Source organism: Babylonia areolata, chromosome 11, assembly GCF_041734735.1.
Source record: "Babylonia areolata isolate BAREFJ2019XMU chromosome 11, ASM4173473v1, whole genome shotgun sequence".
NCBI classification, from domain to species: domain Eukaryota; kingdom Metazoa; phylum Mollusca; class Gastropoda; order Neogastropoda; family Buccinidae; genus Babylonia; species Babylonia areolata.
The window spans coordinates 40,864,655-40,917,154 of record NC_134886.1 but is presented as its reverse complement, the minus strand read 5'-3'; the positions used below and the strand labels follow the sequence as shown (position 1 = coordinate 40,917,154).

Here is a 52,500-nt window from a genome sequence, read left to right as displayed (position 1 = left end):
CAACAACAGGCAGTGGAACAACAAAGACATCAGGCTCAGCACCAAAATCAAAACCTACAGAGCTGTTGCGCTGACCACCTTGTTGTACTGCTGTGAAGCATGGACGACGTATCGCCGTCACATTCAACAACTTGAGCAGTTTCACCAGAGATGCCTACGAAAGATCCTCGGCACAAAGTGGCAAGACAGGGTCTCCAACCTCCAGGTCCTAGAGAGGAGCGACCTGCCCAGCATCGAAATCCTGCTGATCCAGTGCCAGCTACCCTGGACAGGACACGTTGTCCGCGTGACAGACAGCAGGATCCCGAAGATGCTACTGTATGGCCAGCTGAAGGAAGGCCACTGCAAACTTGGAAGACCTTGCAAGCACTTCAAGGACATCTTGAAGACAAACCTCAAAGTCTGTGACATAGACATCGCTTCCTGGGAAACTGATGCCCTTGACCGCTCTCGCTGGAGGATGCTGTGCTCTAGTGGCATAAAGGCGTTTGAAAAAAAGAGAATGCTGGCCATTAAGGAGAAGCGTGAGCGAAGGAAGCAGGACTCAACTTCTGGAGACGTTTTCGCTTGCAACACCTGTGGGAAGTGCTGCGCATCCAGAATCGGCCTCTTCTCCCATGATGAGGACACACACTGACAGACAAGCCTGCCCGCCTACTCATCCGTCGGTCCGACGTGAGACTCCATCATATATATATATATATATATATATATATATATATATATATATATATATATATATATATATATATATATATATACTCGCACACACACGCGCGCGCGCTCACGCACACACACACACACACACACACACACACACACACACACGATATGTCTTCGCTAGTTATCCTGGCCTTCATAACCATTGCATGCGAGTCAAATTCGTGAACACTGTTTCCTCAAAACTTTATTCAAACGAACAATTAATATTAAATATCAACCTTCAGCGTGTCTATACACACGACCTCGGGAGTTAAATCGCTGACATGTCTGCACATCTGCCGACCAGGGAAACTGGCAGCAGCGTTGTCAACTGAACCCTCAGCTCCTCCAGTCCTGACACCGGGTTCGAAGCCAGAATCCTTAGACTGAAAACCAAGAGCCAACTACTCGATCGGCAACGCGCCCGGTTATTTGAATGATTAAACGAGACTTACCTGCAAGTTGGTTTTTTTTTTAATCATTATTATTGATATGGATACTTATATAGCGCCTATCCTCGGTCGGAGACCAAGCTCTAAGCGCTTTACAAACACGAGTCATTTACACAACAGGCTGTCTACCTGGGTAGAGCCAACTGACAGCTGCTACTGGGCGCTCATCATTCGTTTCCTGTGTCATTCAATCAGATTTCAGGCACGCACACCTACACACTCAGACAAACATGTAACATTTAGCATTTTACGTGTATGACCGTTTTGTTTATTTACCCCGCCATGTAGGCAGCCATACTCCATTTTCGGGGGTGTGCATGCTGGGTATGTTCTTGTTTCCATAACGCTGACATGGATTACAGGATCTTTAACGTGCGTATTTGATCTTCTGCGTGCGTATACACACGAAGGGGGTTCAGGCACTGGCACGTCTGCACATATGTTGACCTGGAAGATTGGAAAAAATCTCCACCCTTCACCTACCAGGCGCCATCGAGATTCGAACCCGGGACCCTCAGATTGAAAGTCCAACGCTTTAACCTCCCGTTGAAGTTTGATCGGAGTTCTACCCTATGAGAAGGTGCCCCGAAAGAATCATGGTTTAAGTGTGCGTGCCAGCTATCTGGGCAACTGAGTGACGCGAGCTGTGATAGACGCGACCGACGCTCAGACGAGTTAGACACGAACTGATTTGCCCAGATAGCTAGCACGCACACTCCAACCATGATTCTGAGGGGCGAGGGATTTAAGTAGAGCAAGAAGCAAAGATACAGTTCAGGACATGGCAGAATGTGACACGGTTATGGGGATGTTTCGGTTCCGGTTTCAGTTCCTCAAAGGGGCGTAACTGCGTTCGGACAAATCCATAATATTTATAATAATATGCAAAACTACATCTTGTGGGCAAATGCTTGACCAGCAGCATAACCCAACACGCTTAGTCAGGCCTTGAGTGCTTGCATATATTATTTGTGTACCTATGAGAGTTGATTTCTTTTTCATGATTTTGCCCGGCAGACGACAACACTCTTGTTGCCGTGGGTTCTTTTTCAGTGCGTCAAGCTGCGTGCTGCACACGGGACCTTGGTCTATCGTCTCACCCGAATGATTGGACGCTCAGTTTAATTTTCCAGTCAAACTCAGTGAGAGAAAGGGCGAGAGTGGAATTCGAACCTGGACCCTCATGGAGATTGTATTGGCAGATAAGAGTTTTAACCATTCTGCCACCTTGTTTGTTTGTTTTGTTTTGTTTTGTTGGTTTTGTTTTGTTTTGTTTTGTTTTTTGGTTTTTTGTTTGTTTGTTTGGATGGTTGTTGTTGGGGTTTTTTGTTTTGTTTTTTGTTGTTGTTGTTGTTTGGTTGGTTTTTTGTTGTTGTTTTGAGGTTTTTTGTTTTTTTGTTGTTGTTTTTTGTTGTTTTTTTACTGTGCTTTCATATCTGTGAAACTGCATGTTTGGTGCATATCTGTTATGCATGTGTGGGTGTATGGGTGAATGTGTGTCTTCATGTTTTACATTTATTTGCTTATTTATCATCATTGTTGTCTTATTTATTTATTTATTTATTTATTTATTTATTTATTTATTACTACACTTATCTATCTATCTATCTATCTATCTATCTATTTATATATATATATATGTATATGTGTGTGTGTGTGTGTGTGTGTGTGTGTGTGTGTGTGTGTGTGTGTGTGTTTGTTGTTGTTTTTTTGTTTTTGTTGGGGGGGTTTTCTCAAGGCCTGACTAAGCGCGTTGGGTTACGCTGCTGGTCAGGCATCTGCTTGGCAGATGTGGTGTAGCGTATATGGATTTGTCCGAACGCAGTGACGCCTCCTTGAGCTACTGAAACTGAAACTGAAACTGTTGTTTTTTGTTGTTGTTGTTGTTGTTGTTGTTTTTGTTTTGTTTTGGGGTTGTTGTTTTTTTTCAAGGCCTGACTAAGCGCGTTGGGTTACGCTGCTGGTCAGGCATCTGCTTGGCAGATGTGGTGTAGCGTATATGGATTTGTCCGAACGCAGTGACCCCTCCTTGAGCTACTGATACTGATACTGATACTGCCACCTTGCTCCTTATGGGGGATGCTCACTCAAGGTGTGGAACGGAATCAGCATGCAGGGAAAGGCCGATCGGCAGACACAGATTTCTCTGTGTGAAATTCGGGCTGCTCTCCCCAGGGAGAGCGTGTCGCTATAGTACAGCGCCCCCCCCCCACCCCCACCCCCCACCCACTCGCCCTTTTTTTTTTTTTTTTCTTTTTTTTTTTTGTTTTCTTCCTGCGTGCAGTTGTATTTGTTTTTCCTATCGAAGTGGATTTTTCTACAGAATTTTGCCATGAACAACCCTTCTGTTGCCGTGGGTTCTTTTACGTGCGCTAAGTGCATGCTGCACACAGGACCTCGGTTTATCGTCTCATCCGAATGACTAGCGTCCAGACCACCACTCAAGGTCTAGTGGAGGGGGAGAAAATATCGGCGGCTAAGCCGTGATTCGAACCAGGCGCTCAGATTCTCTCTCTTCCTAGGCGGACGCGTTACCTCTAGGCCATCACTGGGTAAAGGGTGGTGATTTTTCCGATCTCCTAGGTCAACATATGTGCAGACCTGCTACCGCCTCAACCCCTGTCGTGTGTAAACGCATACAGAACATCAGATACCAACGTTAAAGATCCCGTAATCCATGTCGGTGTTTGATTGGTTATGGAAACAATTTAAGAACATAGTACCCAGCATGCACCTTGCCCACCCCACACCCCACGAAAACGGAGTATGACTGCATACATGGCGGAGGTAAAAATGCTCATACACGTAAAAGCCCGATAGTGAATACAAGTGAACGCGGGAGTCGCAGCCCACAAACGGAGGGAAGAAGAATCAAGTCTTGTTAACATTAACCTATGAAAAGAGTGGTAACTCTCTCCGTTCACAAGGTACACAACTGACTTCAAATAAATGCTGCTTATGCTACCGAGTCAGCTAGTACAAAGGTAAACAAAAGGTATACCTGCAGAGATTGGAACAAACCCAGACACTTCCTATAAAAAAATAAATAAATAAAATAAATTAAAAAAAAAAAAATATATATATATATATATATATATATATAAAGAAGAAGAAGAAGCGGGCTTCTCCTTACTGATCATTGATTTGACATGTGCACACAGCAGCAATGACAGAAGAAAATTTAATGTGCAAACACAAATTAGCTGCCCGTAGCCTCTTTAATCCTGAATAAGCTACACATAATATACGGACAATATAGAACAAACACGTGGTTGCCTCGGTGGGGTTTTTTTTTTCAGTGGAGGGAGGGGCTGGTGTTTGTTTGTTTGTTTGTGTTTGGTGGTTTTTGTATGTTTGGTTGGTTGGTTGTTTTTTTGGTGTGTTTTTTGTTGTTGTTTTTGTTTTTGCTTCTTTTTTTTTCTTTTTTTTTTTTTTTTTTTCTTTTTGTTGCTTTTTTTGTGATTTTTTGTTTGTTTGTTTTTGTTGCTTTTTTGTGATTTTTTCTTTTTTTTTCTTTTTTTTTAACCCGAAATAAATAAACAATGAGGCCAGGAGAACAACTGATGAACAAATCTACCCAGTACCTACTCCCACAGGGAGCACGGCCCTGACTGAAGGCATAAGACACCAGATCCTTGTTGAACTAGCCGCAAGCCTTCCATCGAGAGGTCACTTGCGACAACCACATCATCCGCACTACTCATGCAGGTGTTACGTGTGAGGGTGCACGCCGGCTTTGCTTTACGGTTGACACCTCAGTCGTTGAAATTGATACTCAAACTTCTTTTCCTTTTTCTGTGTGTCAGTTGTCATTCGCAAGCATTTTAGCATCAGTCCTCATCCACCATCACTCACCGAGTTGCAGCCGTTGGGAGATGTAGTCTCCTCTTCAGTAATTCCGGCCTGCTCCGCCGTTGGCATGACCTCTTCGTATCCGAGAGTCTGACCTATACATGCAGGGGACTGGTTCGTGGGCGCCACACACCGCACACGGGTGCTTTTATCATTAAGTATTGTACATGTAGTCTGCAACCTATTAGGACGGAGACATTCAGCCGTGAAAAAAATAAAAATAAAAATAAAAAAATCACAGATTCAGTATCTATAATCATCGAAAATAAACTCTCTCTCACTCTCTTTCTCTCCGAGTCTCTATCAGTCCCTGTAGTCACAGTATAGGTCACTATGACCTGATGAGAACGTGCTGATTCAGATAAAATCTTATTCGGCGTTACTATAGTCCAAATTACACACACAAATAAACGGCCTAATACTAATACTCAGTGAATAATAATTATCATGAATAATAAATACAATGAATTAATAAAGCAGTACAGTGCAATACAAAGCTATGCAGATAAGTTGCTCACACTGATGGTCCAGTGTTCTGCGGCTTCAGTGATGCCGCTGCCGTTTGGCGCACTTCAGTGTTCATTGGCGCTATGATCAGTGTATCGATCTGTATCTTGCGATTAAACCTCATTTTCACTCTCGACCTGAAGAAGAAAAAGAAGCATCAGCTTCAGTTCTACACACACACACGCGCGAGCGCGCGCGTGCACACACTGACACACACACACACACACACAGGCACTGACACTGCACACACACACACACACACACACACACACACACACACACACACACACACACACACACACCGCACTGACACTGTGACACACTGCACTGCACGCACTCACGCGCCGGGTGAACTAGCTGGCATTCACACACAAACCGTCATACAAAAATGCACTGAAAATGCACACACACACACACACACACACACACACACACACACACACACACACACACACACACACACCGCGCGCACACACACACACACACACACACACACACACACACACACACACACACACACACACACACACACACACACGGCACACACACACACACTAATCATTTTCTGTGCTGAAAAGAAACGAGCTGCTACCAGGCTGGCATAGGCATATACCCAAAGCCCTGGTCAAGACCATGACAACCTGCAATCCGTAGATTGGTATAGAACATGAACATACGATGAGACTTTTTTTTTTTTTTTTTTTTTTTTTTTTTTTTTTTTGTAAAGACATAGAAGGCAAATGGTTGAATTAAAGTGAAGAATAAAAGTGGGCCACGTTCAGCGAATTTGTGCACACTGACACACCCGGCGTTGCATAAATAGATCCCTCGAGCGTGCAACTGCACCCACGCACGCACACGTGCAAATACACACACACACACACACACACACACACACACACACACACACACACACACACACACACACACACACACACACACACACAAACAAACGCGCAATAAGGGAAGTAAATTGCAAGCTAAAAATTGTGTGAATTGGGTGGATTACGTTTTCCTGCCCTTTCTTGTCACCTTTACTCCTGAAGGTTGAAACATATTTTGTCCAAGGTCATGGCCATCAGAGGTCATCACGTAGGTAGACTTCCGGTTAGAGCAGACAAGCATTTCCACAATCACCGCTGTCGAAAAATACTGGTACCGTATTTTTTTTTTAATTGAAGTCTGATTTCATTCCATCTCATTGCAACGTCTCATTGAAGTTGTGTATTGCACTCTTACTTTATTTTCGAAATGTTCATCTTTCTGTCGAATGAAAATCATATCGGTGAACACCACGTACATCCAGACGTAGCAAGTCGAACTCGAAAGGTGATCATTGGTGACTCAGTCGAACAGCGAAGGTGTATTTTCATTCTAAGTTTCTGAGTGTAGTTTGGAAGCTAGCAAAACTTTTCTTTAACTAGAAAATCTACAGCATTTGTAGTTACCGGCCAGGGATGGCAAGCTTGTTATGTCCCCGCAGTCGCTGTCACAAGATGAAATGACCGCATTCATGATCGCATGCAAAGTTTCGCTTTGGTTGCAAAATGATTCAAACATTGTACCTCGCTTGTGACAGATCAAGAGAGAATCTGAACACCCTTTTCAGGATTTTTTTTTTTTTTTTCGTGTCCCTCATTGCCTTGGACACGGGTTTCCATTCAGTGTCAATATTTTGATATATTTCTTTCACAGTGCCTTGTTACTGTACTCCATGGTTTTAGCTTGCTGACAAGACTTAAGTTCAGAAATGTTGTTGACAGCTGGTGGGAATGACTGGAACAGATCTAGCAGCAGTGCAGGAGATAAGTTATTTCTCATGTTTTAGAAAAGATCCCATTTTCAACTGGAGAGCAACCTAGGTATTAACAAAAAGAGGTGGACTGGCACTGCATGAATGCAGTTTGAATTTTTATGTTTTGTTTGCAGTGTGAAAATGTCATCGACGGGTTCACTCCATAGTTCTGTGGAGGGACGTACCAGAGCTGAACGCTTTGATTCCCATCTTGCCCAGATATGCTCCCTGGAGGTGGACAAAGGGATTCGTCCCTTCCGTATGACTAGTGTCATCTGCACTATTGGTTTGTAATCATATATCAAGATTTTTGTTTCACAGTTTGTATATGTGTTGTAAAAATTAATAGATCATTTAGACACACACATGCACATGCATGCACCCTCACAAACTCCCTCTCTCTGTCTCTCACTCTATGTCACTCGCATACACAAACTGTACTTGCACACACACAAACAGGTGCCCGAATGCATGTATGTGTGCATGCGCATGCACCCAGCAAAAATGATTCATCATCAACAATTTAGTTTGGACTCAGCTGGCAGTAAAGACCTTCCCAAGTACAACCGTGCATTCTGTCATTTCCAGCACTATACTAACTCTTGCTGCACCTCACTGAAAATGAACATAACAATAGGCTCAAAAGTTTGGCATAAAAGAAATACCGAAACAAAGGTTAATGTTAACATTAAAACATGATAAAAAAAAATGTAGGCCTATAAATATAACTTGCACACAAACACACACATACGCCCACATGCATACTCATGCAAACCCCACCAGTTGCTCCTTACTTTCTCAGTCCCACTGTTTGCAGCCACAACCTCCCCCACCCCCCATCAAACACATGCACATGCACACACACTCTCATACATGCATGGAGGAAGGGGTTGTAGTTACACCATGCTCAGGAAAGTACCTTGAGTAGTGACAGCAGAAAAAATGAAGCGAAGAACTTGAAATGGGCCTGAGAGATATAAGCATTTGAGATGTCACCAAGTATGGAGTTAGCCCTGAGCATCTGTGACCTACCTTTGATGTGGGGCGGTGGTCCAGCAGTAGCACACCACACAAGGAAGACAAGTGTCCACAGGGTCAAGTCCCATATATATGGACCGGGATTCTTACTTTCCCACCAGGAGACCTTGAGTGGTGATCTGGGTGTGGTAGTCTTTTGGGTGAGACAATAAACCAAGGTCCTGCATGCAGAATGCACTTAGTGTATACATAAAATAACATGCGGTAATAAAAGAGTTGTCTCTGGCAAAAATTATGTGAAAGAAATCTGCTCTGATTGTAAACCAAATAGACCTGCAGACAGAAAAAAAATGAAATATGGATGGCGATGTACTATGGCCCAAAATTCACACAAAGGAATCTGTTGTAACTTGTATACCCACACAAAAAATGGGAGGGGTGGGGGGTAATACAATGCAATACAATGCATCTGATGCAATTTAGTAGAACACAGTCAAATACAATACTATAAAATAGAATATATCATACAAGACAATGTATTTCTGTTTCTCCATTCCAGGACCAGCATGCGACGATGTTGCCACACTGGAAGAGATGATTCTGGCAGGGATGAACATCTGTCGCCTGAACATGGCTCACAACAGTCTGGAGGTGTGTGCACTATGTCAATTACTGTTAAGTACATTGTGAACGCCTGGTGTCCAGTATTTGCATGCCCCCCACTTTGCATCAAAAACTCTGCTTAGAACATATAATAGTATCTACTAGACATCCATCCCCCACTTTGTATCAAAAACCCTGCATAGGGTATATAGTGAACGTCCACCCCCCACTTTGCATCAAAAATCCTGCATAGGACATATGGTACCTAGGAGACGCTCAACCCTCATTTTGCATCAAAAACCCTGCATAGGACATATGGTACCTAGGAGACACCTAACCTTTTTGCTCATTTATTCTTTGTCTTCGTTATTATTTTCATCATTATTATGCTTGTGGTTCATTTATTCTTTCTGACTTATTATTTTCATCCTTATTATGCTTATCGTTTATTTTTCTCCTTTCGGTATGCAGTACCATGAGAAGGTGATTCACAATATCCGTCAGGCTGTCCACAACACCAAGTCTCCCTCACCTGTTGCCATCGCTGTGGAGATCGCTGGGCAAGGAGTCAGAACCGGCCGCTTCCTGCCGGTGAGTGAGGATGACAGCAAGATTTTGCTTTGCTTAAGTTTGAATGTAACATAATATGAAAATGAATACATAAAGCTTGACATTTACACTTTACCCCTTTACCCGCCCCGTACTTAAGTCCTGACACTCGGCTTATAATCACAGATTGACATTTTTTAAAGTTTTTTTTAAGTTTTACATTTGGGCCAACAACAGAGTGAGAGCTGTATTATCAGTGGTTTCTCCAGTCAGTGGGAAATCATTTACAGCTTAGTCTTTTGTGAAGGACTATGACTCTCAAACTAGGAGGCAAAATTGCACTGGCTCTTAGTGCTGCAGCCTTGTGGGTATCGCGCCATAGAAAAGTTATGAATTATTATTATTATTTATTATTATCATTACTAGTATTATCTTTATTACTATAATTAGTTATGATCATTATGGTTATTATTATTATCATTTTTATTACTATTACTATCAATTATTATTATTATTATTGCTGTTAATTATTTTTCTTCTTCTTCATTTGTGGGCTGCAACTCCCATGTTCACTCATATATACACAAATGGGCTTTTACATATATGACTGTTTTTATCCCGCCATGTAGGCAGCCATACTTTGTTTTCGGGGGTGTGCATACTGGATATGTTCTTGTTTCCATAACCCACAGAACGCTGACATGGATTACAGGATCTTAAAAATGCGTATTTGATCTTCTGTGCGCGTATACACATGAAGGGGGTTCAGGGACTTGCGGGTCTGCACATTATGTTGACCTGGGATATCAGAAAAATCTCTACCCTTTACCCACCAGGCGCCGTTACGGATATTCAAACTGGGGACCCTCAGGTTGAAAGTCCCAACGCTATAACTGCTCGGCCATTGCACCCGTCATTCTCATTGTTATTATCATCATTGCTGACGTGCAGGAGCTGGGCAAGGAGGTGAACTTCAAGAAGAACGAGGAGGTGGTCCTGACCAATGAGCCAGGGCTGGAGAACAGCTGCGACAGGTCCACACTGTGGGTCAACAGTGGATACTTTCTGCAGGAGGCCCAGCCTGGCCAGACCATCCTGCTCAGCGACGGACTGCTGTCGCTGTTGGTCAAAGAGAAAAGTAGGGTGTGGGTGGGGAGAAAGTGGGTGTGGTGTGGGTGGTGTTTTTGTAGTGTGTGTGTCGTCAGGTTGTGTGTTGGGAGGAGGGGTGTGGATGGGGTGGTGGATAAGGGAAAGTGGGTGTGGTGTGGGTGGTGTTTTTGTAGAGTGTGTGTCAGGTTGTGTGTTGGGAGGAGGGGGGTGGATGGGGTGGTGGATAAGGGAAAGTGGGTGTGGTGTGGGTGGTGTTTTTGTAGCGTGTGTCGGGTTGTGTATTGGGAGGGAGGGTGTGGATGGGGTGGTGGATAAGGGAAAGTGGGTGTGATGTGGGTGGAGGGGGTTGAGTGGGTGAGTGAGGAGGTGGTTGGAGTAAAAGTGTGTGTGTGAGGTATGGATGGACAGTGTTTTTGTAACGTGCATGGGTGTGTGTTGGTGAGGGAGGGGGAGAGCTCGGGGGGGAGGGGTGGTGGGAAGGGGGGGGAGGAGGTGGTTGGAGAGAAAGTGTGTGGTGTGGTATGGGCGGGCAGTGTTTTTGTATGTGTGGGTGTGTGTATGTGTATGGGGAGGTGGTTGAGAGAGAGTGTGTGGTGTGGTATGGGCGGGCAGTGTTTTTGTATGTGTGGGTGTGTGTATGTGTATGGGGAGGTGGTTAAGAGAGAGCGTGTGTGTAGTATGGGTAGGCAGTGTTCTTGTATATATATATACATATATGTGTATGTGTTTTGGGGGGTGTAGGGTGTGTGTGGATGAAAGCATGTGTGCCTAGGCTGATAGTGTGTGTGTGAACGAGCAGTATGTGTGTTCCTGTGTGTCTGTGTGTGCTTGAGTGTACATATTTGAGTTTCAGTGTGTGGGTGTGTCTGTGCATATATACTTGCACTTTCTATACAGAAGTGTAGTGTATATTTGTCTTTTGTGTGTTGCAGGAATTGACATGATTGTGTGCTTGTATGTGTGTGTGTGTGTGTGTGTGCATGCATGTGTGTGTGTGTGTGTGTTCGTGCGTGTGTGTACATGTTTTAATATTGTCCGTCTGAGTGCACAGAAGAAAGAAGACCTGCTGTGTCATGTGCATGTTTGTTACATTGTGTGTCACAGTGTTTAGCTTTGTGCGACCATGAAAGCTGTGAATCCACAGCTTGTAAAAAGAATGTTGTTGGTTTCCCCCTCTCTCAGTGGAAAGTGACCATGTTTTAACTCACTTAGTACTGCCAGTTAGCTCCACTGACTTTCCCTTCAGACGGCCTATTTGTATGGGTAAGAAATAGAATCGCCCAAATACAAATGTCAGAATTATGAACTGAAAACTTTCAAACTGATCAGTAACGTAAAGAGTTAGTTGGGGACAAAATATAAAACTTCCTCCCTTCTTATGCTACCATACAATGATATGATGAAAGTATCAATATTTTTTGTTCGAAATTTGCACACACTGATGACTTGTAAACAAGTCCAGGAAAGCACAAAGAGTTTGAAACAGATTAAATTCAGAACATTATATAGCCATGATAAGGCCCCTTCGTCAAATTCTGTTGTCAGCCATGTGACTGAGATGACACTGGGTCAGAGGCCATTGTTGACATGCACTGTTTAAGTGAACCAGTCACTGTGAAAACAACACAGCAACACACACTGCATTTATTGGTCACAGTGTAGAGTGGAAAGGTCAGTAAATATATTCTTTAGTTTATAACGTCATAATGGAAATCACTCCAAAAATTCAAAATGATCTAAGGCCAGGATCGGGCTCCTTCGTCTGAAACGGTTATAAACAGCAGGGCTCCGATCAGGGCTCTCCGTCCAGAGTGAGTTAACTGAATATAAACGGGAGATTTTGTTCCCCTCCCTTTTAGTGGAAGGTGATCACAATTAATGGTAGATAAACAGTGTTTTTTCCCTCCCTTTTTGTGGAAAGTGACCTTATTGTTATATATAAACAGAGCTTTTTTTTTCCCCCTCCCATTTAGTGGAATGTGACCATATTTTAATGGTATATATAAGCAGAGCCTTTACTTCCCCTCCCTTTTAGTGGAAGGTGTTCACATTTAGTGGAATATAAACTGAGCGGGGTTTTTTTCCTCCCTTTTAGTGGAATGTGACCATATGTTAACAGTATATATATATATATATATATATATATATATATATATAAAGTGGTTTTTCTTTTCCTGTCCTTATTGTAGAAGGTGACCATATTTTGATGATATACATACAAAGCTTTCTTTTCCCCACCTCCCTTTCAGTGGGTTGTCACCAAGGAGCTTCTTCTTCTTCTTCTTCTTCTGCGTTCGTGGGCTGCAACTCCCACGTTCACTTGTATGCACACGAGTGGGCTTTTATGTGTATGACCATTTTTACCCTGCCATGTAGGCAGCCGTACTCTGTTTTTGGGGGTGTGCATGCTGGGTATGTTCTTGTTTCCATAACCCACTGAACACTGACATGGATTACAGGATCTTTAACGTGCGTATTTGATCTTCTGCTTGCATATACACACGAAGGGGGTTCAGGCACTAGCAGGTCTGCACATATGTTGACCTGGGAGATTGTAAAAATCTCCACCCTTTACCCACCAGGCGCCATCACCGTGATTCGAACCCGGGACCCTTAGATTGACAGTCCAACGCTTTAACCACTCGGCTATTGCGCCTGTCGTCACCAAGGAGCAAAGTGGCAGACTGGTTAAGAGACTGAACTGCCAATACAGTGTCCATGAGGGTTTGGGTTCAAATCCCGCTCTCGCCCGTTTCTTCCAAGTTTGACTGGAAAATTAAACAGGGTCTAGTCATTCGGATGAGACGATTGATTGAGATCCCGTTTTTAGCATGCACTTTGCAACGCTGTGGCAAAAAAAAAAGTGTTGTTCTCTGGCAAGATTGTGTAAAAGAAATCCACTCTGATACATATGCACAAATATGCATGCAGTCAGGGCCTGAGAAGCGTGTTGTGTTGGGTTATGCTGCTGTCTGGCGTCTGCCTAGCAGATGTGATGTAGGGTGCATGGATTTTTGACTCACTTGTGTAAACAAAGTGAGTGTGTTTTAACCCGGTGTTTGGTTGTGTGTGTGTGTCTGTGTGTCCGTGGTAAACTTTAACATTGACATTTTCTCTGCAAATACTTTGTCAGTTGACACCAAATTAGGTATAAAAATGGGAAAAATTCAGTTCTTTCCAGTCATCTTGTTTAAAACAATATTGCACCTCTGGGATGGCCACAAAAAAATAAAAAATGAAGCCTAATTATATGCAAAATGCATTTACTGTTATATTTATATTTTTTGTATTCTCTAAACTTGGCACTTTGATCTGATATTCTGACCCAACAACAAGAGCAGTCAATATTATCATTTTTTGTTCAAACAGAAACTTCTTTTGCTAAGAATGGAAGTTTTATTTATTTTGCAAACATCTTGGTGCAGACAGTAAAGAAGGGAAATTACTCTGTAATTAATGCTAGGGGACTTAATTTGCTTTAATCTGATCTTTCTCATCTTAAACATTACATTTTGAAATTATACTCAATACATAAAAAGCTTGGATTTTTTTTTTTTTTTTTTTTTTAGTGTATGACTATATCACAAGTGAGTCTTGAAGGCCTTGCCTCTCTTGTTCAGAATGCAATGACGCCTCCTTGAGAAGCTGAAACTGAAACTAACCATATTTGAACAATATATAAACATCCCCCCCCCCACCCCCACCCCCCCCTTCCCTTTTCAGTGGAAGGCGACCGCATTCTAACAGTGGTCAGCACGGAAGGCATTGCCAGCAACAAGTGTCACGTGCACATCCCTCAAGTTCTGCCTGCCCCTGAAAACAAGCTGACTGAGGGAGACAAGAACATCATCAAGTTTGCCATGGAACATAACGTAAGGGACAGCTTTGCGTGATCCCCTCTAGAAGCAGAAGCGTAAGACGCTGGTAGTCTTTTGTAGGAGATCATATTACTTATTAGCGATGACTTACAAGTGATTTGCTTAACGGAAAGAGATGGTTGGTTTCCAGTGGTTGCCTAGCCTAGAGATGATTGTCAGTGGTAGCCTAGAGATGATTTATAGTGATTGGCTGACATAACTATTGATTTAGTGATTGCCTAGAGTTCATTTACTGTGATTGTCTAATACATTGAACTGTTTTACAGATACAGCATGACATAATACACAGCTCTCAGAAACTACCTGACATAAAAATACACACACACACACACACAAACTTAACCTAAAAATATAAAATGTATATGCGGTAAGCAAATAACTGTAAGCCATTTACTCATTCATTGTCCGAGCATAAGACAGTTATTTCCAAAAGATGTAGTTGATGACTTTTCCTCCAATATTTCATTAGCCACTGAAAAGATTTTGAATGATTATTCATTGCTTAGAATGTTTTCAGAAATTTTAAATTCCAGTCCAGTTGGTATCCTCCTTTGATGTATTATATTTAATACTGTTATTTATATTTAGATTGTTGTAGGTTAATACTTGTTGATATGCATATACATATTCTCCTTCCCTTGACAACTCATTCAGTACACACCACAGCCTCTTTAGACTTTTTCTTATAATATACTTTTCCTCTGATACATAACATGTACTTTTTTTTTTTTTTTTTTTTTATACACTAATATTCACATGCATTCCCTTTCCTTTATACACTACTTTACTCCTTTCCGTCTAAAAACACTTATAGTGAATAGACGTTAAACTGAAGAAAACACGCACGCACGCACGCACACGCACACAACCACAACACAAAAGCGTTCTGTATGATCCTCTTTGCAGGGTGGGTGTGGATGGCAGAGACAGTGTAGCAAATGTAGCATACAATAAATGTATCATTCAGTACATGGATTTTTTTTCTTTTTCTTTTTGCTCCAAATCTGATCATCATACCTTAGCTTTTGGGTGTGTTTTTTTTGTTGTTTTTTGTTTGTGTTTGTTTGGGGGTTTTTGCTGCAGGTGGGCATGATCTTTGCAGCGTGGGTGTGGATGGGAGAGACAGTGTAGCAAATATAGCATAGAATGAATGTATCATGTGATACATGAACGGTTTTTTTTCTTCTTCTCTTCTTTATGCTGCAGATTTGATCATTACACCTTAGCCTTTTTCTTTTTTTTTTTCTTTTTTTAAATCTTTTTGCTACAGATTTGATCATACCTAAGTTGGGTTTTTTTTTTTTTTTTTTTTTAATTTAAAAAAATCTTTTTGCTGCAGATTTGATCATAACTAAGTTTGTTTTTTGGGGTTGGTTTTTTTTGTTTGTTTTTTTTTTTTTTGCTTTGTTTTGTTTGTTTTTTTAATCTTTTTGCTACAAATTTGATCATACCTTAGCTTTTTTTTTTTTTTTTTTTTTTTTTTTACTGCTGCAGGTGGACATGATCTTTGCGGCGTGGGTGTGGACAGCAGAGCTGGTGACAGAGATCCGGGAGTTGCTGGGAGACAAGGGGGCCCTGATGAAGATCGTGGCCAACATTGAGAACCGCGCAGCCATCAAGAAGTCAGTACAGCCCCCCCTCCCCCCACCCCCCCACCCCCAGCACCTCCCTGCCCTCCCTTCACCCATCGCCTATCTGCCACATTCCTCCTCCACACTCCCCTTCCCCCCCCACACCCCCAACCACGCCAACCCCTGCTTCTTTTTTTTTTCTCACTCTGTTCCCTGTTTTATATATATGTATTTATATCTATATCTTTCTTTTTTTCTTTTCTCTTTTCAACAGAAGACACAAAACACTAAAAAGGAGCATGCTGACAATGAGGGCAAAGAGAAAAATAATTGAATCCGATTCAAATGTTAGCAACATTGTAAGATATTGTATTGTATTACAAATTGAGAAAATCGTGGGTTATAAATAAAAATTCTAACTTTTGATCAGAGGCATCCAACGTTTCAGACCGTAGATCTGCCTTCAGGGACTGTGTTAGTTGGAGAAAAAACATTTCGGGGGGTGGGAGGTACGGGGGGGGGGGGGGGGGTATTGTTTTGTTGTGTGAGTGGGTTTTTTTGTTGTTGTTGTTTGTTGTTTTTTTTAGTTTTATATTTCTAAACTAAACTTTAGACGCCTTTTTTGCAACCCACAGTTTTTTGGGGTTTTTTTATAACCTTTCTCCATTTGCAGTTTTTATACACTCAGCAGTCATCTTCCCTTTTTGTCATTGTAATGCATTGATTTGTTGTCCACAAAGATTTCTCTGTGTGAAACTGAAGCTGCTGTTCCTGGCAAGAGTGTGTCGCTACAGAGCAGTGCCACTTTCTTTTCTTTTTTTTCTTTTTTTTCTGTTGGCAAGTCTGTTTTTACCATCAAAATGGATTTTTTCTATGTGATTTTGCTGGGCACAACTCTTTTATTGCTGTGGGTTCTTTTACATGCTCTGAGTGAACGGTGCACATAGGACCTTGGTTTATCATCACATCAGAATGACAAGTGTCCAGACCACCACTTGAGACAGGGAAAATTCTAGCAAGTGTGGGGTTTGACCTCACACACTCAGATTCTGTCCCTTCCCAGGTGGTCGCGTTGCCACTAGGCCAGCGCTCCACTACAGGTGGAATGACTATCTGCTTTCAGCTTTGACTCCATCCTGGAAGTGGCGGACGGCATCATGGTCGCTCGCGGCGACCTCGGCATGGATCTGGCTCCCGAGAAGGTCTTCATCGCTCAGAAGAATCTGATTGGTCGAGCTAACGCCGCTGGAAAACCGGTCATCTGTGCTGCCCAGGTGTGTTGATAATGTGGAGGGGTGTACAGGGTTTGTATAGATTTTAGATAGTTCATGAGAATTTGTAAGTGTTTAAAAGTGTAACTCTTTCACTGCCATAGGCAACCTTCGTCGACATACAGGGGTCATGTTAAAAGGACCGTTTTTCACATTGTAACAAAGCTTGACAGTTATAGCTTATTTCCTGCCAATAGAACCATGACTAACCTTTGCTTCCTGACCCAGTTTGACTTGAACAAGTCCATTGTGTTGCTTCAACATGAAGTAGAACCAAAATCCTGTGACTGAGTGCATCACATCTAAAATATTTGGGGCTTGGGAGTGTTTTTCTTACAGAAACTTGGCCATGAAAGAGTTCAAAAGAATAGTGCGGCTTGAATTTGAAGTGCAAGAACTTGGTAGCAGTCTGTTTTGAATTGCGTAATTTTTCAAACATTCTTAAACAAGATAAAAATTAATCCTCAGTACTTCACATGTCTTATTCCTCACAAAGTCAGTTTTCAGCGAAAGTCCGATCCCCAACAGAGAAAGGAAAGACAGGATCGACTTAGAGGTAGAGAAAAACGAACGAATCGAGGGGGCCGAGTCGAATCGAGTACACAGAATGTAAGAATACAATAAACACAAGCCGCATGCAGCAAAATAAGGCCAAATGAATACGCTTAATAGCCAGAAAAAGCGTAAGATGAGACAGAGCTGTAAACCTGACAAGATGGCGTGGAGAGCCTTGGCCAAAGGAAATGATTCAGTGCTTATAGGTTTCTGATTGGCTAAGAGCTGGACCGGGCAAGTCTTTTCACTGTTAGCCGCGCGAAATTTGGCCAAGCAGAGCAAACTGGTAGGCTTAGTTTGCATCAGTTTGACACGGTAAGTATATGTATCACCAAACATGGAGTATAATACAAACTCCTTTCTGTGGTGCAGATGCTGGAGAGCATGAGTGCCAACCCCCGGCCGACGCGGGCAGAAGCAAACGATGTCGCCAACGCCATCCTGGACGGGACTGACTGCGTGATGCTGTCCAGGGAAACGGCTGTTGGCAAAGCGCCGGTCAGGGCCCTGAGAGTGATCTGTTCTGTGAGTACCTATGATAGTCATTCGTGTAAGACTATGGCCACCAGAACTACAGAGGAGGCATCTGCTGTCCCAACTATCTTGGCCTAGAGTTTGGTTATAGTGGAGAGTGTCTTGCCCAAGTTAAATCCCTACTCTCTTGACCAAGAGGGTTTTAGGACAGTCAGCTTTGGGGATGGTTTCCAGAGGCCAACTAGCCCCCAAGGCTGCAGTACTAGGAGCCAGTGCAATCTTACCTCCTAGTTTGAGGGTCGTAGTCCTTCACAAAAGACTAAGCTGTTAGTGACTTCCCATTGTAGTGGAGACGCCTTTGATAATACAGTTCTCATTTTGCTGTTGGCTCACCTGCAAGATTCTGCAGTGGTAGAAACTGACCTTGCAGGTTCCTTGAGAGAAATAGTGATGTCCACTATCCAGGTTTCCTAGCATTTTCATTTTATTCCAGTCACAGTTTGTTTCAGTGCCACATCGACTTCAGAATTTGTCTGACAAGTTATTTTGGGCTAACTGGGGTTGCCTAATTGAAGAAATGCAAACGGAGCACTTAACAGACTCTGGCTAGTGTAAAACCGGTATAATCTGTCATTACAATCAGCCTCCCAAAACAGGATTTGACTTTGCTGCCTGCATTGCATGTTTCAATGCCCCCAGAGGGAACATGAAGTAAACTTCTTGCCTTGCTTTGCTGAAGGTGAGTTTTGTATGCATGCCAAAGCGATTGAGGGTGTGAGTTTTCCTTAATGAGTTTGATGTTCCCAGTAGATTTTGACGCTGATCCAGCAAAGAGTTCAGAGGAGTTGGCATTTCTGGAGAGAAACCTTTTCAGATGTAGGGTCCTTCACAGAGAGACAGAGAGAGAGAGATCTTCTCAGACGTTTCACTGTCATGGATCCTACATTGCTTCATACACTGTCTGTTTTAATCCTTCAGTCATCTTATGCTTTCTGCTGGAGAAAAACTTGTTGCAGTTTGTTGGGTGGTGGTGCTTGTCATCATTGGAGATGGGGGAAGGGAGGGGTTTTGGGATTGGAATGAACTTGCCTAGTTATGTAGACAGAAACAATGTTGTAGTTGTTAAGTTTTGATAATGCACTTTCCCAATTGCATAGATAGAAACAATAATACCTTGGCCAAGTTATGAAGATGGAAATGATAATGTACTTGCTGTGTTCCATCAATAGAAACACTCATGTCCTTGCCAAAGTGTATAGATAGAAACAGTATAAACTGGCCGAGTTGTGAAATAATAATGAACTTGCCGTTTGCAACGATAGAAACGGTAATGTGCTTGCCAAGTTGCGTAGATACAAACAGTAGTATACTTCCCACATGAGCTTGATCAAGTCTGTATTTTGATTTTGTGTGTGTGTGTGTGATTTCCAATGTTTAAGCAGAAGATGTACATGAGTATAGACTGTTCACCCTGAGATATCAATATGTTGTATTGTATTACTCTTTTGTCACAACAGATTTTTCAGTGTGAAATTTGGGCTCTCTCCAGGGAGAGTGTGTTGCTACACTGAGAGCGCCACTCTTTTTTTTTCTGCCTGCAATTTTATTTAGTTTCCTATTGAAGCAGATTTTTCTACATAATTTTGCCAGGGACAACCCTTTTGCTGCCATGGGTTCTTTTACATGCGCTGATTGCATGCTGCACCCGGGACCTCGGTTTATCATCTCATCCGAATGACTAGCGTTCAGACCTTCACTCAAGGTCTAGCGGAGGGGGAGAAAATACTGGTGACTGTGGGTTTCGAACCAGTGTGCTCAGATTCTCTGGCTTCCTGCGTGGACGGGTTGCCACCAGGTCAATGCTCCACTTCTGTCCTGTGTTGTTTTTGGTTTTTCATTCAGCAGTTTAGTTGTTGGCGGTTTTCTCTCTCCTCTCACACAGCCCAGCGTGTTTGTTGCAGGTGGCAGCGTAGCAAAAGCCAGTGTATATGAGTGAGTGTATGCATGCATGTGCGTGTGTGTGTTCCTTCGATCATTCTGACGCTCATTCACATTTTTCTTCCGTGCTCACCCACGGTGGGAGTACACGATTTCAGTTCAGCTAAGCTACACACTGTTTCCATTAACACGCTAAATTGTGACTTGCTGTTGACACATTCTGTGATTTTTTTTTTTTTTTTTTTTTACCTCCTTGCAAAGCAGATTCTGTTCTTTCAAAGGTTAACAGATTACAGCGTAAACATTTTAACAAAGCAGTGCATTAATGATGTGTCTTGAATCTTTGTTGACATTGTCAAAATATGTTTCTTCTTATGTTGAAGCACATCAACGCAAAATATAGTACATCAGTATTTTGGAAGAACGACATGCAAAAATCATTTGCTGTCCTACTGCTAGGGTTTTACCCTCTAGTTTTTGTTATAATTTTTTTTTCAGAGGTGTGTGTGAGTGTGTGTGTGTGTGTGTGTGTGTGTGTGTGTGTGTGTGTGCACTTTCCACTGGTTTGTTGCTTCCTGTCAACACAATCTGCTCTGATCATTCCTACTGTTCCTAACACTTTTCTCTGTAACACCTGTCAGCTCCAGTTCTTGACTTCTTTTTTTTTTTTTTTTTTCTTTTTTTTCCAGCCCCCATACAGAGAAGGTTATTTTCTGTAATTTGTGTAAGACATAGAAATTACTCAGAACAATAGGTCACTTTAGCAGATCATCACAGACTATCACTTTTGAGCAAAAAACAAAACAAAAAAAGTAAATAAATACATAAAGCAAAGCGTAATGTTACTGTTGTTTAATATTGGAAGCAGCAGCAAAACAGCATGTTGTAGGAGTTTTGGAGGGAAAATTATTGCCCTTAGTGCTGAGGATGTGTAAGATGTCTGTTGGCAAAGTGTGAGTTTGTTTGCCTGTCAGTATGTATAAATTTTGTGCTTTTTGACTCACTTGTGTAAACAAAGTGAGTCTATGTTTTAACCTGGTGTTCGGTTGTCTGTGTGTGTGTGTGTGTGTCTGTGGTAAACTTTAACATTGCCATTTTCTCTGCAAATACTTTGTCAATTGACACCAAATTTGGCATAAAAATAGGAAAAAATCAGTTCTTTCCAGTCATTTTGTTTAAAAAAATATTGCACCTCTGAGATGGGCACAAAAATTTTTTTTTTTAAAAGCCAAATTATATGCAGACTGAATTTACTGGGGTTTTTGTTTTTGTTTTCTCTAAACTTGGCACTTTGATCTGATATCCTGACACAACAACAAGAGCAGTCATTTTTATCATTTTTTGTTCAAACAGGATTTTCTTTTGCTAAGCATTGAAGTTTTATTTCTGGTGCATGTCTTTGCTGCAGATAGTAAAAAAGGGAAATTAATCTGTAATTAATGCTAGGCGGCTTGATTTGCTTTTAACTGATCTTTCTCATCTTAAACATTACATTTTGAAATTATACTCAATGCATGAAAAGCTTGTGTGTTTTACTCTCAGTGTACAGGGCTTTCACTATGTTCATTCACCCAATTGGTCTTTTTCAGAAAATACTAAAATCAATATGACGAGTGGACTTTATATAGATCTATTGGCTGAGCCCTGAAGGTCATGGGCTAAAACCAGTGGCGTACACATATTTATACATATTCAAAGCGTGTGCTCATATTCTTTGCAAACGCGAACGACGCCATTTTGTTTCAAGTTGTTGACCTGCCCGTTCAATCCTGTATTCAATGGACAATACACGATAACATGTGATGGAAAGTTGGAGAAGGAGATGGTTAAATATTTATTCAGAGAAAGATTTGTGAACACCTCATCACTTACTGGATTATGCCCCAAACTGCGATAAAAATATCCACAGAATCAGTTGGATTTCACAGTTCAAAATAATAAACCATGAGAGTTAATACCCTTGAATTGATGAAACATAAAAATTTGAAGTCCTTTTCACTTCATATGACGTTTACAAGTACTTGTACTTGACTGTACATGTTACTAGTTTAACAAAATACTCAATTTTCATATCAACTTTAAAACTATAAAACTAGAATGAACATAAAACAGATATTGAATCGACCGTGTCAAACCGGGTGTAACTAAACTTGTACACCTATCTAGATCCAGAGAAAACGGCTAAATGTTGCAGTGTGATTGCCGCGATAGCCACGTCTCCTTTACCGCGGACTTAAAAAGAATGTTTAATTGCCCTTAAAGATTTTTTGAATGCCCAAGATACACCAGAATAATATGATTTAAACAGCGTTCTCACTGTGAATACCGCAATCAATTTATCACCCTTTAAAAAAGCATGTTTAAATGTTATATTTTTGAACATCACTTAAGGAGGCAGGATAGTATAATGGGTAAGACCGTTTCTTCTCACCCAAACACGCGTGGTTCGAATCTGCCATCAGCACTTTCTTTTTTTCTTTTTTCTTTTTCTTTTAACCCGAAGCTTTATAATAACAAATACAGAACACAATTTAACGATTAGATTTTTTTTTTTTTTTTAAGTGTATCACAAGTGAGTCATGAAGGCCTTGCCTCTCTTGTTTGTTGTTGTTGTTTGTTTGTTTTTTGTTTTTTTTTAGTTGTTTTTTTGTTTGTTTGTTGTTGTTGCTGTTTTGGGAGGTGGGGGATTTTTGGTTGGTTGTTCTTGTTTTTGTTTTGTTTTTTTTTTGGTTGGGTTTTTTGTTGTTGTTTTCTTTTGTGTGTATGTAATCCTCTGTCAAAAAAATTGACATCAGAGACATGTTCAAGAGACGTGTCCAGTATGTATTTTGCATCAGTTTGACTGTTGTAGTGCCTGATTTTCTTTCCTATTTCTCCTTTTTTTTTTTTTTTTTTTTTTTTTTTTTTAGAATTTTATCTTCTGTTTTTTATATTCCAGGTTTTACAGGATCAATATTTTAAATACTTCAGTCCTGATAGGGCCCTGTGTGGTTGGTTAGCTAGCTAGGCAATACACAGCTAAAGAAACCCCTCTCTAACACTAACACACATGGTTTAGTGATTGCCTAGTTTTCTGGTATCAATTCTTTTTTTCTTCAAGGCCAGGAGGACGCAAGGGGAGGAGTGATGTGTTTTAGTTAACATAGCTCTTTTTTTTTCTTTTTTTTTAACCCTCTTTGATTTGCATTACCTACAGTAGAGATGCCCTTAGGTTTGCTGTTACTACCCCCCCTTTTTTTTTTTATTTTTTTTTTTAATAGCACAGCTCATTAATTTTGATCGGCATGCTGCTGTGTACTTATTTGGCAGCCCAGAAGAAAGGTTTTGGGGCATATGTATGAACACGTTTTAGTCCTTACTTATTGTTTGCTTGCCATTTTGGATGAAGAGAGAAAGAGCAAGCTGTTGTTTTCTGAAGATGCATTAGAATATGCAAATGAGGGAAAGAGAAGCAGAGAAGGACTTGTTGTTTACAGAAGATGTAACAGATTATGGAAATGTGGGCTAGAGAGACACAGAGAGACTGTTGGACACTGGGAAAGCAACAGATAGAGGGCACTGGGAAAAAAACAGATCAAGGACACTGGGAATGCAACAGATCAAGGACACTGGGAAAGCAACAGATCGAGGACACTGGGAAAGCAACAGATAGAGGGCACTGGGAAAGCAACAGATCAAGGACACTGGGAAAGCAACAGATAGAGGGCACTGGGAAAGCAACAGATAGAGGACACTGGGAAAGCAACAGATAGAGGGCACTGGGAAAGCAACAGATCAAGGACACTGGGAAAGCAACAGATCAAGGACACTGGGAAAGCAACAGATAGAGGGCACTGGGAAAGCAACAGATAGAGGACACTGGGAAAGCAACAGATCAAGGACACTGGGAAAGCAACAGATAGAGGGCACTGGGAAAGCAACAGATCAAGGACACTGGGAAAGCAACAGATAGAGGACACTGGGAAAGCAACAGATCAAGGACACTGGGAAAGCAACAGATCAAGGACACTGGGAATGCAACAGATAGAGGACACTAGGAAAGCAACAGATCAAGGACACTGGGAAAGCAACAGATAGAGGCACTGGGAAAGCAACAGATCAAGGACACTGGGAAAGCAACAGATCAAGGACACTGGGAAAGCAACAGATCAAGGACACTGGAAAGCAACAGATCAAGGACACTGGGAAAGCAACAGATCAGGCATGGGAAGCAACATCAAGGGCACTGAAAGCAACAGATAGAGGCACTGGGAAAGCAACAGATCAAGGACACTGGAAAGCGACAGATCAAGGCACTGGAAAGCAACAGATAGAGGATGGAAAGCAACAGATAAGGACACTGGGAAAGCACAGATAGGGACACTGGGAAAGCAACAGATAAGGCACTGGGAAGCAACAGATAAGGGCACTGGTGAAAGCAACAGATAGAGGCATGGAAAGCACATGATAGAGCACTGGAAAGCAACAGATAAGGCATGGAAAGAAAGATAGGGCATGGGAAAGCAAAGATAGAGGCACTGGAAGATCAGTCAAGGACACTGGGAAAGCAACGATAAGGCACTGGAAGCACAGATCAGTAAGGACACTGGGAAAGCAACAGATTGAGTGAAAAGAGGAAAGAGAAAGAGATAAAGAGCGACCATTGTTTTCTGAAGATGTGAGAAGTGAATGGGGGGGGGGAATAGAAACAGAGTGTTAGTGTTGGACAGGGAAGATGTAGCACTGTATGTGAGGACAGTGAAGCGCTGTGCATGCTGAGGATTGTAGCACTGTGTGTGTGTGTGTGTGTGTGTGTGAGGATTGTAGCACTGTGTGTGTGTGTGTGTGTGAGGATTGTGGCACTGTGTGTGTGTGTGTGTGTGAGGATTGTGGCACTGTGTGTGTGTGTGTGTGTGTGTGTGTGTGTGTGAGGATTGTAGCACTGTGTGTGTGTGTGTGTGTGAGGATTGTAGCACTGTGTGTGTAGGATTGTAGCACTGTGTGTGTGTGTGTGTGAAGATTGTAGCACTGTGTGATGTGTGTGTGTGTTTGTGTGTGTGTGTGAAGATTGTAGCACTGTGTGTGTGTGTGTGTGTGTGTGTGTGAAGATTGTAGCACTGTGTGTGTAGGATTGTAGCACTGTGTGTGTGTGTGTGTGAGGATTGCAGCACTGTGTGTGTGTGTGTGTGTGTGTGTGTGTGTGTGTGTGTGTGAAGATTGTAGCACTGTGTGATGTGTGTGTGTGTGTGTGTGAAGATTGTAGCACTGTGTGTTTGTGTGTGTGTGTGTGTGTGTGTGAGGATTGTAGCACTGTGTGTGTGTGTGAGAGAGGATTGCAGCACTGTGTGTGTGTGTGTGTGTGTGAAGATTGTAGCACTGTGTGATGTGTGTGTGTGTGTGTGAAGATTGTAGCACTGTGTGTGTGTGTGTGTGTGTGTAGGATTGTAGCACTGTGTGTGTGTGTGTGTGTGTGTAGGATTGTAGCACTGTGTGTGTGTGTGTGTGTGTGAGGATTGCAGCACTGTGTGTGTGTGTGTGTGTGTTTGTGTGTGTATGTGAAGATTGTAGCACTGTGTGTGTGTGTGTGTGTGTGTGTGTGAGGATTGCAGCACTGTGTGTGTAGGATTGTAGCACTGTGTGTGTGTGTGTGTGTGTGTGTGTGTGAAGATTGTAGCACTGTGTGCTATGTGTGTGAGGATTGTAGCACTGTGTGTGCTATTTGTGGGTGAGGATTGTAGCACTGTGTATGCTATGTGTATGTGAGAATTATATGGTATGTGTGTGTGAGGATTGTAGCACTGTGTATGCTATGTGTATGTGAGAATTATATGGTATGTGTGTGTGAGGATTGTAGCACTGTGTATGCTATGTGTATGTGAGAATTATATGGTATGTGTGTGTGAGGATTGTAGCACTGTCGTGACTGTGTGTTCTGTGAGGATTGTAACACTGTGTATGCAATATGTGTGTGAGTATTGTAGCACTGCGTGTTCTATGTGTGTGACGATTACAACACTGTGTTCTGTGTGTGTATGATTGTAGCAATATGTGTGCTATGTGTGTGACTGAGGATTGTAGCACTGTGCGCTCTGTGTGTGTGTGGATTGTAGCACTGTGTGTGTTTGTGAGGATTGTAGCACTGTGCGCTCTGTGTGTGTGTGAGGATTGTAGCACTGTGTGCTCTGTGTGTGTGTGGATTGTAGCACTGTGTGTGTGTGTGAGGATTGTAGCACTGTGTTCTATGTGTGTAAGGATTGTAGCACTTTGCACTCTCTGCGTGTCTGTGTGGATTGTAGCACTGCGCTCTGTGTGTGTGAGAGGATTGTAACACTGTTGTGTTCAAGGATTGTAGCACTGTGTGCTCTGTGTGTGCGAGGATTGTAGCACTGTGTGCTCTGTGTGTGTGAGGATTGTAGCACTGTGTGCTCTGTGTGTGTGAGGATTGTAGCACTGTGTGCTCTGTGTGTCTGTGAGGATTGTAGCACTGTGTGCTCTGTGTGTGTGAGGATTGTAGCACTGTGTGCTCTGTGTGTGTGTGGATTGTAGCACTGTGTGCTCTGTGTGTGTGTGTGGATTGTAGCACTGTGTGCTCTGTGTGTGTGTGTGGATTGTAGCACTGTGTGCTCTGTGTGTGTGAGGATTGTAGCACTGTGTGCTCTGTGTGTGTGAGGATTGTAGCACTGTGTGCTCTGTGTGTGTGAGGATTGTAGCACTGTGTGTGCAAGGATTGTAGCACTGTGTGCTCTGTGTGTGTGAGGATTGTAGCACTGTGTGCTCTGTGTGTGTGTGTGAGGATTGTAGCACTGTGCGCTCTGTGTGTGTGAGGATTGTAGCACTGTGTGCTCTGTGTGTGCGAGGATTGTAGCACTGTGTGCTCTGTGTGTGTGAGGATTGTAGCACTGTGCGCTCTGTGTGTGAGGATTGTAGCACTGTGCGCTCTGTGTGTGAGGATTGTAGCACTGTGCGCTCTGTGTGTGTGAGGATTGTAACACTGTGTGCTCTGTGTGTGTCTGTGAGGATTGTAGCACTGTGTGCTCTGTGTGTGTGTGAGGATTGTAGCACTGTGCGCTCTGTGTGTGTGTGAGGATTGTAACACTGTGTGCTCTGTGTGTGTGTGTGGATTGTAGCACTGTGCGCTCTGTGTGTGTGTGAGGATTGTAGCACTGTGCGCTCTGTGTGTGTGAGGATTGTAGCACTGTGTGCTCTGTGTGTGTGTGAGGATTGTAGCACTGTGTGTGTGAGGATTGTAGCACTGTGCGCTCTGTGTGTGAGGATTGTAGCACTGTGTGTGTGTGTGAGGATTGTAGCACTGTGTGTGTCTGTGAGGATTGTAGCACTGTGTGCTCTGTGTGTGACTGAGGATTGTAGCACTGTGTGCTCTGTGTGTGTGAGGATTGTAGCACTTTGTGTGTGTGGTTGTGTGATGACAGATTGCGCGGGAGGCAGAGATGGCGGTGCACCACGACCGCCTGTACCGACAGCTGCGCGTCATCACGCCCCTGCCTGCCGACAGTGTCCACTCTACGGCCATGGCCGCTGTGGAGGCCGCCAGCCACAGCAAGGCCTCGGCCATCATAGTCGTCACCAGCACGGGACAGTGAGTCATTGTCGTCATTAGGGAGGGTGTGCATGCCCGCTTTGGTCAGGTTGTTGTCGGGGTTCCGGTTATTTTTTTAGCAAGAACCGCGTGGGCCTGCACGTCTCCATTTCCTTTTTTGTTCCAGGTCACCGAAATGCTAAAATTTTGTTGTGGAAATTGCTGTTCTGACAAAAGGATTTTGAACATTTTTGATGACTATTTTTGCAAGTTTGCAAGATATATTTGGTTTTATAATTACACCCATTATTTGCTTTAGTCTTATATGGTGACTTTGAGCATGTTTCTGGTCATATATCTGCCATTATGTATACAAACTCTGCAGAAAAGTTGTCTGAATAACAGCAGTACACATCAAGAGAAGCGATTATGGTGGTGGGCTGACCATTTCATCATATGATCTTCTTCTCGCTCTGCAAGCAACAAAAATTCCACCATGAAAGTGGGCTGCATGCCCTCCATATTGTCTGTTTCTTCTTTGTCTTCTTCTTATTCGTGTTCTTCTTTATTTTCTTTTTCTTCATCTTTATCGTCTTCTTTTCTTTTCTTCTTCTTATGTGTTCTTGGTTACTTGATAATATCAGTGAGCTTTTACGGTGGATAGCTATTTTTACTCCCCTGCCACGTAGGCAGCCATATTCAGTTTTCAGGGGTGTGTGAGCTAGGTATGCTGTTTGTTGTTTTTTTCAGTAACCAAATGAACAGTAATAATCAGTTATATTACCTTATCGTTTATCTTTCACCTGCGTGTTATACTTGAAGGGGGTTTGGGTCTGTTTGTGAGATGTCCTGGTATTGAAGAAATCTCCACCCTAAAGATGTCCTGGTATTGAACAAATCTCCACCCTATAAAGATGTCCTGGTATTGAACAAATCTCCGCCCTAAAGATGTCCTGGTATTGAACAGATCTCCGCCCTAAAGATGTCCTGGTATTGAACAGATCTCCACCCTAAAGATGTCCTGGTGTTGAACAAATCTCCACCCTAAAGATGTCCTGATATTGAACAGATCTCCACCCTAAAGATGTCCTGGTGTTGAACAAATCTCCACCCTGAAGATGTCCTGGTGTTGAACAAATCTCCACCCTAAAGATTTCCTGGTATTGAACAGATCTCCACCCTAAAGATGTCCTGGTATTGAACAGATCTCTGCCCTAAAGATGTCCTGGTATTGAACAAATCTCCACCCTAAAGATGTCCTGGTATTGAACAAATCTCCACCCTATATCTTGCCAGGCATTGGGGGCTGGGATTCGAACCCCAGACCCTGTGAATGAAAGTCCTGTGCTTTGATCACTCAGACGTTGCACTCATCAGAGTGAGTTGTCATATGCATCACAGACACACAAACCACACTGCACACGTGCATGCACATGCACACACACACACACACACACACACACACACACACACACCACACCACACCACACCACACCACATCACACCATACCATACCAAAGAGAGTTATCATATGCATCACAGACATGCAAACCACATTGCATGCACACACAAACCATCTGAGGGTCCCGGGTTCGAATCTCAGTAACGGCACCTGGTGGGTAAAGGGTGGAGATTTTTCCTGTCTCCCAGGTCAATATATGTGCAGACATGCCAGTGCCTTACCCCCCCTTTCGTGTGTGTACGTAAGCAGTAGATCAAATACTCATGCTAAAGATCCTGTAATCCATGTCAGCGTTCAGTGGATTATGGAAACAAGAACATACCCAGCATGCATACCCCCAAAAATGGAGTATGGCTGCCTACATGGCATGGTTAAAGCGGTCATACACATAAAAGCCCACCTGTGTACATACAAGTGAACGGGGGAGTTGCAGCCCATGAACGCAGAAGGAGAAGAAGAAGAAGAATCATTTAAGAGTGCTTACTCTTGCGAAATGCACCACAATGCGCTGTAAACCTATCGCTCAGGCAGTTCATGCAATACCATCACGCACACTCATTAACAAACATACACACATGATCAGCCTGCAACATAGCTTAAGGGATTATTTGGCAAAATAGATATATTTCTTACTTTCCATACGATGTGCTTTTTCGTTGTTACTGATTATTCTGCTTATTTCATTTAAGGCCTGTGTGTGTACACAAACCCAGGATAGGCTCCCTGCACCCTGAACAGTGCATTGGGTTTATATGCATAGTTGGGCATCTGCTCCTCTTGGGTGTTTTTTTTTTTTTTTTTTTTTTTTTTTTTTTTCGATGTGGTTTTGGGTACAGACTGCGTGCTTTGTTGCCTCCTTGAAACTGAAATTAGTATTAATGTTTGCACGTGGATTTAATCAGATATCAACCTGTCCTATGTCATATTTGTTAATAACGTCTGCAGTCTGTGCACAAACCTCTGTGTGCGCGTGTGTGTGCGTGCATGGGCTGTCAGTTTTCAGTTTCAGTAGCTCAAGGAGGCGTCACTGCGTTTGGACAAATCCATATACAGTACACCACATCTGCCAAGCAGATGCCTGACCAGCAGCGTAACCCAGCGCGCTTAGTCAGGCCTTGAGAAAAAAATTTTTTTAAATAAATAAATAAATAATAGATAAATACATAAAAAAAAGAACTACTACTAATAATAATATGTATAAGGTGCAAAAACTTGATGAAGTCAACTATAAGCGTACAAAATAAATAATAAAATAAATATATGATAAATAAATAAATAAATAATAATAATAATTTTCAAAAAAATAATAATTTAAAAAAATAATAATAGTAATAATAATAATAATAAATAAATAGATAAATAAATAAATGATAATAATAATAATAATAATGTGGGCTGTCAACAGTTCTGCAGCCATGGTGGCTCGCTATCGCCCACCTTGTCTGATCGTTGCGGTGACCAAGAGTCACCACACTGTGAGGGCACTGCACCTGCACCGAAGCGTCTACCCTGTTCTACATGACGGTGAGTGCCTTCTGGCGTCAGTAGTTGTGTTTGTTCTGTTGTGGGTGTGGTGTCTGTCTACCTCATTGCCACGCTAGAAATTTCCTCTTTTCTGTCGCTCTCGTTTTCTTCTTCTTCTTCTGCGTTTGTGGGCTTCAACTCCCACATTCACTCGTATATACGCGAGTGGGCTTTTTACGTGTATGACCGTTTTTACCCCGCCATGTGGGCAGCCGTACTCCGCTTTCGGGGGTGTGCATGCTGGGTATGTTCTTGTTTCCATGACCCACCGAACGCTGACATAGATTACAGGATCTTTAACGTGCGTATTTGATCTTATGCTTGCGTATACACACGAAGGGGGTTCAGGCACTAGCAAGTCTGCACATATGTTGACCTGGGAGATCGTAAAAATCTCCACCTTTTACCCACCAGGCGCCGTCACCGTGATTCGAACCCGGGACCCTCAGATCGAAAGTCCAACACTTTAACCATTCGGCTATGGTGCCCGTCGCTCTCTTTTGTTTTGGGCTTGCTTTTTTTTTTTCTTTTTTTTTTTTTTCCTTTTCGCTGTGTTATCTTTTCCTTTCTTATTTTCTGGTCCATTCACCAATTTACCTGCCTCTTTTCTTAAAGAAAATCTGGATTATATTTTGTCGTTTTTGGACCAGAAAATTGGGGCATTCTTCCCACAGCTGGGATGCAGGTGGTTCTTTCAGTACAAAGGCTCATCCCCACCTTTTGGAAATTCTGTGCAAAAATGTTCCTCTTTTCTGTCGCTCTCTTTGTTTGTTGCCTTTACTTTTTTTTTTCTTCCTTTCATCTTTGCTGATCCATTTACTTGTATATATTTGTTTTCAAGAAAAACCTGAATGTGTTTTGTCTTTTTTGGGACTCCGTAATAAGGATGTCCTTTTATGTTCATTTTAAACGTTTTTTGTTGTTGTTGTTTTTTTACCAGAACGTGAGTTGCCCACCGGCATTTTAATCTTTTTCTTGCCGGTTTTTAAAACATGATTTTGTACATTATGTATGAACTATGATGTTAATGTTCAGGTTAGTTTTCTTTAATCCTCTGGTCAAAAATAGACAGAGTGGTCGGTCAGTGGCAGAGGCGTGTCCTCGGTTTGTGTACGTGAATGTGGGTGCAGGTGTGCTTCATGTGTGTTTCCGTGTTTCTTTCGAGGTTCCAGAGGACAGATATTGACAGTGCTCCACAGGATTGATATTGCCAGGTTCCACAGGACTGATATTGACGGTGTTCCACAGGACTGATATTGACAGTGCTCCACAGGACTGATATTGACAGGTTCCACAGGACTGATATTGACGGTGTTCCACAGGACTGATATTGACAGGTTCCACAGGACTGATATTGACAGGTTCCACAGGACTGATATTGACAGTGTTCCACAGGACTGATATTGACAGGTTCCACAGGACTGATATTGACAGTGCTCCACAGGACTGATATTGACAGGTTCCACAGGACTGATATTGACGGTGTTCCACAGGACTGATATTGACAGGTTCCACAGGACTGATATTGACAGTGTTCCACAGGACTGATATTGACAGGTTCCACAGGACTGATATTGACGGTGTTCCACAGGACTGATATTGACAGTGTTCCACAGGACTGATATTGACGTTGTTACACATGACTGATATTGCCGGGTTCCACAGGACTGATATTGATAGTGTTCCACAGGACTGATATTATACAGGACTGATATTGACAGTGTTCCACAGGACTGATATTGATAGTGTTCCACAGGACTGATATTGACAGTGTTCCACAGGACTGATATTGCCAGGTTCCACAGGACTGATATTGACAATGTTCCACAGGACTGATATTGACAGGTTCCACAGGACTGATATTGACGGTGTTCCACAGGATTGATATTGACAGTGCTCCACAGGACTGATATTGATAGGTTCCACAGGACTGATATTGACGGTGTTCCACAGGACTGATATTGACAGGTTCCACAGGACTGATATTGACGGTGTTCCACAGGACTGATATTGATAGTGTTCCACAGGACTGATATTGACAGTGTTCCACAGGACTGATATTGCCAGGTTCCACAGGACTGATATTGATGTTGTTCCACAGGACTGATATTGACAATGTTCCACAGGACTGATATTGACGTTGTTCCACAGGAGTGATATTGCCGGGTTCCACAGGACTGATATTGACGTTGTTCCACAGGACTGATATTGCCGGGTTCCACAGGACTGATATTGACAGTGCTCCACAGGACTGATATTATATATTGATAGTGTTCCACAGGACTGATATTGACGTTGTTCCACAGGACTGATATTGCCGGGTTCCACAGGACTGATATTGATAGTGTTCCACAGGACTGATATTATATATTGATAGTGTTCCACAGGACTGATTTTGACGGTGTTCCACAGGATTGGTATTGACAGGTTCCACAGGACTGATTTTGAGTTCCACAGGACTGATTTGGACGGTGTTCCACAGGATTGGTATTGACAGTGTTCCACAGGACTGATATTGACAATGTTCCACAGGACTGATATTGCCAGGTTCCACAGGACTGATATTGACAGTGTTCCACAGGACTGATATTGACAGTGTTCCACAGGACTGATATATTGATAGTGTTCCACAGGACTGATATTGCCAGGTTCCACAGGACTGATATTGACAGTGTTCCACAGGACTGATATTATATATTGATAGTGTTCCACAGGACTGATTTTGACGGTGTTCCACAGGATTGGTATTGACAGTGTTCCACAGGACTGATTTGTATGGTGTTCCACAGGATTGGTATTGACAGGTTCCACAGGACTGATTTTGACGGTGTTCCACAGGATTGGTATTGACAGTGTTCCACAGGACTGATTTGGATGGTGTTCCACAGGATTGGTATTGACAGGTTCCACAGGACTGATTTTGACGGTGTTCCACAGTATTGGTATTGACAGTGTTCCACAGGACTGATTTGGATGGTGTTCCACAGGATTGGTATTGACAGTGTTCCACAGGACTGATATTGACAATGTTCCACAGGACTGATATTGCCAGGTTCCACAGGACTGATATTGACAGTGTTCCACAGGACTGATATATTGATACTGTTCCACAGGACTGATATTGATAGTGTTCCACAGGACTGATATTGACAGGTTCCACAGGACTGATATTGCCAGGTTCCACAGGACTGATATTGACAGTGTTCCACAGGGCTGATATTATATATTGACAGTGCTCCACAGGACTGATATTGATAGTGTTCCACAGGACTGATATTGACAGGTTCCACAGGACTGATATTGACAGTGCTCCACAGGGCTGATATTATATACTGACAGTGTTCCACAGGACTGATGTTGACAGTGTTCCACAGGACTGATATTGACAGTGTTCCACAGGACTGATATTGATAGTGTTCCACAGGACTGATATTGCCAGGTTCCACAGGACTGATATTGATAGTGTTCCACAGGACTGATATTGCCAGGTTCCACAGGACTGATATTGATAGTGTTCCACAGGACTGATATTGCCAGGTTCCTCAGGACTGATATTGATAGTGTTCCACGGGACTGATATTGACAGTGCTCCACAGGACTGATATTGACAGGTTCCACAGGACTGATATTGACAGTGCTCCACAGGACTGATATTGACAGTGTTCCACAGGACTGATATTGACCGTTTCCACAGGATTGATATTGACAGTGCTCCACAGGACTGATATTGACAGGTTCCACAGCACTGATATTGACCGTTTCCACAGGACTGATATTGATAGTGTTCCACAGGACTGATATTGACAGTGTTCCACAGGATTGATATTGACAGGTTCCACAGGACTGATATTGATAGTGTTCCACAGGACTGATATTGACAGTGTTCCACAGGACTGATATTGACAGGTTCCACAGGACACACACAAACGCACACACTCGCGAGCACACACAGAAAGAGAGAGAGAGTTTGCATGGCCGAAAACTGAAAAGGTATGTATGGAAGGTCTGTGGATAGGCGTTTGAACAAGAACCTGAAAAAATTTATTCCAGCTTGTGTGCGTGTCTGTACGTTTATTTACATGTATTTGCTTATCTGTGTATTTATTATTATTATTGTTTTTTCATTTTTATTTTTCTTCTTTTCCTTATGTCTGTCTATTTATTTATTTACTTACTAATGAATTTATCTTCTTCTTTTTTCCACATTGTATTTTATTTCAGTATCTATCCGCTTACTTTTTATTCTTTGATGTTTTATCTCAAGGCCTGACTAAACACATTGGGTTATTATGCCGCTGCTGGTCAGGCATCTGCATTGGCTGATGTGGTGGTGTTGAGCGTATATGGATTTGTCCAAACGCAGTGACACCGCCTCCTTGAGTAACTGAACTGAACTGAGCTGACTGAGCGCTTTTGGTTACGCCGCTGCTGGTTAGGCATCTGCGCTGGCAGATGTGGTGTAGTATTTATGAGTTTGTCCGAAGACAGTGACGCCTTATTGAGAAACTTCTTTTTGTTCGTTCATGGGCTGCAACTCCCACGTTCACTCGTATGTACACGAGTGAGCTTTTAAGTGTATGACCGTTTTTGTTTGTTTTTGTTTTTTAACGCCGGAAATGTAGGCAGCCATATTCCATTTTCGGGCGGGGTGGGGTGTTGAGAAATGGAAACTGAACTGGTTCCAGCGGCGAGCTGCGAGGAGTGGACGGCGGACGTGGACTTCAGGATCCACCACGCCATGCGGATCTGCAAGAAGCGCGGCTACTTCGGCACGGGCTGCACGTGCATCCTGGTGACGGGGAGCATGCAGGGGGCCGGCTGGACCAACACCATCCGCACCATCGTGGTGCCCGACCTGGACGAGGAGCCGCAGCACTACCTCAACATCGCCAGCCAGTCACACCTGGGCATTTGAGGGGGGTCTCCCACCTCCCACCTTGGCGTTTGAGGGAGGTCTCTCCCACACACACACACCTGGGCGTTTGAGGGGGTCTTAGACATACACACCTGGGTGTTTGAGGGGGTCTCACACACACACACATCTGGGCGTTTGAGGGGGTCTCACACACACATCTGGGCGTTTGAGGGGGTCTCACACACACACACCAGGGCGTTTGAGGGGGTCTTACACACACACACACACCTGGGCATTTGAGGGGGTCTCACACACACACATCTGGGCGTTTGAGGGGGTCTTACACACACACACCTGGGCATTTGAGGGGGACACACACACACACACACACACACACACACCTGGGTGTTTCAGGGGGTCGTTTCAGGGGGTCTCACACCTCACCTGGACATTTTGTTTGAGGGGGCTGGTGGGAGGTGTGGCTACTACCTACCTATGTGTGTGTGTGTGTGATTGGTCCACTTATATGCTCACCTGTTGTTGTTTGTTTGCTATCTGTGTGGTCTGTTTTGCAGCTTCCTGTGTTTATGGTTGGTTGGTTTGAAAGTGTTTATGTAATGCGATTGGTTTTTTGGGGGGGTTTTTGTTTGTTTTTTTTTGGGGGGGCGGGGGGGGGGGGGGGTGAAGGGGTTAGTTATGAAGGGGTAGGGTTTGGTTATGGCAATGCGTCATTCTCGAAGGAGAAGTAGAAAGGTGTTCAGCTTTTGCTGTATGCTTTGTTAACATCAGGAGAAGGGATTGTGGGGGTTCAGGGGGGGGGGGGGGGGGGCGTTATTGTTTTTATTTCTGAGTTGTTTTTATTTTGTTATTGTTATTTGGGTGGGTTTTTTTCTGTTGTTTTGTGTGTGTTTTATCTTGATATCCCCCTGTTCCCTACATAGACTAAATATGTATCACGAGGTACTTGTCAGGGTGGGACTGGTGTTTTTAGTTTCATTCTGGGTCAGATTTGTTGATTTTTGCCTGCTGAAAAATGGAGAACATGCATTGGATGATAGATCCTGTTTCTGTCTTTAGAGCTGAATTGGAAGCAGAACATTGATGCTTATTATTTTGTATGCTTGAAATAGTTCTTGATCAGTCAGCAAAATTGATAATTTTTTGCTGTTGTTTGTTTGAATTTTTAGAATCCCTTTTTAGCATAATCAAGAACTTTGCCATTGTTTACAGAAACATACAGTATTGTTTTTGGCACCGCTTCAGAACTGAAGTAGGTTTACAGGTTTGTGTGATTGGTGAATGTTGAGATGTTGTAAAATGTTTGCTGAAAATTGATTCAAGCCTGATTTTAAGATACAGAATCTCACACCTTTGTTTGATCTGAGTCTTGCTTTCTGGCCTGTTTCATTCTTAAGATCCTGTTCAGTGACAAAGAGTCACTTGGTTATTTCTCCACGAGCGCTGTGGCTGGGACATGTTTTGAGACCCCTAGCAACAAGCATTGCACACCAACCTGTGAACTGCATGCCTGCAGGTTCAAGAAATGGTGGTCAGCCCAAGAGGAACTAGTAGCAAACAATAGAGTGAGTAATGATGATGATGATGATGAAGCGCTCTTCTATAGCACTGTTTTTCCTCACAGAGAGAGGCTCACGGCGCTTCTCAAATTACCTGTAACAAGAAAGAAACAACAGTAATCAGGAAGATTCAAATAACAACCAGTCACTCATGGTGCTCCACAAATTATGTGTTACGAAAGAGAAGCAACAATCAAGAGAAAGAATCGACCACAAAGAAACAATTACCATCCTCACATCATGAACAGCATACACACATACACATGCACACACACACACTCACACACACTCACACACACACACTCACACACACTCACACAACACTGGAAAAAGTAGCACATCCCTCACATAACAGCAAATTAGACTAAACTGTTACTCAAATGCATAACAAGAAAAGGTATGCTTTCAGCTGGCACTTGAAGGTGTCTAGGGAAGGGGTTTCTGCAGGTCAGCAGGCAGTGAGTTCCAGACAGTTGGGGCTGAGAAACTAAACAATCGATGACCGAAGGTTTTCAGATCAGTGTTCGGCACCTGAGAAACCTTGGGCTTGTCAACAGATGGAATATCTGTCACCAGTAAACTGGCCAAGGACCATGCACTAAGGAATGCCTGGACTTGTCGACTTATGTGTCTGATAATGCGGGAGCATCTACGTCAAAGTCTGTGGCAAAGCATCTTCAGTTTTGCTTTCGGTGCATTTTTCACAGACGAGGATTGAGGCATAGTCATTTTGATCAAATGTATGCTCGGAGTGCTATTTTGACAAGTGTATCAGCTGACTTTTTTGTGATCGTGGTTTTTTCATGGAGTAATAGTAATGATGTATTCTGTTATTTGTATTTCCAGTATCTATGATTGGTATTTGTGTGAAAAAGAAAATTTATATATATAATTATGTTTATATATACTGCTTGTTTTGTTGTTTTGTTTTGTTTTGTTTTTTTTTTGGGGGGGGTCAGTTTACTGATTTTCATGAGGATATGTGTAAAACAGATGCCAAAGTGGTATGTTTTATGTTGTTGGTTTTTTGTGTTTTTTTGTTGTTGTTGTGGGTTTCAGTTTCAGTGCTGAGGGTGTGTGTCCAATGGTCAGTGTCTTGTATCTGTGAGTTTAGTTTGTCTATGAGCTTGTCTTTCTATGAGCTTTATATGTGTATCTGTGAGTTGAATTTGTCTGCGTACCCGTGAGCTGTGAGTTTAGCATGTTTGTGTATCTGTGAGCATAATTTGTGTATCTGTGAGCTTTAATTTATGTATCTGTAAGCTTGATTTATGTACCTGTGAGCTTGATTTGTCTGTGTATCTGTGAGCTTAACTGTCAGCTGTAATTTGGCTGTCAGTTAATCAAAAATAAAAACAATGATTATCTCAACATGACAGATGATGTTCTAACAAAGAGAGAGAAAGAGATGGTTCTGTCAAAGATTAGACACTGAATGTAACCTTGCTCTGTGCATTTTGAAAATAAGTGCTTTCAATTAAATGTAATCAAATCACAAAAGAAAAGCTTGCCAATTTCTTTTTCAGATGACAATCCTTTTATCTGCAGATTATTTTTGACCACTGTTCATGTTTTGAGATCTCTTTTCCAATACATTGATAGATAGGTGATAGATAGGTGTCATGGCAAATGTTGTCAGTGGGTGACTGATTGGTGCGCCGTGTAGATTTTATACACATAAAAGCTTTTGTGTTCAGTCATTATATGTAATATTATTAACTTATGTTGGGGATAGAAATATTAGTATTGTGATTTTGGTGTAGTATTATGTAGTTTGTAAAGCATCTAGAGCAGGGTTTTTTTTCTAGATAGATTGGTGTGGAAATGTCCATTAATATCACCATTATCATTGACAGGCTAATGTTTCCTTTAGTTCTTAGTTTGGTGTCATATACTGTACCGTGTCAAACTGATGCAAACTAGGCCTGTGGTTTGCTCTGCTTGGCCAGATTTTCCTTTAGTCCTTAGACTGCCAATAAAATAGTCAAGGTGGTGATTAAAAAACAAAACAAAACATGAACCTTGATCTCAAGCAGACCATGAAGTGTTCCTGCCATTCTCTCATTATTTTTACTGCACTTGAAGTGCTGTGGGGACATTGATGCTGACTGACTAGTGTTCGCTTGAAAATGATTCATCATCACTTTTGGTTACCTGTACTGATGGGCTGGATCGGACACACCCTCAGGAAGCCAGCGTCCAGCATCACACACCAAGCCCTGGCCTGGAACCCGCAGGGAAAGAGGAAGAGAGGCCGGCCTCACAACTGGACTGGAATGGCCAGAACAGCTCAGAACAGAGTGCGATGGCGAGGGGTCGTTGATGGCCTATGCTCCACCAGGAGCGATGGGCAAAATGAAATGAAATGACTGATGGGTGTCATAGCTGAGTGGTTTGAGGCTACAGAGTTCAATCCTGCCACCTGGAGGGTTAAGAGTGGAGGTTTTTTTACTGATCTGCCTGGTGAACAGGTGTGCAGATTTCAATCCTGCCACCTGGAGGGTTAATAGTGGAGGTTTTTTTACTGATCTGCCTGGTGAACAGGTGTGCAGATTTCAATCCTGCCACCTGGAGGGTTAATAGTGGAGGTTTTTTTACTGATCTGCCTGGTGAACAGGTGTGCAGATTTCAATCCTGCCACCTGGAGGGTTAATAGTGGAGGTTTTTTTACTGATCTGCCTGGTGAACAGGTGTGCAGATTTCAATCCTGCCACCTGGAGGGTTAATAGTGGAGGTTTTTTTACTGATCTGCCTGGTGAACAGGTGTGCAGATTTCAATCCTGCCACCTGGAGGGTTAATAGTGGAGGTTTTTTTACTGATCTGCCTGGTGAACAGGTGTGCAGATTTCAATCCTGCCACCTGGAGGGTTAATAGTGGAGGTTTTTTTTACTGATCTGCCTGGTGAACAGGTGTGCAGATTTCAATCCTGCCACCTGGAGGGTTAATAGTGGAGGTTTTTTTACTGATCTGCCTGGTGAACAGGTGTGCAGAGTTCAATCCTGCCACCTGGAGGGTTAATAGTGGAGGTTTTTTTACTGATCTGCCTGGTGAACAGGTGTGCAGATTTCAATCCTGCCACCTGGAGGGTTAATAGTGGAGGTTTTTTTTACTGATCTGCCTGGTGAACAGGTGTGCAGATTTCAATCCTGCCACCTGGAGGGTTAATAGTGGAGGTTTTTTTACTGATCTGCCTGGTGAACAGGTGTGCAGATTTCAATCCTGCCACCTGGAGGGTTAATAGTGGAGGTTTTTTTACTGATCTGCCTGGTGAACAGGTGTGCAGATTTCAATCCTGCCACCTGGAGGGTTAATAGTGGAGGTTTTTTTACTGATCTGCCTGGTGAACAGGTGTGCAGATTTCAATCCTGCCACCTGGAGGGTTAATAGTGGAGGTTTTTTTACTGATCTGCCTGGTGAACAGGTGTGCAGATTTCAATCCTGCCACCTGGAGGGTTAATAGTGGAGGTTTTTTTACTGATCTGCCTGGTGAACAGGTGTGCAGATCTGCTGGTGCCCAAAAAAATTCTTCTTCGTGTGTGTACACAAAAGATCAAAGCATATAACACACACACGCACATTAAACATCCTGTAATCCATGTCAGCGTACGGTGGGTTACGGAAACTTTTTTTTCGTTCGTAGGCTGCGACTCCCACGTTCACTCATATACACGACTGGGCTTTTACGTGTGTGACCATTTTTACCCCTGCCTTGTAGGCACGTATACTCCATTTTCAGGGAGATGTATGCCATGTATTTTCTTGTTTCCATAACCCACCGAATTTTGACATGGATTATGGAATCTTTAACTTGCGTATTTGATCTTCTGCAATCGTATACACATGAAAGGGGTTCAAGCACTTGCAGCTCTGCACATCTGTTGGCCTGGGAGATCAGGAAAATCTCCACCCTTGACCCACCATGACCAGGCATGGAACCCAGAGACCCTCGGATTGAAACACTTGAACCACTTGGCTGCTGCACCAGACAGAGGGTTGCAGAGAGAGGAATTTACCCACCTGCCTACAGTAAAAATGGTCATACCCATAACAGCCCACTTGTAGACATAAGTGAATGTGGAAGCTGCACCTCACAAAGACAGAACGAAACAACAACTGTATGCTTGTTCAGAGATGCCAAAACTTACAATTTTGCCTTATTTTGTTACGCTCAATTGCATTTTGTTCCTACATTACACCAACTCTGAGTATGGCTGCCTACATGGCGGGGTAAAAATGGTTGTAACCGTAAAAGCCCACTCATGTACATACAACATTGGAGTTGCTGTCCAAGAACAAAGAAGTAGTTCCTGCAAACACTTGACAGGAGTTGGCATCTCTTGAAGAGTGAAAGTGGAAGCAGCATCTGGCAAAGACAGAACGAAAGAACAGCTGTATGTTTGTTCCTGACTGGTGCTATTCCAGAGTTGGTCTCTGCGGGTCCAAGTTGCCCTTGCCATACACTGGTGTTCAGAATTTGGGATTTTGTTTTCAACTGTGTAAATCTTTTGTGAACACTTTTCATCATTATTTTTAGTTTAGGATGAGAGCGAAGTTTTAGGTCATAATTTTGAAACCTTTTTTTTTTTTTTTTTTTTTTTTAACATTATAGAAGAAGTGATTTTGAAAAAAAATATTCATTGTGAGTACAGTTGTGGGGAGAAAATTTAATAAATTCTTTTCTTTTTTAAAAAGCAATATTTTATGTTGTCAATTGAAATTGAAATTTGTAATAATTAAAATTTGTAATTTTGAATTGAAAAGTCATTTGTACTAGTACAAAAGAGAAAAATGAGAAACGATGTATTTTTTCTATTTGGTGTTGTTTTTGTTTATTTTTTTTTTTGTTTTTTCCTTGTTTTGTTTTGTTTTGTTGAAAAGCATCATTTTGGTCATGGATTGGATGTGAAAGAGAGCGAACAAACGAACTGTGTAGCTCAGACACAGACTGTTCTTTGAAAGAAGATGCACAGTGACAGTGCAGTCATGTGATGGTCTTTTTCATGTTCCTTCCACGGGGGAATGGAAGGCTGACATGTGGGCTGTGGTCAATTGCCTTGTTTTTTGGGTGTTTTTTTTATCATTTCATCAGAACTGATATGTGATTTGGGGAAGCCATGTCACATGTGTGTGTTGTGTATGTGTATGTTCATGAACAGTGATATCTTTCAAAGTGGATTTCCTTAAACAGACATCTTCTAGAAATTAGAGGACACATCTTTTGAAAATGATAACATTTTGATTGACAGTGATCGCCTGATCTGGACAGGGGTAAGACCTGTTTCACAGCCTGTAAAACGGATCTCCGTGTGTGTATGTACTGTTGAATTCCTCAAAGCTCAGACCTTCTTTGTTGAATGGCCCGGAATCTAAATTCAAGGTCATTGTCAGCATATTCTGGACTGCTGACATGAATGACAATTTCTTGTGCATATCTGAAGAAATAATGTGACACAGTTTTCTCTGATAGGTGTGGTGACACAGCTTTTTTTTTTTTTTTCTTTTTTTTTTTTCCAAATGACCATTGCTAAAGATCCTCAAGATGGGGGTGGGGGGGTGGGAATTGTAATTAACTGCTGATGCAAGCTTAGAAATCTAACATTGGAAGAAAAAGTTGTCAAAGTCATGCCAGACAGAATTCTGATAGTGGAAGAAAAGTTATAAAAGCCTAGTCAAATAAGAACCTGATATTGGAAGAAGGACAATACCTAGCCAAACGGAATTTGTGTAGTAAAAAAAAAAAAAAAAAAAAAAAAAGAATTAAACTTATATATTTGATATATCACAGCAGTGATAATCATCTGACCACCACAGTGTTGTCCTGTTCAGCAGAACACAGAAGGAAAAAAAAAGAGGTTTATTCAGCATGATATGATACACATGATAATTTCTGTTTCCTGTATTATAATTTCAAAGCTTTATTTTGGAGAATTTGATACGAGGGAGGGAGAGTTTGTTAGCTAATATGTGTTGTTGCTGTTGTTGTTTTTTTGTTTTTTTTCTTTTTATATCACTTGAATTTTTTCTTCGAAAAAAACCGAAAGTCATGTCAGTTTCCCTTGTCCTGATGTAGTTTGTGATTCTGTCACAGTGTTGATTGCTGTGATTTGTTCAGAAACCTGACAGTTCTTAGTCTGTGTTTGAAATTTTTGGGTTAATTATGTGATGCAGTCTTCTTCTCCTTTTGATTATCATGAAAGAAAGAGTAATCTGGGTTGATTATGTGATGCAGTCTTCTCCTTTTGATTATCATGAAAGAAAGAGTAATCTGGGTTAATTATGTGATGCAGTCTTCTTCTCCTTTTGATTATCATGAAAGAAAGAGTAATCTGGGTTGATTATGTGATGCAGTCTTCTCCTTTTGATTATCATGAAAGAAAGAGTAATCTGGGTTAATTATGTGATGCAGTCTTCTCCTTTTGATTATCATGAAAGAAAGAGTAATCTGGGTTGATTATGTGATGCAGTCTTCCTCTTTTTGATTATCATGAAAGAAAGAGTAATCCTACTTTCGTTTGGATGAATTTTCATCGTTGAATTCATGAGCATTAACTTGACAGCTGAAGCAACTTATCACAAGAGTTATGTTCTGGAAATGATGATCAAACAATCAGCAACCCCCCTGGGGATGCCGGGGGTCTTTCAGTATAAATCACATCCCCGCCTTCAGGAAATTTTGTGCTAGAAATTTCCTCATTTTGATCACTCTTTTTGTCTCCTTTTTCTACCTTCCCAGTCCATTCCCCTTTCTTCCTTCACTGTTGTCTCCTTTTTCTGCCTTCCCAGTCCATTCCCCTTTCTTTTTTCAAGCAAGCCTTGACACTTTTTTTCTGTTTTCCACAGTCTATGATGTGCTGTCTGTATTGTTTTGCTCTGGCGATTAGGTAGTGAGATTGTAAACACTGGGATGGGCACCAGCTGTCCATTCTGCAGTGTTATTTGCTTATATGGCTTTTTTAATGTATTTTTTTTTGTTTTGGCTTTGAAGTATCGTTTTGTTGTTGTTGTTGTTTTAACTTTTTTACGCTTTTTTGTAATCTGGGGATGATAAATGAAGTGGAATGGCTGGCATCCTCAGCACGGCCTAATCTTATTTGCCATAAGGAGCTAAATGGTTTGGATACTGTGTCATTAACTATGTTTTGTGGGTTTGGCTTTGTGTTGTTGTTTTTTGGTGTGTTTTTTTTGTAGATGTGACAGTTTTGTGTTGACGCTGTTGAGCATGTGTATAAACAACAATTAACAACTAACAAAACAGTCAGTAACACAACTGCACAGTCATTCTGTTCCACTGTCCAGCCCTTTGCGGTGATTGTCCATGTCTTCCTGCCATTCGGCATAATGATAGCTTTATAAAAATCATTCAATACAAGGGAAAGCTTTGTAGCTTGACAGCTTAGAAGTAATTCTTGACTTAGTTGCACCGTTTTAGGCTTTGCACCATTTTAAAGCTTCAGTGTGGTAATAAAGAGAGAAACAGGTGCGATATGACTGTTGCTGCTACCTTTGGGTAACAATCCAGTTTACAGATTTAAATGACTTGTTCTTCTTTTTTTTTATCACCCACGCAAAGACGTTTCTTCCAAAAGAATGTTTTTTCAGTGAGCACTTTGATCATCAGATACAACATTCCCCTAAAGATGTGTGCCATGTTCTTGATTCAAAGGCTTGAAATGAAAGTTTCATAGCTTGCCAGTACCTTCTTGCTGAAGGCAACTCATTTGCACATAATTGTTAAATTCTAAGGAATGGATTTTGAACAATTTCACAACTTGTTTACTTACCCGTTTAGCTTCAACGAGATCAAATTGTCTCTTTTTTTTTTACATTCCTGTTTTTCTTTTATAATTGTGGAAATGAGCTGCCTTAAAACAGATAGACCATGTTGATTAGTTGCTGAGAAATTGATTGCAAAACTCTGAAAGAGATATGTTTTCTTTGTACCAGAATCATATACAATCCCTCATATTTGGGGCTGTTTGTTTTTCAGATCTTTGGCTTGTGAAACATGTGATCCATAAGTTATTGTTACTGTAACAATGAACCAGGAGTGTGGAGATGGAAAGCACGCGTACAACAGTATTCCTTTGTTTGAAACAGTGCAGTACTTGTGTCTTGCTGAGTGCGTTTTCCATGCGTGGTCCAATAAACACTGTGTAAGTACCATCTCTGAAATGCTCAGTATATTTTTTGTATGTTGTTTTTTTCTCTGTGTGTTTGTGGTCCAAGAAGAACATTTCTCTGGACAATTTGTGGAACAAGATTGAAAGTTTTTCTTTTCTGCTCATGGTAATAACGTTGTTATTGTTATTGTTGTTTATCTCCCTGTTGACTGTTCATTCCCAGATTTCATAGACAGTGAAGGCCATTCTTGCCAACTGTTTAGAAAGTGATGATGGTGAGGGGAGGGGAGGAGGGTTGGGGGTGTGAGAGGGGGGTACACTTTTTTTTTCTTCTGAGTTTGGGGCGATAACTTAATTTGGAATGGTTACTTACATTCATTTATATTTTATTCATTAGTCTTTTTTGGGGGAGGGAGGGGAAGTGGAAGGGGAGTTTTCTGACATTCAGAACTTCTGGGGGATTTTTTTTTAATCCCCAACAAACATAGTGTGTGTCATTTGTGATGATATTTTGCCTGACCAAGTTTGTATTTTAATGTGTGCAAGTTTGTATTTGGACTTGCATTTTTAATGACAGAAAATGACCCTTGTTTTTGGAGCTGAACAATGTGGTGGAGATTATATGAATACATAGTAACGGTCTGCTTTGCCGGCGACATTCACTTTCCGCATAATTTTGAAATATATAATAATAATTATATTGAAAACACAAAATTTGAATGCCCAGAATTTTGAGGACTGTTCGTACATGCTCTTTGTATTATGTGTGCAGTCAGCTGTGACTGAGGGGTGCGGGGGTGTTGGGTTTTCTTTTTCACAGGCTGTGTTATTTACAAAATTGCCTGGTGGCTGTTTACACATGCTGCACGATTTACTGTTGTTTGCGAATCCATCCTGCCCTGCTGCCCTCCAGATCCTGCTCACAATACACGTGTTCATGTTGTTCACAGTTACTGTGTTCATGTTGCTCACAGTTCATGTTGCTCACAGTTCCTGTGTTCATGTTGTTCCTGTGTTTGTGTTGTTCCTGTGTTCGTGTTGTTACTGTGTTCGTGTTGTTCACAGTCCCTGTGTCCATGTTGTTCCTGTGTTCGTGTTGTTCCTGTGTTCGTGTTGTTCATGTTGTTCACTGTTCATGTTTTGCCTGTTTGTGTTGTTCACAGTTCATGTTGTTCCTGTGTTCACGCTGTTCACAGTTAATGTTGTTCACAGTTCCTGTGTTCACATTGTTGACAGTTCATATTGTTCACAGTTACTGTGTTCGTGTTGCTCACAGTTCCTGTGTTCACGGTGTTCACAGTTCCTGTGTTCATGTTGCTAACAGTTCCTGTGTTCATGGAGTTCACAGTTTCTGTGTTCATGTTACTCACAGTTTGTGTTCATGTTGCTCACAGTTCCTGTGTTCATGTTGTCTTTTTGCTTCGTCCACCGTACATGTGAGAGAATTATATGGGACTGTGGTTTTTTATGGGTCTGTTACAAACCCACAGTGGGTGAAGAGGAGCGATGACCAAACACTACCATTGAGATTCACACAAATTGATAATAAACACTTGAAAGCGTCAATAACAAAAGAAACGAAACTTTATTCAAACAGTAAGTGCAGTCAACAACACGAGACAGTGACGAAACTTAAGACAACAAGCATAACAAAAAGAGAGAGAATATACAAGAAAGAGGATAGAGTAAAGGAAATGTTTGGGGAACATAGAAAAGCGAGGGAAGGGACAGAACTATGTAAAGGAAATGTTTGGGGGACATAGAAAAGCGAGGGAAGGGACATAACTCTTTAAAGGAAATGTTTGGGGGACATAGAAAAGCGAGGGAAGGGACAGAACTCTTTAAAGGAAATGTTTGGGGAACATAGAAAAGCGAGGAAAGGGACAGAACTCTTTAAAGGAAATGTTTGGGGGACACAGAAAAGCAAGGAAAGGTACAGAACTCTTTAAAGGAAATGTTTGGGGGACATAGAAAAGCGAGGGAAGGGACAGAACTCTTTAAAGGAAATGTTTGGGGGACATAAAAAAGCGAGGGAAGGTACAGAACTCTGTAAAGGAAATGTTTGGGGGACATAGAAAAGCGAGGGAAGGGACAGAACTCTTTAAAGGAAATGTTTGGGGGACATAGAAAAGCGAGGGAAGGGACAGAACTCTTTAAAGGAAATGTCTGGGGGACATAGAAAAGCGAGGAAAGGGACAGAACTCCACTGACCGGCCAGCACAACTGCAGAACGTTCTTTTTCCAGGCACATTCTCACCTCCCTGGAAATTCTCAATCACCAACCCCCTCGTGCATCACAAAAATCGCCACCCCCAACAGAAGCAACACACACGGCACGCGGAAAAAGGTGGAACATGTCCAGTCACGCTTGTTGACAGAGTCTGTGAAAAGAAATTGGATGTTAACTTTTGTTTTGTGTGAGAGAGATGAGCAGTTTTGTTTTTCAGTCTTCTGTCTGTCTCGCTCTCTCTCTCTTCTTTTTGGTCTGCTTTTTTTTTTTATCTCCTTTTTTTGCCACCTCCTATGTCCTTCCTTGTCTCTGAAACAGACAGAAATGGATGTATTCAACAATATTTTTTTGTATGTGTGTGTGTGTTATTTTATTTACATAGATATTTGATTTGTGTCACCGACAAAGGAAGGTGTTTTCTTTATTGCCCAGTATTGATAATTGAGGGCGACAGTATTCCATAGTGGAGCCAGGATTATCCATGCATAATTGTAATGACTATACGCCTCATGTGTATCCATTAAACTAGAAACTTTCATTGCACACGGAGTGTGATCTGTAGGCGTTAGTCGTGGTAGTGTTGGTGGTTTTTGAGGGGGGAGGGACCGGGGGGGACTGGGGGGGGGGGGGGGGGGGTTGTTTTAGAAGCTGTCAGCTACCTGTGTCCCCAACCAGTGCTGAGTATGTCCAGGGGTCAGAGTGCAGTGCTGTCACCACTCAGTTGAGTGTCCTGCGACCTTGAGAGCGTTCCTAAAATTTGCCGATCACATACATGCCTTCTTCCTGAAGGTCTGGCAGGCAGCCTTTTTGTTTGTTTTTTTTCAGCAAGGTAGTGCTCTTTATCTTCCAACGACCGTCTCACAAACCTGCTTCTGAAACCTAGCCATCTTTTCATTTGAATGCACTTTCTCTTACCTGTGGCTTTGAAAGGGAAGCATAGAACATAGCTCAGTAACACTGTCTTTTAAACCAAACTAGATTTTTCCGCAACACATACAGCTGTTCCAGAAGATGCGGCATGTATGCGATCAACACTAGGTGTCTGTGTCTTTGAAGCCTAGTTGATAGTGTGTTGTTAACGTGAAAGGGAAGTTCAGAATTTAGCTCAGTAACACGGTCTTTTAAACCAAACTGGATCTCTGTAGCAGCAGCAGCAGCATCAGACAACCTTTGGAGGGATGTGGTCGCAATCTCCAGGATAAATGCCCTGTCATGTCTCTGCTGCCGAGCAGTTAATTGTAAGTGGGGTGATGGACGCTTACTGGGTACTTGTTATGTGGTTTTTGGATCATAACATACAGGCACGACTGACCACCACCCGACTGACTCACTGGCAGTGCAGGGTCTCCTCAGACTTGTGGTCTTAAGGTGACAAGACAAGGACTGATCCCAGTGGACTGTTGGTACAGTCTCTTTGAATGTGAAATCCTTGAACGTTTTTTTTTTTTGTTTTTTTTTCTGTTTTCTGCTTTTTTCCCCTTAAACAACAACAACAACAAAAAACAACAGTATATGCTGATAAGTAGAAATAGCGTGCAATGTATTACATCAGCAGAGTAATGAATGATTATTAGTTATAGTGCACTCCCGTGCGCGTGGGCTCTTGGTTCTGTTTCAATTTGTTTCTTTTGTATAAAAGGGGAACGGGGGTTTTTTTTTCTTAGTTTTTGGGGTTTTTTTTTGTTTTTGTTTTTTTACTTGATTTTTTTTTCTTCTTCCATGTATTTTTGTTCTTGTGTAGTTTTTTGTTTTTTTTTCTGCTGTTTTTTTATGTGTTTTTTTCGTATTATTTATTTTTATGATAAATAAATACATGTATTATTCCATATCAGACAAATGTTGTTTTTGGTTCTTGCTTACTCTGTACAAGCAAAAGAAGAAGGAAGAGATTAAAAAACAAAAACAAAAAAACCAACATATCTTTTACTTTCTTGACTTGGTTTGATAAGAGAGACACAGTGTGTGTGTGTGTGTGTGTGTGTGTGTGTGTGATGTTTTCTTTTTGTTGTTGCTGTTGATTAGTCTGACCTGGTTCATTTCAGTTTTCATTTCTCAAGGAGAATGCATTCGTATACTTATACATATACGTTACACTATATCTGCCAAGCAGATGCCTGACCAGCAGCGTAGCCCAACGTGCATGAAACAATAGACATGTTATATCACCTGGCTAATAGGAGGAAGTTGCAACCTTGGACTAGTGGTTAGCATTACGGACTGAGAACAAGAAGGGATGGGGGTTCGAGTTCAGAGTGGGCCTTGTCTGAGGTAAATCACTGTGGGAGTTCAGGTTCAGTTTCTCAAGAAGGCGTCACTGCGTTCGGACAAATCCATATACTCTGTACCACATCTGCTATGACAGATGCCTGTCATGGGCAATAACACAGCGCGCTGTTCAGGCCTTGAGTGTATGCATATATTTGTTGGAGCGATCGACGGGCGCAATAGCCGAGTGGTTAAAGCGTTGGACTGTCCATCTGAGGGTCCCGGGTTCGAATCACGGTGACGGCGCCTAGTGGGTAAAGGGTGGAGATTTTTTACGATCTCCCAGGTACAGACCTGCTAGTGCCGGAACCCCCTTCGTGTGTATATGCAAGCAGAAGATCAAATACGTACGTTAAAGATCCTGTAATCCATGTCAGCGTTCGGTGGGTTATGGAAACAAGAACATACCCAGCATGCACACCCCCGAAAACGGAGTATGGCTGCCTACATGGCGGGGTAAAAACGGTCATACACGTAAAAGCCCACTCGTGTGCATACAAGTGAACGCAGAAGAAGAAGAAGACGTTGGAGCGACCAGGATGGGTTTCTTCTACAGAATTTTGCCAGAGGACGACACTTTAGTTGTCATGGGTTCTGTTTTGGTTGCGTCAGGTGCGTTTTGCACACACAGCCTCGGTTAATCATCTCATCCGAATGACAAGACAGCTTTGTTTGGTTTGCATTCGCACAATCACATACTCACCCCCCCCCCCCACACACACACACACACACACCCACACACACACACACCCACACACACACCTCCCCACTATTTCGAGATCGCTCCAACAAAACAGAAATCTGAAACAGAATGCGCAGCATCTGTTGGACACATGAAGGTGATTTTTATTTCTTCGCCCCTGAGAACTGAGTATGGTTGCCTACATGGCTGGGTAGAAACGGCCATACACGTAAAAGCCTACTCATGTACATAGGAATGAACGTGGGAGTTGCAGCCCACGAATGAAGAAGAAGAATTTCAAATTCCAGCGTGAGATTTCATAAATGTAAGACAGATTATTGGGGGGGCGAGGAGGGGGGGCGCGCGCACACACACACACACACACACACATATATATAACACACACACACACACACACACACACACACACACACATATATATATATATATATATGCTTGTAACTACACACACACACACACACACACACTTGTGTGTGTGTGTGTGTGTGTGTGTGTGCATGCTGGTAATTTTACTGAATGACAACACACTGTATAGATTTGTATTTGTATTTTTATCACAACAGATTTCTCTGTGTGATATTCGGGCTGCTCTCCCCAGGGAGAGCGCGTCGCTACACTACAGCGCCACCCATTTTTTGTATTTTTTCCTGCATGCAGTTTTATTTGTTTTTCCTATCGATGTGGATTTTTCTACAGAATTTTGCCAGGAACAACCCTTTTGTTGCCGTGGGTTCTTTTACGTGCGCTAAGTGCATGCTGCACACGGGACCTCGGTTTATCGTCTCATCCGAATGACGCACACATAGAGCTTCAAGAATATCCGCTGTAGCAAGATGTTTGAATAAACCAAATATAAATCAAACCACCACTACTTCCACCATCAGTGACTGCAACTGACAAAAACAAAAATTAAAAAACAAAACAAACAAAAAAAAACAAAAAAAAAAAACAATGCCAATAATGGTTTTGAAAACAAAACAAAAAACAATGCTGATGGGTTGTTCAAGGAAGAATAAACAAAAAAGAAAGTGCGAGTATTGTCAAGGAAGAAGAATTAACTAAAGAGAAAATGTGTATCTGACCCACACTAATGATGAATCGTCATTACTTTAACCCTTTCACTGCCAAGCCCGCATTGTGCACAGGCGTGGTAGAGGACCCATGTCACTGAAAGGTGACCATTCATTGGTCTGTTATCCATGAACCTACTGCTCTTAATGTTCGGTGGTAGGATAGGCCATATTTTCTAAACATCGCAGGGGGAAATTCCCAGCTATTCTTAGCCACTGTCTTTTCTGTGTTTGATAATAATAATAATAATAATAATAATAATGGTATTTATATAGCGCTGAATCTTGTGCAGAGACAAATCAAAGCGCTTTCGCATCAGTCATTCACACGCATGCATAACTCTAAAACTGAAGAAACTGAAGAAACTAAAGACAAGGAAGAGGCAGGCAAGGGAGGCTATTTTGGGAAGAGATGGGTTTTAAGGCCAGACTTCTGTTTATATAACAAGGGAATTTTGTACTCTGAATTGACTGGTGGTGAAAGGGTTAAGCCTGAAACATTACTGAGCTGAACAAGGGCGAACGAAACAGGAAAGAAAACGACATTGCATCCACTTCCACAGTGTAACTTTGGCCAGACACACACACTACATATCGACCTTTTGTCTCTGAATTCAGGATGGTGTTATCAGTTTCCTTCATCAGCTTATTAATAATTATATTATGTATTCCACACACAGAGAACATTTTCCACCACAATGGTATTCATAATGAAGCTCTGTGTGTGTGTGTGTGTGTGTGTGTGTGTGTGTGTGTGTGTGTGTGTCCCGGCGTGTTTACAAGTGTGTATGCATGTGTGTGTGTGTGTGTGTGTGTGTGTGTGTGTGTGTGTGTGTGTGTGTGTGTGTGTGCCTGCATATGTGAATTAATGAGTATGTGCATTTGAATGCATGTGCACGTTTGCGATTGTCTTGTTGAGTACAATAATTATGTACAGTTTTC

The 52,500-nt window shown here is 42.1% G+C and overlaps 1 protein-coding gene across 1 annotated transcript; it reads left to right on the top strand.

Annotated features, from left to right (window-relative positions):
* Positions 1–6,631: 6,631 nt before the first annotated feature.
* LOC143287413 (pyruvate kinase PKM-like) lies at positions 6,632–36,215 on the top strand. The gene is made up of 12 exons (XM_076595393.1): positions 6,632–6,668; positions 7,443–7,594; positions 8,846–8,937; positions 9,361–9,480; positions 10,390–10,576; positions 14,272–14,420; positions 15,921–16,048; positions 17,121–17,271; positions 18,196–18,348; positions 27,645–27,811; positions 30,619–30,737; positions 35,423–36,215. The coding sequence occupies exons 2-12, from the start codon at positions 7,450–7,452 to the stop codon at positions 35,650–35,652; spliced, it is 1,641 nt and encodes a 546-aa protein (XP_076451508.1). The 5' UTR covers positions 6,632–6,668; positions 7,443–7,449; the 3' UTR covers positions 35,653–36,215.
* The last annotated feature ends 16,285 nt before the right edge of the window (positions 36,216–52,500 follow it).

What these genes read in the sequence shown, in the direction of transcription:
- LOC143287413 (XM_076595393.1), top strand. Translation starts at nt 7,450, where the DNA reads ATGTCATCGACGGGTTCACTCCATAGTTCTGTGGAGGGACGTACCAGA. An exon ending in AACCGCGCAGCCATCAAGAA is followed by an intron (nt 16,049 to 17,120) that starts GTCAGTACAGCC and finishes ATCTGCTTTCAG; the next exon opens with CTTTGACTCCATCCTGGAAG. An exon ending in CTACCCTGTTCTACATGACG is followed by an intron (nt 30,738 to 35,422) that starts GTGAGTGCCTTC and finishes AACTGGTTCCAG; the next exon opens with CGGCGAGCTGCGAGGAGTGG.